General features: G+C 65.7%; 3 protein-coding genes across 35 annotated transcripts; 1 reads left to right on the plus strand and 2 right to left on the minus strand.

Annotated features, from left to right (window-relative positions):
- Positions 1-4,232: 4,232 nt before the first annotated feature.
- Positions 4,233-31,056, minus strand: LOC112662100 (maestro heat-like repeat family member 5). 27 transcript variants are annotated; one of them, XR_007401623.1, is made up of 30 exons: positions 30,530-31,029; positions 29,437-29,469; positions 29,139-29,280; positions 26,896-27,044; positions 25,788-25,961; positions 25,104-25,220; positions 24,633-24,752; positions 24,016-24,165; positions 23,771-23,893; positions 23,578-23,654; positions 22,867-23,002; positions 18,783-18,878; positions 18,186-18,290; positions 17,707-17,842; positions 17,540-17,634; positions 16,292-16,441; positions 15,477-15,631; positions 14,355-14,499; positions 13,859-14,043; positions 13,395-13,532; positions 13,086-13,197; positions 12,744-12,887; positions 12,114-12,290; positions 11,178-11,333; positions 9,822-9,944; positions 9,572-9,644; positions 8,274-8,376; positions 7,990-8,064; positions 7,591-7,727; positions 4,233-5,679 (listed from the first exon to the last, which is right to left on the minus strand). XR_007401623.1 is itself a non-coding variant. In XM_049092805.1 (29 exons), the coding sequence occupies exons 2-28, from the start codon at positions 29,443-29,445 to the stop codon at positions 7,627-7,629; spliced, it is 3,393 nt and encodes a 1,130-aa protein (XP_048948762.1). In that variant the 5' UTR covers positions 29,446-29,469; positions 30,530-31,022; the 3' UTR covers positions 4,239-5,679; positions 7,591-7,626. The 27 variants fall into 27 exon arrangements, 24 of the variants coding, with proteins under 24 accessions (XP_048948762.1, XP_048948769.1, XP_048948767.1 ...); XM_049092805.1 differs by lacking the exon at positions 9,572-9,644 and having other exon boundaries at positions 4,239-5,679; positions 30,530-31,022; XM_049092812.1 differs by lacking the exon at positions 4,233-5,679 and having other exon boundaries at positions 7,546-7,727; positions 15,477-15,601; positions 16,292-16,315; positions 30,530-31,035.
- On the plus strand, positions 30,610-37,122 carry LOC112662102 (collagen alpha-2(I) chain-like). Of its 7 annotated transcripts, none has more exons than XM_049092824.1 (4): positions 30,610-32,415; positions 33,274-34,619; positions 35,299-35,549; positions 36,315-37,122. In XM_049092824.1, the coding sequence occupies exons 2-4, from the start codon at positions 34,394-34,396 to the stop codon at positions 36,816-36,818; spliced, it is 981 nt and encodes a 326-aa protein (XP_048948781.1). In that variant the 5' UTR covers positions 30,610-32,415; positions 33,274-34,393; the 3' UTR covers positions 36,819-37,122. The 7 variants fall into 7 exon arrangements, 5 of the variants coding, with proteins under 5 accessions (XP_048948781.1, XP_025306243.3, XP_048948780.1 ...); XM_025450458.3 differs by having other exon boundaries at positions 30,612-32,415; positions 34,548-34,619; XM_025450460.3 differs by having other exon boundaries at positions 30,632-32,415; positions 34,548-34,619; positions 36,048-37,122.
- Positions 37,123-47,796: 10,674 nt separating this feature from the next.
- Positions 47,797-51,284, minus strand: ARC (activity regulated cytoskeleton associated protein). The gene is made up of 3 exons (XM_025450988.3): positions 49,214-51,284; positions 48,844-48,968; positions 47,797-48,610 (listed from the first exon to the last, which is right to left on the minus strand). Exon 1 carries the CDS (start codon positions 51,026-51,028, stop codon positions 49,838-49,840), a length of 1,191 nt encoding a protein of 396 aa, XP_025306773.1. The 5' UTR covers positions 51,029-51,284; the 3' UTR covers positions 47,797-48,610; positions 48,844-48,968; positions 49,214-49,837.
- Between the last annotated feature and the right edge of the window lie 15,350 nt (positions 51,285-66,634).

Consider the following 66,634-nt stretch of genomic DNA (forward strand, 5'->3'; position numbering starts at 1 on the left):
GCAGGCGTCCCCAGCTGTCCCAGGAAGGCAGAGGCGGTGTTGCTGGACGCAGTATGGCTCTCTGGGAACACCATCTGGACCCTGCCCAGGAAGGGGAGTCGGGAGGAGGCAGGGCGCCGCACCCCACCGGCCGCACCCCCGTCTCCGTCGCCAGGAGGCCCCTGGGGGTCAGGGCTCCGGACAGTGACGCGGCCTGTGACCTCTGGGGGCCTGGGGTTCCTCTGCTACCGGCCGTGCCCACCTCTTCTCCCCCCAGAACCTTCCCAGCTCAGGGGGTCCCGACCCTCAGAGGGGAGGCAGCTCACAGACTCCACCCCAGTCCCTCCAAAAGGCACCCCTTCAGCTCCCAGGATGACAGGATGGGCTTGGGGGCAGCAGGTGGCAGGACAGGAAAGAGGAGGGGTGGAGTCGCGGTGGAGGAGGGCCGCTCCCCCGGAGGGGACGAGGGGACATGGCCTGGGGATGGTGCCCGAGAGCCAGAGCAGAGACGGGACCCACCCCCAGACTCCCTGGAGGAGGGGGACCAGGCTGAGCCCCGAGGCTGGTGGGGTGGCAGGTGGGCACCCAGGGGGCTGCAGGGGCCCACCTGCCCTGGAGAGGGAGGCTGTGCTCTCAGTTCCCACCCGGGGACCTCCGGGGTCACCCTGGGGCCCGACACGTCACCAGGACAGAGACGTGGCTGGGTCACACGGCTGGTCCCGGCCCTGACCCCCGTCAATCCCCACAGCCCCCGCCCGTGGCTGCCGGACATCCCTGGCGTCACCCCACCCTCAGCTCTGAGTCTCTCTAGAGTCACCATGTGTCCTGCGTCAAGGGTTGGTGTCGGGGTCCGGTCCCCCTCAGACAGGGGCCACCCCAAACCCCAGCGTGCGCATGGGATCTACTCCCCCGGCAGCTGAGGGGGTCCCGGGAAAGGAGCCCCACCAGACCGTGCTGAGAGGGTGTGCAGAGCAACCTGCATGCCCCAGAATGTGCCAAGGCAGTGGGGCGGCTGGCGGACCAGGGGAGGACAGTGCAGTGGGCGGAGCGGGCGGGACAGGGAGCGGGGACAAGGCATGCTAGGCTGTGGTCCAGGCTCGGGGTGCAGATGCTGGGGGCAGTGAGCCGCCAGGCTCCCAGAGACAGTTGGAGTGGGGGGGCTCCTGGGCGGGGGGGACACAGCGGGCGGAGCTCAGTGGGGACAGGGCGTCACAGAGTGACCGGCCAGGCGCTGGCCCTGAAGGCAGAGGCGGGTGATGGGGGGCATCCTAACGGCCCGCAGGACCCCTGGGAGGATATGTGAGTGCCGGCCCCCCTCCCAGATGGGGAGACTGAGACACGCAGACAGGGTGACTTGCCCAGGGTAGCAGAGGCGCTGCGACTGCTGCGGGTTCTGCAGGAATGGAGTACTGGCGGGGACAAGAGTCGTGTCCCCCGTGGGACTGGAAGCAAAGCGCAGAGTGAGACCCAGGTCGACAGATTCGTTACCGCGGCCTCGGCTGGTTTTGTTTTTAAAGATTGTGTGTATTTATTCGTGTGAGACACAGAGAGACGCAGAGCCACAGGCAGAGGGAAAAGCAGGCTCCACGCAGGGAGCCCGACGCCAGACTCGATCCCGGGACCCCGGGGTCACGCCCTGGGCTGAAGGCAGACGCCCAACCGCTGAGCCACCCGGGCGTCCGCTTGGTTTAAAGTGCCAGCGGGGGCAGCCCGGGTGACCCAGTGATTTAATGCCACCTTCAGCCCAGGGCGTGATCCCGGGGTTCCGGGATTGAGTCCTGCGTTGGGCTCCCTGCATGGAGCCTGCTTCTCCCTCTGCCTGTGTCTCTGCCTCTCTGTGTCTCTCGTGAATAAATATATAAAATCTTTTAAAAATAATAAAAAATGAAGTGCCAGCGGGAGGTGGAGTTTGCGTGCACACCAGGCCCTGACGCGGACTTGGCACAAGGAGGGCGACGCCCGCTTCTCCGCTTCTCTCTGCACCCGTCTACCTCTCCCTCCCCTGGGACAGACCAGAGCCTGTCTGATCCCCTGATCCTGCTCTCCCCTGCGGGGTCCAGTGTCCTCGCCCACACCCGCCTCCAGCGCCCCTCCCTGCAGGCCCCTCAGACCAGGGATGCCCCCTCCCCGCCGCCACCACCTCACCCCCAACTGGGCCTTCGTGCCCGCTTCCTCACACTCGCATGCAGGCCTTGCACTTCTTCACTCGCTTCTCCTAGTGCGTTGCCTACTGTGAGGGCAGCACCTCTACTACGCTTTCAAATGTATCGGAAAGAAATTGCTCAGAATATTCTCTTATCACCCTTTGGGATTCTGATGGGTCTGCAGCTGGGTCCCCTCTTGACCCTGCGCCCCGGGGGTGGGGGGCCTCCTCCTGCAGGACCCTCACCCGCCCCCCGGGCTGGGTGGGCCCCTCCAGCGGCTCGCCTCTCTCCGCTCCCGCTCTCGTCCTTGTCATCCCCTCCCTTCGTCTTTGGGTTTATTACGAACAAAAATGATTCCCCAAGCGGGGTGCTATGACAGTAACCTTCAGCTTTCAGCATCTAATATAGGTCTTCGGGCTACAAATTCCCCTCAAAGTGTTGCTTCAGAACAGCCCCCAACTTTCCGTACATGTCGTTTCTATCATCATTCGGCTTCAAAGGCCTTTATTTATTTATTTACTTACTTAGGAAGGGGGGGCATGAGTGGGGGGAGGGACAGAGGGAGAGAGAACCCTCAGCAGGCCCCACGCGGCTCCACCTCACCACCCAGACACCAGGACCAGCCAAGATCCAGAGTCGGGTGCTGAGCCGGCCGAGCCACCCCGGCACCCTGAACACCTTTGCAAATAACACGAGGACTCAGATCATTGTAATCCTTCTCTCTGGACTTACGGGCCTATTACTTCAGCTCTGTGTTTTTGAGCTTCATAAATTAGACATTATTTTTTTAAGAATTACTTATGCGTTGAGCAGTTACCTTGCTCACCATTTGGTGGGGTTCTGACCCAAATCCGGGTTGTGGGTGTTGGGGTGGGAGCCCCTCCTCCAGGCAGGGCTCGGGACGCTGCAGGATGCCCTGCGACTCAGCTCAACTCTCACAGGGCATCTGAGCGGAGGCGGCATCCGAGCCGCAGGTTGAGGGCTCCGTCCCAAGGACGCTCCCACTTCAGGGGCCACCTGCAGGTCCACCTTGTCACCTGCGCTTCCCACCAACCACCCAGCTGCAGGTCAGGGGTTCCTGTGCCCCCCGCGGGGTTGGCTCATTTGCTAGAGCGCTCACAGAACTCCTGACAGCCCCAGGAGGATCTAACACAGGAGGAGCCGACGGCGATGCGCACGGGGAGCCATGCAGGGAAGGGGTGCGGGCTTCACTGTGTCCCCCAGCACCCGGTGAGGCTCACCAACCGGGCGGGGACTGAGGGGATCCTGGGCTCCCTGAGGTCAGGGGCGGGGCTGGAGCAGCTCCAACCCTCCAATCCCAGGGCGGGCTCCCCAGGCTGGGGTGGGGGGGTGGCACCCAAAAGTCATCTATTAACACCACAAAGGATGCCTTTCTGGGTTTCCTCACTTAAATTCCAAGGTTTGAGGAGCTCATCCACACGGACTAGAAACCACAACCTCACACAGTCCGTCTTCTGGGGTGCCTTCCCTCAAGGGCCTGGTATGAGTGGAGTGGGAGACGAGCAGCCCCTGCTCAGCCCCCCACCCTGGGCCCTGGCCCCAGCCCCACCCCACGGCCCCCAGACTCGGGCCCCGCCCTGCCCCCACCCCTTGGTCCGACCTCTGGCCCTGGCCCCCCACCCCCACCCCACAACCCCCAGACCCCTTTCCCAGCCCCCATCCCACAGTCCCCAGGCCCCATCCCGGCCCCCACTTCACAGTCCCCAGATCCCTTCCCCAGACGCCCCCCCCAGCCCCCCGACCCCCCACCCCAAGGTCCCCAGACCCCACAGCATCATCCACAGGTCCCCCCTCGCCCCCTGCTCCATCCCCCTGCCCCACCCCTCATGGTCCCGGGCCCCGCCCCTAGCCCCCCAGTCTCACACACCCTGGCCCGAAGTCCCAATCCCTAGTTTATTTCTCCCCTTTTGCACCCATAACCCTCCCACCAGCCCACAAACGACTACTCTAATTTAGCTAATGTGTCCTTTTTGTTTGTAAGTGCTTTCGGGGGAAAAAAAAAAAAGCTTGTTTTTTTTTAACTTTTTAAAATAATTTCAGGCATATGGAAGAGTTGCAAAAATAGTACAGAGGTTCTGTATGCCCTTCACGAGCTTCCTCTAACGTGAACATCTTATCAAAGCGTAGAGATTTTTAAATGTATTGAAATTAGATTATATAGCTCATTCTGTTTTTAATTTTTCCTCTCTAAGCACGTTAAAAAAAAAAAAGATTCGTCTGGGTTGCTATGTGTCTGATCTGTTATTTTTTTAAAGGTTTTATTGATTTCCTAGAGACACAGGGAGAGAGGCTGAGACACAGGCTACCTGCGGGGAGCCCGATGTGGGACTCGACCCCAGGACCCCAGGGTCATGCCTTGAGCCGAAGGCAGACGCTCAACCACTGAGCCACCCGGGTGTCCCTGTTATTTTTATTTTTCTTCACATGACTTATTTCAATTTAAAAAATACTGCTGGGGTTGAGTTTTGCCAAGCGCACGCGAGTACCTGCAGAGCCCCGACCGCGACAAGGGGGGTGGGGTGGCCAGGGCGTCATTGGCTCTGCAGCTGCCGGGGTGCAGGGCCCAGTCCTCTGGGGCCTGCGGGGCCTTCTCCCCCTGCACCTCTCTCCCGCGCCCCCAGATTTGGCAAAGCACAGCTTCTTAACCGGAGAGAAGTCAACCCTAAAGATTGTGCCTTCGGTGCTAAACCTCCAAACTCGCCGTCCCCCCAACCCCCACCACCCCAACACCACCGACTGTCTCCTGTGTGACCTTCCAGATGTTTCCTAGTTCTGCGTTTTGCCTTCAGCTTGAGGACCCACTGGGATTGGCGCCTGTGACTGCTGAGGCCCCCCCTGGATTCCCTTTTTCCTCTTTGAAGGCGGGCGGCCGGGGGTCTGGCCACCTCCCCATGAGAGGACGGGCTCCCCCCACCCCCCGCCGAAGATCGGCCGCTGTGATCGGGCAGGTGCGTCTGGGCCCCCTGCTCTGTTCTCCTGACCCGTCGGTGCCCTTTTCCGCCAACACCTCACTGTCTCGACACTCTGTCCCTTTTCTGTCCCCGATTTCTCTACTGAGAGGTTCTGGTTTTGCGCCATCGCACCGCGTCTTGGGGTCACAGGCGTTGGCTCACTGTCTGAGGATTGAGACGGGTGTGCATCCTCCCGTCCCTGTGTCCTCACCCCACGGGACATCCGTGTTCCTTCGAGGATCAAGCCAGTCTGGCCTGCATCCTGGACGCGTGGACACCTGGCTGTGAGACTGGGTCCTACTGACGCTCCGCGGAGAATCTTGGCGGGGGGCCTGTCTTTGCAGGGCGTCAGGCCGGGTTCGTGCTGCCCGTCCCACCTTCTGTGAGCTGTGGTCCTAACATTCGCTCCGTCTGAAAATCCTTGCCCCATGGGGCGCCTGGGGGGCTCAGCGGTTGAGCATCTGCCTTGGGCCCATGGCGTGTCCCCAGGGTCCCGGGATCGAGTCCCACGCTGGGCTCCCTCCATGGAGCCTGCTCCTCCCTCTGCCTGCATCTCTGCCTCTCCGTGTCTCTCATGAATAAATCTTTTAAAAAAAGAAAGGAAATCTTTGTCCAGGCTATTGGGCTCTGTCTCACGTGTGCACAGGGGCAGGTCTACCCCCGTCCCAATCTCTCTGCCACCACCAGGCATCAACCTGCTCGCCGGCCTCTGCACGCCAGAAAGGCAGAGCGCGGAGCACCGTTTCGTTTACTGTGCATTTCCCACATGGCTAGTGAACGTCTGCACCCTTGCGCACACCTGTTGGCTCCGGGCGTCCCCCCGCTGTGGGAATGCCCTCTGGTCTTTGGGCCCCGTTCCTCTGTGGGGTGGCTGCTGCCTCCTGACCCCCACCGTCTGCTCCGCCGTGGGCAGCGCCCTTCACCCCACATGAGCCCCCCGGGGGGCGCTGCCCGCCTCTCTCTTCAGCTGCGCCTCGTCTTTGCAGGCCCCTGTCGGTGGCATCAACTGGGTCCATCCCCGCCTCGTGGTGCACCCACCCGACGCCGGTTCTCGGGGCCCTTCCTTGTCTCAGGTCCCCGAGAGATTCCGTCTTGAGGGCCCGGACGGTGGCCGACGCCTGCCCTGTGCACCCGGAGGCGCTGCGGGGGGTGGTGCCAAGCCAGCTGAGCTCCTCTCCGCCAAGACCGGTTATTTCCAACGTGACCACAGAAACCACTCGTCCTTCCTCTGCTCGTTTGTCCTGCAGTCCTTCCCGCGCCCCTGCCCCCTGCCCCCCAGGCCTCTGCTGCTCTGTCCACCTGTCCCTAAGCCAACACTCACTCTTATTTTACTATGTTTATTTTTTATTTTTTATTTTTCCTCCTCCACCGGCAGCCACGACTGACGGCACGTCTTAACCCTGGGGAAGAGCCCCAGGGCTCCGCTTGATGCGCACGGTGATGCGCGCAGTGCCCCCCATCGGTGTGGACGTGCAGCTCCCCCCAAACCTGGGGAGTCCCTAGTGATTCCCTGCGCAGCTGTGCCCCCGTCCGAGGTGCCACCCACGGAGCCTCTGAGATTCTAACGTAGCAACTCTATTTCCCCCAAAGCCCTGTTTGCTTCTTTTCCAAATTGGCCGGGCCATTCCTCGTGGTCTTTACCTTCGGCCGTTCCCGGTCGTCTGAGGAAGAACCTCCAGGGAGGGCCGCGGGGGACGCCACCCCCCCCCCCCCGCCCTGCCCGACACCTCACGGGCTTCACGTCCCCTGCAGACCTCTGGCCGCCACAGGCTCCAGCTCAGTGCCTTCCGGCCCCTGGGTGCGCACCAGCGGCCTCCTCCAGGCTGGCCTCTGGCTTGCCCCTCCCCACCACGCTGCCCTCAAGTTCCCGGCTGGAGTCTCCGGCTGGTTCTCAGGCCTCCGAACAGCTGCCGGGGTGCATCTGCACTCCTCCCCACGGGGGCCCGCGGCACCTCAGGAGGTTGAGAGCCCCGTCCCAGGCACCGGCTTACTCACTGGTCTGACTCACATCCACCAGGCGCTTACCCCATGCCCAGAACTTTCTGAGCAGCCGCGGATGCCATCCCCAGAAGAGCCACAGGGACGAGGGGGCCCGCAGGACGCAGCTGGAGGGCCCCCTCACCGGGGGCTGGGGCGGGAGGGGGTTAGGCCCAGTTGGAGGAGTGCTGGGGGAGAGAGGAGGCAGCGGGCCGGCCAGCCCAGGAAGGTGGAGGCCAGGTCCCAAGGGTCCCAGGGCCACGGGGGAGTAGGAGGAGAGGCTGGGGGTCTGGACCAGGGCGGGGCATGAGGGGAGACTAGCGGCTGGGTCGTGGGGAGCACTGGGGGGGCTCAGCACCAGCAGGCAGGGTTCTGGCTCACACGGCCGAGGTGCCCCCGGCCGACGACCCCAGGACTGAGAGCCTGGGCCCGCAAGGCCACAGGCCCACAGAGCGGCGGCGGCGGCACAGCTCGGGAGGCCACGGCGACCTTGGTCACGTTTAATAGAGAAATCTCACAGCCTGTACGCGGAGCCGGGCGCCGGTGGCCGGGTGTCACTGCCTCACGAACTTCGACAGTTCAGTGATGTCTTCCAGAAAGTTCTGGTAGAATCTGCGGCTCACGGAGTCTGAGTCCTTCTTCAGGACCTCCAAGTCTGCAGCAGAGAGCCCGGGGCTGACGGATGGGCCCCGGGAGGGGGGCAGGGGGGGGCAGCCTGCTGCGGGTGCTGAGGAGGGTACAGGTGGGGGGACAGAGGCCTGACCCAGGAGCTGTGTGGGGTGAGGGGGGGACACAGCCCTGACCTGGAACTGAGTCCCCAGGAGAAGACGATGCCCCGCCCTTGGGACAGACTAGTTGAGGGGCCTTAAGAGACGGGAGACAAAGAGGTCCCGTGTCCTTGGTCCCCGGGGGCTCACATTTCTTGAAGATTTTCAGGTCGCCCCTCTTCAGGGAAAAGCAGAGGTCGGTAAAGTAGTCCTGCAGGATGCCCCCTGGATCAGTGAGGGAGGCGGTGGGTACGGCTGCCCCTGCGGCCCCGAGGGAGCCAGCCCGGCGCGAGGGGCCCATCAGCGGGTGGGGGGGGCGCAGAGCTGCGTCCGCTCAGCGACCGGGGCTGCACCACGGGCCCTTCCGGGCTGACCCCAGGGCGCGGCAGCGAGGGGCGCCAGGGAGGGGGTACACGGCCCCGGGCCGCACCTACCGATGAACTTCATGGCCATCCGCTTCAGGTTTTTGTGGGGGCTGCCCAGGTAAATCAACGCCTGCATGAGAAACTGGTGGTAGCTGCCGAAGTTGCTCTCCACCTGGGGAGGGGAAGAGATGGCCCGAGGCTCCTGGCCTCGCGAGCTGGCTCTGCCCCAGGCCCCGCCGCCCCGCAGTCCCAAGGCCATGACCCCCGCCTGGGTCCCTGGCTCTGCATCACCAGCTCCTCCCCCAGCGCACCTCAGGGCAGGGGGGAGGGGGGGACTGCGTCAAGGCACCTGGGACCTTCCCCACGGTCACTCCCCCAACAGTGTGCCGGGCGCCCTCCCAGAGCTCCAGAAGTCACCGGTCCCCCTCCCAGCTTCAGCAGGGGGCTCGGGCAGCAGAGCCCAGGCGAGGCAGGGGGTCAGGGATCCTCTACGCCAGGGCTGGGTTCCCTTCGGGGGTGGGGCTGCCCTTCCCAGCAGGGGAGAGAGAGCTGCTCTGGATCCCAGGACAAACCCCCGAGGGAGGTGGCACGGGGGACGCACGCAGCCGGCTGCTGGGCCAACCCTTCTGTGGCTGCGTCCACGGAGCCTTTTCAGGGGTAGAACCCGCTTTGTTTCAGCGGCCAGGCCTGCTTCCCCTGGCTTTTGTGCCATTGGCTGCTCGGAGGATGAGGATGCCCCCCGCGCTCACGCACTGCGCGTGCCTCCGCCCCAGGCCACCCCGCCACAGGGAGCCCCGGGTCCTGCTGTGCGGCCCAGGCCAGGCTCCCCGAGGGGCGCTAACTCAGGCCGTGCCCCCCGACCATGGGCCCCCCGACACAACGACGTCCTGGAGCCCTGCCAGCCCCAGACAGCAACTGCTTCCTTTTGGGCAAAATTCCAGAATTCCTGGAAGGTGTGAAGATGGGAAAATCTCTGTAAACCCAGGACGCCTCCGCGGGGAGGAGCCGAAGGAGGGCCCTGGGGGGCGGCGGCGGGACTGCGTCCACGACCCTCCCCCAGCGTCCGGGCCGCCCCCAGGTCGCTGAGGCCGCTGGGGAAGGGCCCCACGCGGGTCAAGAAGTCTGTGGTGGACACAGAAGCACACGGAAACGGGTAAATCCACGAGTGTAACTTAGTCACAATAAGACTAGTTGAGGAAGTAGTAAGATGCCGACGGCAGGCACTCCTGCCGGCAGCCAGTGGCACACACGTCCCCGAGGGCGGACGTCGGGGGACAGAACCGAGCCGCACCCCACCCCACCCCCCGCCTCCAGGCAGGGCTCCTGGGTCCAGGCGGTGGGGGGGGGGGGGTTCCCACGTGGTGCACCTGCTGGCCGTGAGCTCCGTGCCTCGCTCCAGGGGCTGCGGGGGCCCCCACCAAGCCGGCCTGCAGTCCACACCTGCTGGACGGAGTCCGATGCCGCCAGCGGGGCCTCCAGCATCAAACCCGTCCCACCCAGGTGCCCTTTCGAGGGTGTCAGGCCAAGCCAGGTCCCGGAGGCCCCTGAGCATGCACGGCCCCTGTCCACCTCCCTGGTGTCCTGGCCCCCCGGCCCGGGAGGGCGCTGGCGCCTTACCATGTAGATGAAAATGTCGTTCTCGGCACCGAGGCCATGGCCCCACGCCAACTTCCCGAACAGCTCCTTGCGGAACTCCCACTTGAGCAGGATGGCACAGCGCAGGAAGGTCAGCTTCGTCTTCTGTGGGAGCCACGCAGCGAGAGGCGGGGCTCAGCGCGCCCCATCACCAGCGCCTCCTCAGGGACACCCCAGGGAGTGGCCCTCTGCACGGAGGGTCCTGGGCCCTGCAAGGGCCCCACTCTGCTGTGGCCAGGCCAGGGGGAGCTGCCCCCGTGGGAGGAAGGAAGGGGTGCCCCACAACAGTGCCCTTACCCCATAAGCCCCGTGGGTGTTCTGCTCGGGGTCCCTCTGGCACCCCAGCCTCCTTCCTGGCCTGAGGGACTCTATCAAGGGCTGGGGGGCGGGCACCCAAGGAAGGACCACTGGCCCCTCGCTCACCCGTCCCAGAGCCACAGCCTTTAGGAAGTGTCTGTGCCCCCATGACGAGCAGAATGGTGTCTCCCAACATAACACCCAGGCCCTCAGCAGGTGACTGTCTGGAGGTGGGGTCCCCACAGGGACCAAGGCAATGGGGTTCCTAGGCGGCCCTGGGCCATCTGACTGGGGTCCTTCCAAGGAGCAGGAATCTGGACCACGGAGGGCACAGGAGGGCGCAGGGGCCCCGCCCAGGAGGGAGGCCTCGGGGGACCAGCCCTGCCACACCCCAAGGCCTGCGCTCAGACAGGCCTGTTCCCAAGCGGCCTCCCCGGTTGCTGAGCTGAGCAGGGACTGGCCCACCTGGTCCTCTCCCCAGGGCCCTCAGCTTCCTCCTAAGTCCACCTGCCGGGTGCTCGGGGCTCCATCCCCAGGAGACTGGGCCTCATCACAGGCCGAGCACCTTCCTGCGCTCGTTCCTGCTGGCTCAGAGTGACCGTCCTCCGCTACCCGGGGGTCCTTGGCCTCGGGCCGCTCAGCCTAAGATCCCAGCTTCTGAGCCTTTATTTGTAGGCCAGCCTCCTCCAGGCAGCTTCCCCTGCTGACCTTGACCCTCTCCTCGGAACTTCCAGCTGCACCTGTCCACCTCCCACCCGGCGACACCCCTGCCTTCTCCTGGTCTCCCGTGCACCCCACCACTCATCCCTCCCTTCAGCCACATAGGCAGGCACTCGGCAGCCGCCTGGCAGAGGGTCCAGCGGGCTGGCTCCCGGTCCCACGGGTCTGGGGCAGGGGCAGACAGGAGGCAAGGGGCCCAGGAGCCCCTCTGGGAGAAAGAAACGGGACAGGGTGGCCTGGGGGGAATGCTGGGGGGAGTCACTAGAGATTGAGGGTGAGGATCGGAGGGGCAGGGCCCGGAGGGCGGGCGAGGGCACTCGCCATGACCACCGCGGGGCAGGAGTCCACCAGGTGGAAGAGCAGGGGCACCAGCGCCTGGAAGGCCTGCCTCTTCAGCGCCGGCCGGTACTTCTTGCCGCCGCTGTGCACCACGTCCCCGAACAGGGAGATGGCTCCGCCGCGCACTGGGGCCTGCTCCTGCGGGAGGAGGACCCGCAGCCGCTCCAGCTCGGCGCCCCCGCGCCCCCGCCCCCTCCCATCTTCCTCCCTGGCCCCTCATGCCCGCCCTCTGCAGCTCGGGGGCGGTGGACTGCACCCCTGCGCCCCGTGCCGCGCTGACCTTGATGCCCGGGGCCCCCCACACCCCGGCACTGACACTCCGGCCTGTCTCACCAGTGGGGCTTGTCCCCGCGCCTCAGGCTACCCCCTTCAGTGGCTGCAGGCCTCCTACTCGGTGGGTCCCCGCTTCCCTCCTCAGTGGGTTCTCTGCGGGGCCTTGGAGCACGGCAGCCACCTGTCCACTCCCAGGCACACCCGCTGGGGGCTGGGGCGCAGGCCCTGCGCCGGACCTGCCACTTTCTAGCTCTGCCATCTGGGTGGGCCAGGGACCCTTGGGCTTCGGGGCTTCGAGCTGGGGGTCATGATGGGGCCTCCCAACCGGCTGTCAGCTTGCGGGCTGCACCCCACCCCCTGCACCACCCACCCTGTGCTGGCCTCCCTGATGCTCTGGCCCCAGACACCTCCACGTGGCCCCGCCCTGACCCCCACCCCTGCCTCAGTGCCCTGCAGCCCCAGCTCCCCCACCCTCCCTCACTCCCTCTTCCAGGGCACCCCACCCCCCAACTCCCAACTCCAGCCCCCCATGTGGGGGAGCACATGGCTTGGGCAAGGTCACAGTGAGGCAGCCCAGAGGCCTCCCAGAAACTTCCATCCCACAGGCCAGGCTCCAGGCTCCCGAGCAGCTGCCCCAGCCCTCACATCCTCAAACAGTGACAGCAGGTGCTGGGCCATCCTGATGCTGGTGGCGCCGATGCCCTGGGTGCCCAGGCTGTGCAGGATGTCGCCCAGGATCTCCATCAGGCCCATGAGGTCCTGGGGCTCGGGCCCCATGAAGCTGTCCAGCAGCCCGGCCAGCTGATTGCGGAGCAGGACCACCTGCGGGGGGGCGGGAGGGGGGAGCCGCAGCCACTCCCTGCCCGCCCTGCTCCCCCCTCTGGGACGCCCTCTGCCTTCCGCACCTGCTCCACCCCCTCACCTCCCCAGCTCCGGGCCCAACCCGCCTCCCTCCACCTGCACTGTGGGGCATGGACGCATCCTTACAGGCCTGAAGGGCAAGACCAAAGACATCCCTGTCCAGCCAGGTGTGAGTCCCCCATGTGCCGGCTGGAGCAGGCACGGGCCCACCTAGGAGGCCAGAGTCCAGCCTTCCCAGGCCCCTCCAGCCCTGTGCACAACAGCAGGGTTTCCCACACATGCCCACCCTCTCCTGCCTTGGCCCGGCTTGCCTTCTCCGTGCACCCCTCCCAGCTGGACCCGCCGGGAGGCTCTCCTCGCATGCCTCCTCCTTGAAGCCTTCCGGGCACAAGAGCGTGAAGCCCCTCCTCTCACCTTCTTGGGGTCCATCAGGATGCTGGTGAGGCCCTTCAGGCTCATGGCGCGCACCAGCTGGTTGGGGCTGCTCAGGCCCAGGCTCAGGAAGTTGTCCATGGCTCTCCGGGACATGTACTGTGTGAGCTCTTGGCTGTTGAGAAACTGAGTCGGGTTGGCACAGTCAGCTGCAGGGGAAACCGGCCCGTGGCCCAGCACGAGGTAGCGGGTTAGACAATGGGAGCGCCTCCAGGCAGTGGGCACTACTGGAGGGAGGAGTGGAAGTCCCAGCCTCTGACCTTCTCAAGGGCCAGAGGACGGTGGTGAGGAGCAGGGCCAGGGCAGAGCCCAGGAGGGGCTGACCTCGGTGATGACGAGGATGGCCACGATGTTGTCCCGTTCCTCGGAGCTCTTGAGGGAGATGACGGCCTGCCCCAAGACAGCCTTGACCTCGCAGTCGTAGTGGGCCATAGCCCTGTCAGACGGGACGGGCCTGAGGCCTTCATCTTCGACCAGTAGTTCCCCCCAAGCTCCCTGCCCCCCTCCCCCACAGACCTCGCTCGCTCAGGGACCTGGCCCAGGTGAGGGAGTCTGGAGTGCAGGGCCCACTATGGGGTGTGGGGGCCCCTCGGGGATGCCGTCTGGGGCCAGGCCCCTCCAGGCTGTGCTCACCGAGCCAAGAGGGTCACCCCCTCCGTGTAGGTTTCCAGGTGCTCGAAGAGCTCCCAGCCTCTCAGCAGCTGGAGATAGGCAAACACCTCCCAGTAGTTGGTCGTCCAGAAGAGACCCTTGAGGGCCTCCAAGCAGGTCCTGGGGACACATGGGGGTGTCTAGGGGAGGTGAGTCAGGGCTCAGGGCCGGTCCCCTACCCTGTGCCCACCCTCGGGCCTGGGCCTGGCTGAGCTGCCGCCCGCTGAGCGCCCTCTGTGCCGGGATTCCGGGTCCTGCTGGCCTTGGGCTGCTGGGCCCCTGCTCCCCGCTGTGAACCACACGCGTCCGGGTGGGGCCGGAGTTCCTTCCTGTCCGGGTCCCCAGCAGGGGGTCCCAGGGGTGTGTGGAAGGAACCCAGGACAGGGCATGGCTTGGGGTCCTATGGGGCGTGGGGGCAGAGTCCCGAGGCCCAGTCAGAAGTCTACCTGCAGGGGCTGAGAGGCTTCACTTCCAGGCTGTCCTCCTGGTAGTCCGAGATGCCCTCCACCACGTCCAGCTCGAACAGGTAGTGGAGCTGTGTGAGCAGGCCCACCAGGATGCCCGCGAAGGCCCAGCGCACCGTGGCCTTGTACTCTCGTGTGTACAGGAGCTCATAAATGGTACCCAGGGCCTGCAGCAGGCAACGGGGCCAGACTCAGAGGGGCAGGTGCCTCCCTCGGGGGCTGACCCCAGTGAGCAGAGGAGCTGGAAGCAGCAACCACAGGGCGCCCCGACCTCCACCACCCCCCCACCCTGAGCCCAGGGCCCTGCTGTCCAAGCCTGGCTGGGGCATGGAGAGTCCCAGGGGCTCCCACTCTGGGGCTCAGCATCCAGAGCCCTCGGCTGCTTCTGCTGGGACCCTCTGCCTGCCAGGTCACCCTGGCACTACCCTGGCACCCACAGGGCCCCCATGACAATGCCCTTGGTGGGGAGGGTGCTCACCAGCAGGGAGATGAGCTCCGCCTGCTGGCTGAGCCTGACGAGCTCCTTGGGGGGCCGCAGTTTTAGCTTCATGTAGAGCAGCATGAGGACCTTGCGGGCCAGCTGGTTGTTGTTGGCGAGGGCCTTCCACAGGGGCAGCACCTGTCTGGGGAGTCAGGGAGCCCAGGCCCACCAGCTGGCTGGCCACACGGGGTGGGGGACTGGTGGGACGCAACCCTCAGGGCAGCAGGATGACCTGCCAGGCATGTGGAAGGGGAGATGCCCAGGCCCCACGGGAGCAGGGAGCCTGCCCTTCCTCGGGGGGTCCAGGAGGCTGTGTCCGATGGCACTGAGCTTCGGCCTCCTGCTCGAAGCCCTGAGCACAGGCTGGCTTCCCCTAATGTTGGTGCTTATTCCCACTTTGCCACAATCCCCTGCCATGTGACCCTCGTCCCTCCCCAGCTTGCTTCCTCCCTGGGGACATGGGGCTCACCCCTCTGGCGGCCTATGAACAGATGATCCCTGCAAAGTGGAACCTCACTGGGTGTGTCTCCCTGGGGAAGGAGGGGCTCATGGACCTGCACCCCTGGGAACTCTGCTCCCTGTCACGGGCCAGTGTGCCCCAAGATGCTCCCGGGGGCACGCTGGTCCCCCAGCACCTCTCAGACTTCAGAGTGCTTAGACTGTGACTTGTCCTCAGCAGCCCGGGGCCAGTCCGTGTGTGTCACGAGCTCCAGCCTCAGGCTACTGGGCCTCATCTGATGTCCTGAGGGGCCGTGTGTGGGCCCGGGCCAGCTGCAGGGGGCTGTTGGGGGCCAGTTAGGATTTCAGGTCACCCAGCTGACCTCCAGCCCCTCTACTGTTTGGCCTCTAAGGGCCTCTGAGCCTGAGGAACCCGTCCATGCTGAAAGCCCCCTTCCTGGGACTGCTGAAGCCTCCGCCCTAACCCCTCAGCCTGGAACAGCTCCGGGGACCACCCCCGCGCCCCCAGCCTGGCCTGGGTCCTGGAGTCTGGGAAGGAGAGGAGAGTTGAGCCAGTCTCGTGCACGCCGCTGCCTGCCCAGGGACAGTGTGTGGCCTGGGAGGGCAGACCGCAGATCAGGCACAGGTGTCCACCTCGGGGGTGTGGTGCAGTTGACCTACCTCTCAGAGGGGTGGCACAAGGACAGCATCACCTCGACTGTCTCCTGGGTGTGCTGAGTCCCCAGCACGGTCACAGCCTTCATCATGGTCTGCAGGATGTTCTTGAAGACGATAGAGGGCAGCTCCTGGAACAGGCCCTGCAGGATCTCGGCCACCTGCCCATGGGAGTGCAGGCCAGGAGAGGGCCTTGGAGCTGCACCCCAGCTCCCGCTCTGTCCCCTGCTGGGGCTGGAGTCTGCCTCCCCCACGAAGAGTCTCTCGAGCCGGTGATCCCCACCCCACGACATGGCATCTGGACACTGCCGGACCCGATGGGGCAGCAGGTGGGAGCGGCTCATGGCTAGTGCTGCCTGCCGCTGCCACAGCCTCACAACCCCCTTGTCCCAGTGAAAATGAAAAGTAGCCCCGAGGAGGGTTGATGGGCCTGGTGGCCCCTGAGAGACAGCAGTGTGTGTGTGGGCTGTGGACCAGATGAGCCAAGCCAGGTCCCGCGATTAGATCCCCAGGGGGCTGGGCGGGGCCGGAATCGGCTCCCCCACTGAACGGGGCTGAGTGAGGCTGAAGGAGCAAGCGGGGCGGCTGTGATCACCCCTGGCAGGGCCCTGGGGCATCACCGGGGCTCCGCCCCCCGACAGTGGGGCTGCGGGGTTCGGGCGCAGGAGCAGGGCTGTGCACTGTCGAGGGCTAGGGGCGCCCTGGGGCCCCACCGCCTCCGTGGCTCGGGGTGCCGTCTGCATGGGCCACGGGCGCACATACACACAGGAGCAACCGCGTGCACACGGACCCCCTCACCGCGCCGCCAGCCCGCTGCTCACCTGCTCCACCTTGATGCTTTGGTTCTGGAAGATCATGAGAAGCAGCTGCGAGGCCAGGTCACACTGCAGGTGGTCGTGGCTGCAGAGCCCTCCCAGGAGGGTGAGGATGAGCTGTGTATGCTGGGCCGGCGTCAGGCTCCTGTCCAAGGCCTGTGCCGAGGGGTCAGGTGAGGGCCCGAGGGGCACCTTCCCTGCTCTGCAGCTGCCCAGGCTCCGCAGCGTTGGGCCCAGGACGGGGGTGCGGCAGGGGCACTGCTCTTACCCAGAGGTCGAACGGATGCCAGGCGCGCAGACTTGCAGGGACCCCTGAGGGCCCCCCCCCCCCCAGCCGCCTTGGCTACAGGCTGCCAGCTGCCCTGCTCTGGAGATTGCCCTGGGGACGGGGGAAGTCAGCAGTTTTGTCCAGGGGCCAGTGATGACGCAGGTACAAAGGTCCAGCCCCTGCTCGAGGAAGGGGTGCGCTTCGTGCTTCCACGCCCCTGTGGTCAGGCTGAGACCCGCCCCCCGCCCCAGGCTCTTCCCTGCCCTGCCCGGCTCCCCTCACTCCCTCTTCCAGGCACAGAGCTTCGTCCTCATAACTGCCCTGGAACTCCTGTCTCGGGCTCTATTTCTGGGGACCCACCAGGACAGTGGGCTTCTGAGCCCCCAGGTCCCTGGGTGCGGCTCCCCGGGGACGTTCGTCTGCACAGAGGTCGTGAGGTATTGCTGCACCTGTCCCGGCAGGCCCGGGTGGGCTAGGGGTCAGGCCCAGTGACTCTCACTGGGAACAGCAGGGCAACCAAAGTGTGGAAGGGTTGAGCAGCCACCCCGTTATTCCAGGCGGGGCTGAGACTCGAACCCAAACCCTGGACTCTGAGTCCACCTTGAGGGCAGGGCCCGCTGGGAAAGCACGGGACTGAGCAGAAGCGGTAAGCGTGGGACGGTCCCGCAGGCCTGCTTGTCACCCCCGTGAGGAGCCACAGGGGAGAGGCCACAGGGTGGGGGGGTTGCCAAGGGGGAGACATGGATGAGAGCCTTAGACTCTGGCCTTCTGGTCATGGGTGGAAGGGTGCAGGCCCAGGCCTTACAGGGCAGAGCAGGAGGGCACAGTCCCCGAAAGGAGCGTCCGCGCCCCGGCCCCACCTGACGGCTCCCCTGCGCCCGCTGTAGGATGGGCCGGTCGATGGGGGACCAGACGGGCCGCCCTCTGGCAGCAGCTGGCAGCCTGGTCTCCCATGTGCCCCTCCCCGCTCGGCCCTGAGCGCCCACCTTCACCAGGTTGTAGAACTTCATTTCTGACCGTCGGAGGGCCTTTGCTTCAAAGTTCTTCATTTTATTCAAATGCATGAACTGCCCCATGCTCCCTGCCGAGGGGTCACCAGGTCAGAAGCCCCAAGCCCCCAGCTGCCCGTCCCTAGGAGAGGCTCCTGGCTCACCCTTCTGCTGGATCAGAAGCTGCAGGAGGAGGTAGATGCATTGGCGAGAGTGGCTCTGGGTGACCGGGTCCCTGTCCCGCCACAGCAGCATCAGCAGGCCGATCTGGTGGCCCAGCATGGAGGGGGTGGCCTCGTCCTGCGGCAGGCGGGCAGCGGTGGAAGCCTGTGCTTGCACATGCCCCTGCTGCCCACCGGCCTGTGCCCCGGCCTGCGCTCACCCTCAGCCACACCCTGCCACCCGGTCTCCGTCCCCATCTCCCTTCGCGGCTCTGCTCCCCGGCGGCCTCGCCATCGCCATCTCCCCAACCACCCGCCCTACTGAAGGTGGCCTCCGTCCCGGGAGCGGGGGCACCCCAGGGCCCTCGTCCTGTCCCCCAGCACGGGGCCCAGCGGCCCAGAGGCAGGGGCACCCTGCCGGCTCTGTGCTCCTGTCCTCACCCAGGCCCGCCTGCCCCCCGGGGTGCCGTGGGGCCACTCACAGTGAGTTTCACGTAGTCCACCACGTACTTGAGAAGCAGGAAGATGGTCTGCACCACCCGCTTGCACTCGTGGCTCTTGTCCGACTTCAGCCAGGGCTCCGTGTGCTGCGACGGGGAGAGGAGGCCCAGGCCCCGTCAGCCCCGTGGACCCATCCCCGCCGCTCAGACGCAGCCTGGGACGCGGCCCTTGGGTGTGAGTGATGGTAGGGTGAGGCCCGGGTGAGGCCCGGTCTGGGACCATGGGTGAGGCCTCCTCAGTGACCCGGGTCGCCCTGGCTTTGCCGCAGCAGCCGTGGAAGCCAGCAGAGGGAAGCCAGGATGCTTGACGGCAAGAAGAGCCCGCAGACCCCCTGAGTCTGTTCCTCCCTGCCCTCGGGGTGCCAGAAGCTGAGGTCCGCGGGCCGCTTTAGCGTTTCTGACACCCCCACTGCTGCCTTTGTAAGAGATGACACCCCCAGAGCACCTGGGTCGGCGGTGGGGGCAAAACTGCCCTCTTGCCACCCCTGGACACGTGGGGCCCACCCTGAGGGGAGTCCAAGGCCAGGGTCAAGGGGCGCAGGGAGGCCATTCTGCACCCCGTGGCACCCCAACCCTCACCTGCAAGAGGAAGCACATCTCATCCATGCTCTTGTTCTCAGAGATGAAGGTCTGGAGGAGCAGATCTAGCGCCTGCATGGACTTCTGGTACAGCACCTGACGGGACAGACAGTGGCCTGGCGTCATGCCACCAGGTTGGCCTGCGGTGCCTCGGCACATGGTCCACGTCTCCCGAGGGGCCCGGGGAACCGTCCCCCGCGAGGGCTCGGCCACTCCTCCCTGCAGGGCCCAGTCCTCACCCAGACCGCACCCTCATGCTGCCAGGCCCAGACGTCGGGTCTGTCCCCACGAGCCCAGGGGGGCGGGAGCCTCACGATCCGACCGAGCTCTGGATGCTCCCGCGGGCACACTGCCCCACCCTGGGCTCCTCGGGCCGCACCCCTAGGTGTTCCTCCCAGCTCGGAAACTGAAGCCAGAAAGCACTTTGAACTGAGTGACCGTGAAACCACTGGTCAGACGTGATCATCTCCGTGCATAGCAAAAGCGTTTGACAAGGTCCGACATCCATCCTCATCAACATGCTCAGCAAACCGGAAACGGAAGAGAACTTTCTCAACCTGACCAGGAGGGTGGAAGGACCCACGACAAGCACAGCGACCGACCTCCTGACGGTGAAGGTGGGTGCGTCCCCCCGGACCAGCCCAAGGGCGTCGTCAGCTCCCGCTGCTGGGCGCTGGGGGAGACAGAGCGGCTTTGCCCACGGAGGAGAAGGAAGGAGACGATTCACTAAGGTCACGTCTAAGACCCTGGGGCCTCTACACAAGGCTCCAAAAAGCTACTAAGAGGCTCAGCGAAGTTTCGGGAAGGTACTAGATCCACGCAACGGAAGTCAACTGTGTTCCTGTATGCTAGCAACGGACAGGCGGAAACTAAAATTTTAAACATTATTGGCAATATCAGAAAAAATACAAAACATGTAGGGAAGAATTTGACCAAAGACGTGCCTACGCTGTACGCAGACGGCGGGGGAGCCCTGTGAGGGGCCCGGAGAACCTCACTGAGCCGAACGGTGCGGCGAGCTCCTGGATGACACGACACAATGATGTCAGAATGTCGGTTTCCCCCAAATCGACCCATAGATTCAGTGTGACCCCAATCAAAATCCCAGTGTGCTGCTTAACAGAGGGTGACTGGCTGGTTCGGACATTCACGTGGAAATGCACAGAACCTACAACAGCAAGACTCTCTCTCCCGCTGCTCCTGCCTCCTGCACTCTTTCTCTCTCTCAAATAAATGAATACATCTCACAAAACGAAAAAACAGGGATCCCTGGGTGGCTCCATCTGCCTTTGGCTCAGGTCGTGACCCCGAGTCCTGCGTCGGGCTCCCTGCATGGAGCCTGCTTCTCCCTCTGCCTGTGTCTCTGCCTCTCTCTCTCTCTCTCTCTGTCTCTCATGAATAAAAAAATTAAAAACAAACAAAAACACCAAGAAACATGTCAATAGGCCCACGGGAAAGAATAAAGAGGCCGGAAACGGAAGCAGATACACGACCAGTAATTTCCAGAGGTGCAAAGATGACCCAGGAGAGAAGGGATGGTCTTCGCGACCTGTAAGCTGGGACCACCTGTAAGGTGGTCCTGGGACAGCCCGGCGTCCACATGCGAGAAGCTAAACTTTGGTCCATTTCATTCAGCACCTAGGAGCTCAGAACAGGTCACGGACTGAAGGGTAAAACCTACGAGACAAATCTTTGTGTCCTTGGTTTAAGGAGACAACGCCTTGATTCGACACCAAAAACACGATCCATGAGAAAGAAATAGATAAATTGAACTTCCTCGAGATCCCCAACGTCCCCTCCTCAGGAAAGGCTATTTCTTCATAAAGACAATAGGAACCTAAGCCACTGATTGGAAGCAGGTAGTTTCAAATCACTGTGCGGGGGTGGGGGTGGGGATGGGGGGTGGTTGGGTTCTAGAAACTCAACCAAACAAGTGATGCGGTTTAGGAACAAGGTTTGAACAGACGCCTCCCCAGGGAGGATGTACAGATGGTGAAAAGCACGTGCAAAGATGTTCCACATCTTAGCCGAGAAAGGACCTTTTTTTTTAAAAGATTTTATTTATTTATTCATGAAAGACACACAGAGAGAGGCAGAGACTACTAAGCAGAGGAAAAAACAGGCTCCAGGCAGGGGGCCTGATGCGGGACTCGATCCTGAGACCGCAGATCCCGCCCTGGGCCCGGGGCAGGTGCTCAACCGCTGAGCCCCCCAGGCGTCCCGAGAAAGGACATTTTAAGCCGCCACCAGACACCACCACGCACCCACTGGAGTGGCCAGACTCTAAGAGCCGCTACACTGTGGGGCGACCAGGGCGTCCAGCGACCTGGGGCTCTCTCAGCCGAGCGGGTGGCGATACGACCGGCGCGGCCAGCTTGGTTTGGACGGCGGTTTGGCAGGTTAAACATGCGCCTGCCTTGTGACCCGGACGACCCAGTCCTGGGTATTTCCCCCCCAAATCAAAACACAGTCAGTACAGGGACCCACACACAGACATGCACGGCGGCTGTATGTATCGTAGTAGCCCAGCCTGGGAGCATCACGACGCCCCTCGTCCAGTGAGGACGCCGGACACGCGGGAACCCGGACAGACACGGCTCCGCAGCAAAGAGGGACGCGCCGTGCACACGAGCTGCGGTGGAGGCGCGTCTCCGAACCATTGTGCTGAGTGCGACGAACCCGGGCAAAACAAGCGTGTCCCCGTGTGATCGCACTTATACAGAGTTCCAGGAGACGCAGGCTGTGACGACGACAACAGCGAGGAGAGGGGTTCCACGGTGGCGTGAGGAAGCTTTGGGGGGTGATAAGCATGCTCATCGTCTTGATTTGGGGGATACTTTCACCAGTAGAGGTTGCAACGTCTAGAACCGTCCACTTTGTGCGCGGTTTTGTGTGTGTGGCGGTCGGCTTCCCGTGGTTCATCCATCCTGTGGCCTCACTTCTCCTGCCCTGGTCCGTCCCTCCCGGGACTGTGCTCCCGTGACGTGTTAGACTCGGGGACCCCCAGGCACCCAGTCCCGGCTGCTGGCCACTCAGGACCCGGCCGCCAAGCTTCCGTCCCCTCACAGAGGGCCACCCGTGGCCAGTGACTGGCCGGGGGCCTGGCGGGGTGATGCTCTCGTGGAATGGCCTGGGCGCCAGAGCTCCCCAGCGGGCAGCCGAGACTTCCCCGCGGTGACCCCACCCTGCCCTCTCGGCTCCCCACGGCCTCCCTGACTCTGAGCTCACAATCTGCTCCCTGGGAGCCCAGCCCCTGCTGCGTCCTGTCTCCAGGCGGGTCTCCGTGTCCTCCTGACGAACCCCCCCACCCCGAGCAGGAATGTGTGTGGCTCGTCAGCGCCCCGCTCAGCGCAGCGCAGCACATGGTGGGCACGACGGCTCCCTGCCTGCCCTGCTTTGTGTTCGTGGGACCTAACCTAAAGTCCTTGAGAAAAGTGGTTCTTGGGGGACCCTGTCACCCAGGCCTCCTGTCACTGCGCACTGGAAGGCCACCAGGACTCTGGCGGGGTTCCCGTGGACGGGAGCCCTCAAGCCCGCACTCTGGGCATGGCCTTGTGACCTGCCTGCCTGGTGGCACGTGGGTGGATGTGTGTCTCTGCCACCCCGGGGGGACAGTGTGTGGTGCAGGCGGGGAGCTGGGTCACGCTGGGCCTGATGGGTGGGGATTGGGGCCGCCCTGTCCGCACCTCGCAGGCCGTGTTTGTTAAGGGCTGCAGGAGCCCGTGAGTAGGCAGCTGGAAGCTGCACACGTTTGGGGGGCTTGGGGGAGTGCTTTTGCGCCCTAGTCCCATCTGAGCCACAAAACATCAGTGGGCTGCGTGGACACCAGACCCCATCAGAACTCAAGACGCAGACTTTTCCAGAGTGAAGACAGGTCTGTGGTAAAGTCGGGTGAAAGCTGGGCTGGGCCAGGGTCCTCTCTCCTGGGCTCCCTCATTCTCTCCCGCAACAAGGGCTGGACAAGCCAGCCCAGCCCCCAGCCCCCAGCCCCCAGCCCCCAGCTCCCAGCCCCCAGCCCCCAGCACCCAGCACCCAGCACCCAGCACCCAGAGACGGGAGAGCAACGCCCAGAACAGGCGGTCACCATGACGTCCGGGGCCAAGTCCAGCGGGGGTAAGCAGCTCTTCAGCATCTCCATGGGCGGGAGCATGTACAGGCTCTGCAGGCAGGTCTGCAGGATCCTGGACTTGACCGCGGGTTTGAGGCTGGGCCGCAGCTTGCTGGAAGAAACACGAAGACTGTGGACTCGTCACAGAGCCCAAGGTCCAGGAGTGAGAGACGTGGCTCGAACAGGTCTCCTGCAGGGAGACGGTTTCACAACTTAATATGTGGAAGTGGGTCTGGATTCCAGGCAGGACTGAGACCCTGGCTTGGTGCGGGGATGCTGTTGTCCCCAACAGGGAAAACAGAGCTCGTGTGGGCTGGGGGAGGCCACCCCAATCCATTCACGTGGGTTTACTGACATTTATTTGTGAGAAAACTTAGGAATTATTCTGTGGTCAGTGTCAGCTCTGTTAATGGGATCAGGGGTCAGCCTGTGAAAAAGGTCAGGGCTCAGCGTGTGACCAGGGTCAGGGCTCAGGGTGTGACTGGAGTCAGGGTCACGGCGTCCCCGTGGTAACAGCCCGTCTCAGATGGGAGCGAGGCCATCTGTCCCTGACCATATGTGACGTGGCTTCAGCAGGCCTGCCCCACACTGTGGCCCCTTTGTCACACCCCTTCCCCGCACGCATAGGCTCCCACCGCACACACAGAGGACTTGGCCTGTCTGTTCCTGGAGCCAGAGGGGAGTTACCTGAGCTCCATGATGACCAGTATGATCTTCTGCCGGAAGAGCGTGGCCAGGAAGTTGGGCTCCTTCTGGAGGATGGCCTGGGGGGGTCAGAGCAGGAGGTGCTCGGCGGCAGCTCGGGCCCAGCTCGATGTCTCCCCGTCGCCCTGGCTGCCCTGGACGCCCCTGCTGGCGGGTCCCCGTGCGAGCCCCTCACCAGGAGACACTGAATAAGCTCTGGTATCTGTGTGAATCTGTATCTCCGGGTGCTGTGCTCCTGCTTCAGGGCTTTCACAAGCATGACGGCCGCCGAGAGGAAGCTGGTTTCCAGGATGTTGTCCTGCCCGCGCAAATCAGGACAGCCTTAGCGGGGGTCCCTGGCATCCCGCCCCGCGGCCTGGCGCCCCCCACCACCACCAGAGGACGCCCGCACCCCCTGCTGCCGGGCGGGGCAGGGCTCACGTAGCAGCTGCAGGAGAAGTAGTAGACCATCCTGGAGATGACGTTGTCCACCCAGGGCAGGATGCGCTCCCCGGCGTGCAGGGCCATGTGCCCGTAGCAGAGCAGGGAGGTGCTGCTCACCCACCTCCAGTGCACGTCGGTGTACGGCTCCTGCCGACGGGGCGGGCGGCCTCTGGGGACTGTGCCCTGTGCCCTGGGTTGGGATCCCGTTCCCAGGCCCAGCGCCAGCCCCCCACCCCGTCCCGAAAGCCCCCCCTCCCCCGCCCCTCTAGCGGGAGTCGCCGCTTCTGCAGGCAGTGCCTCTCGCTCTTCCCAGCGCGGTACCTACGACTAGCAGAACGGGGGCACCCAGCATCCCCCCCAGGGCGGGTGCCCAGGTGGGGAGCTGGAGGTGCAGGCCACGCCCCGCACCCTGAGGCCGAGCCGGCCCACGGTTCCGGCCATCAGCCCCTACAGAGGCTGTGGATCTCATGTGTGGGGCCCCAGGGACCAGGCTCACAGGTGCCTGCCCCCTGGGGAGGTGGGCAGGGCAGGGGTCACCCGCACAGTTCCAGGGAGCGAACTGAGGCTCGGAGTGCCTGGACGACAGTCTCCAGGTCCCAGGCCGCCCTCCCTACCTGGTAGTCCGGGGACGTGCATGCAGTCCTCAGGACCCTGGTGCGGCCCAGGTGCTCCAGCGTGGCCCACACCTCCTGCAGGTGCGAGGACGACGCTATGCCGCTGGCCACTGCCATGCCCTGCCGGCCAAAAGAGCCAGTGAGCTGGGCCCCAGGTGGCAGTGGGGGACGTGGCCTCTATCCCCTGCCCCCTCCTCCTGAAAGCCCTACAAAGGTTGGCGGGTGAGGCCCGCTCCAGCCCTGAAGGGCGTGCACCCCACTGGGGCCACCGGGTCAGGATGCAGCTGGGACGTGGCTGAGGACGGGATGCGGCCCCGCGGTGATCAGGGCAGCGCTGGGTGCTGAGGGAGTCACCAAGTGGTGGCATCAAGGGCGGAAGGGCCCCCACCGTCAAGTAGCAAAGTCCACGCCGCGGGCTCGGGCGTCCTGGGGGCTGGGCTGAGGGGCTGGGGGCGCGGGCTGCGGGCGCACCTCCCGCTGGCCGGCCGTCTGGTGCGACAGCTCCAGGAGGCGCATCAGGTGCCTTCTCACCAGGTCGCTACTGGCACACTCTCTGAGGATCAGCCCATAAACCAGGAAGAGGAAGGCCTGGGAGGAGGAGCAAGGACAGGTGTCCCCGGCGGCCAGGGAAGGGGCAGCCCCGCGGCGGGTGTAGGGGGAACCCCTCCCGACCTGCACAGCCCCTGCCCTGGGCCGCCGTGCCCCTCCCCGCCCGCCTCGTGTGGCTTCTTTGCTGGGCCTGGGCCCCAAGCTTTGCGGCTCCCATAGGGCAGCACCCAGGCCCTGTGCCCTGGACAGGCCCTTGAGTCCCGACCCCACGTCGTGTGGGTGCAGGAGGTGCCCCCGGGGTCACCCAGGAATCCCCGTTGGCTTTCTCTCGAGGATACTGAGCGGGTTTCCTGGAGCGTGATGCCCACTGCGCGCAGGCCCTGCCGCCCTGGCCTCACCCAGCAGGCTGGTAGCCCACGCTCAGCAGGCGTGACGTGGCCCCCGGGCCCCCGTCCCCTTGTGGTAAAGGCACCCCTGCTGCCTGTCCGCCAGGTCGCGCACCCAGAGCTTCGGGTCGCAGCAGCCACACGCTCCGCCGCCGGCAGAGGCTCGTGGGCGTCTCTGGGCACTCGTGGGGACGCCCGGGCATGCCGCCCAGCCACTGACCTTCTCCACAGGCTGCTGGGGTTCCAGGTTCAAGGGCGCCAGCAGCTCCCGGATGCCAGGGTCGGCCACCTCCTTCCAGAGGAGCTGCAGACAGAACACAGTGCTCGGGCCCCAGTGACCTGCCCGGGGGAGCTGGAGCCCGAGTCCACTGGAGCCCCCGGGGATGGTGATCACCTGTGGGTGTCAGAGAACACAAGCTACTCCCGGGGAGGTTAAGGAGAGATTTGGGGGTGCCCCCCACCAGGGGGCTCACTCAAAGTGTGATTCCGGCCAGGCCGACCTGCGGCCCCTACCTGCAAGACACAGGTTGCACCCCTTAAACTGGCTGGTGAGCCCATGATGCCTGGCCCTGCGGCCTACCCTGAGAGTGCTCCCCAACCCTGCCCGGCCACCGTCCTGCTGGCCCCAGGGCCTTTGCACGGGCCTTTCCCACCGGCTGGGTTTCCCTTCCTCCCCAGTCTGAGCCAGGGTCTCCGAGGACGGGCTGGCCCTCGGCCAGTTTCCAGGGCCCCGCAGCTGAGCTCTGTGGCCTTGGAGCCGGGGTCCCTCTGGGGTACACGTCCTGCCGTGATCCCTCCTGCTCGATCCCATCTGGCAGCCCCACCCCACCCCCTCCGGATTATCTGGAGCAGGAATGGGGAGGACCGGGGGCAGGATGGCCCTGCCCCACCCAGCCCCGTGGCCCCGCACACCCCCCACCCTGGGGTAGCTCAGGCCCTCAGAAGACAGAGCAGGGCCTGGCCCCCACAATTGCAGGGGCCTGAGCTGGAGAGCCCTCTGCATCCCCCCAGGTTGGGAGGGCCCCGGCTGCGATGCCACCCTGTCCCTGCAGCCCCCAAGGCCGAGAGGTGGAGGCAGGCTATGTGTGGCTCCGTGGGGCTCTGGGCACTGAACACCCCTGGCATGGTCCCTGGGTCCCACCTGCCCCCCACTCGTGTCCCAGAGACTTCCTGCCTTCTGGCACCTTCTGCCACACGTCCCGGAAGGTCAGGGGCTCAGGGACCCGGAGGCCAGTGGAGGCTGAGAGGCAGTGTGGGTCCCGGGGCCCCGGGGTGGTGGAGGGTGGCATCCTGCTGGGACGAGCGGGGGAGGGGGGGCCAGGCCCCACCTGGGTGTGCTCCTCGATGCGGTGCTGGATCGCCTCCAGCACTCTGCTCCTCTGCGAGTCTGACATGGCCCTGATCTGGCCCAGGAGCTCTTCCTCCCACGGTGATCTGTCACCCAGGGACTCGTCCAAGGTCGCCCTGCCCGGGTGACCTGCAGAGGACAGACAAGCAGCCCTGCGCTGGGGGCGCCCCTACACCTCTCAGCTCCTGCCCTGGCCGGGCTCCACACCACTGTCTTTGCAGTGCATCTGCGGGGAAACCGTGGGAGAGCAGCCAGGAGGCTGCAAGCATGGGACGGGGGAGGGCAGAGGCCACTGGGGCGCTGGGACACGGCCCTGGGCACAGCCGCCTGCAGATGCCAGCCAGCCTGGCGGAGGCGGAGGGAACGCAGCTCACGACAGGAGCACAAAACTCCAGCCCAAGACAACGGAGTCCCGAAGCTCATGGTTTGGAAGAAAAAACAAAACAAAAAGAAGAAAAAGAAAAAGAAAGAAGAGGAGAAAGAAGAAGAAGAAGAAGGAGGAGGAGGAGGAGGAGGAGGAAGGGGAGGAGGAAGGGGAGGAGGAGGAGGAGGAAGAAGAAGAAAAAAGACTAGCCAGGGTCCCTACTCACAGCAAAATCAAGAGCAGGCTGTTACAATATTTGAATTTCCAAACAACAACTTAAATATACAGAGCAGACTGGGCTTTGTTTTTTTTTTGTTGTTGTTGTTGTTTTTGTTTTTTTTTAATTCATGAGACACACAGAGAGAGGCTGAGACCCAGGCAGAAGGAGAAGCAGGCTCCCTGCGGAGAGCCCGATGCCGGACTCGATCCTGGGACCCCGGGGTCAGGCCCTGAGCCGAAGGCAGAGGCTCAACCACTGAGCCACCCGGACGTCCCTGGGCTTTGTTATTAGGAATCCCGGAGTAGAGAAGGGCTTTCTAAATAGGACACCAGGGCAGAAACAAAGGGAGAAGAGTTTTAGGGTTCGTGGCCCCGACCCGGGGCGCAGTCTGCACGGCCGGCCACGCGGCGACCCCTGAAGAGATCTCTGCCGTGGGCACAACAGCTCAGACTGACTGTCCGGGAAACAACTCGGTGTCGGGAGAGGCAGTGGAGGCGCCCCGAAGACCCCGTGGCCAGCAGAGAAATGGGAAGGCGTGCACCCCCCTCCCGCCCACCAGTGATAAAGGAGACGCAGAGTAAAAGCACAAGGACCTAGGACTCGAGCCAGCGAGGGGGAAGCTGGTCTCCCCCCCTGGGGCCGGGGCAGGGGGTGGGAGGTGGGGTGGGGGGTGGGGAGAGGGTTCATCTTGAAAGGTAATTTAGCAACAGGTCTCAAAAATAAGTAACAATCGTGTTCAGGCCAGCCGGGCGGGCTTCCTCTCTCGTACACTCAATGCAGCCTGGAGCCTTTGGTAAAACCGAGCGTCCGGGCTTCCGGCGGCCTGAGGTAACCAATACTTCTCTGATCAGCCGAGACGGGCGCGCGGCCAGCACCCGCCGGGAACGGACACAAAGTCAGGTCTGGGGTCGGGCGCCTGCGGGCCCCGCGCTGCCCGTCCGCCCCAGACCTCACGCCCTCCCGGCCGCGCGCGCCCCACGGCCCCCGGGCCTGCTGGTGTGTCCCAGTGTGTCCCACTCGGGGACCCCCACCCCCCTGACACCCGGAGCCAGGGTCACTGCTCAGAGCGAGGGCCAGGCCCAGACTTGAGCTGCTGGTTAGGCGACCTCCCTGCTGGCGCGGCCCGTGGACCTGTCCGTCCACCCTTTTGTTCCTTGGTTCAATCAGTAGAAGCTTCTTGAGCATCTACCACTCACCAGGCATGGGAACCACAAATAAACCCAAAATGCTCCTGTTTACCACACTCTCGAGGGGTCTGTGCCTCCAGGGCAGGTGGGAGCCCCCCCCACCCCTGCCTCATGGGGCTGCAGGAGGGGCAGCTGGAAGGAGAACGCCAGGAGCTTGCTGCCCGGCGGCAGGTGGTGCCCGCCCAACCCCCACCCGCACCCGCTCCCAGGAGGCCGCAGACCCCGGTGTCCCTCGCCCGCTTGCAATGGCTCCAGACATTTCCGAAGTTTCTGTCAGGTGCCAGTGGAGCCGTCCCTCCACCCCCAGCAGACACGGCAACCCGAAGCAAGGCCCCCAGGGAAGAGGTGTGCTCCAGGCCTGGAGGACCAGGACAGTGCCATCCAGGGACAGCCCAGCAGGCCCTTGAGGGCCCTGGACCCCGCACCCCCAGCCCCGAGCCCGCCCTGCTCACCGACATCCCGCTTCTGTTCCTCTGTGGGCAACAGGCAGGTGGACCTCCACTGGGACCCATGGAAGCCGTCGCTGGGTGCAGCCACCATGGACAGGCTCTCCTGATGGGAGCACAGGTCCTGGGGGGCAGGGGCGGGACCACACTGGCCTCCCACCTCTGTCAGGCATCCCAACTCTGCTGGGCCCACCACCCCAACCAGGCACCCCAACCTTGCTGGACCCCCATCTCGGTCAGATACCTCAACCCTGCTGGGCCCCCCACCCCGGCCAGGCACCCCAACCCAGGCTGGGCCCCCTACCTCGAGCATGCAGCCTCACGAGCTCCAGGTGACCTAGGGAAGGAGGGACAGATTAGGTTCCTACTGTGAGCTGATGTTCAGGGCCCCCCATCCTTACCAGGCCCCCCTCCCTGGAGGTTCTGGGATTCCGTATCCACACTGTCCGTACCAGCACATCCCAGAGACATTGCAGAGGGGCCAAAGGGGCTTGACCCCTGTGGCCTGGGCCGGGTAGAGAGGTCATGTGCTCTGAGAGGCCTGGGGGCCCCGTGGCAACCTGGGCCCTCCCCGGTCCTCACCTCCCCTGGACCATCCATGCCCACCCCCCGAAGGGCCTGGTTCTGGGGGACCTTCTGGTTCAGAGGGTCCAGGACAGGCCGGAATCGGCTGCCAGTCTGGGGTGAGGGGCACCCTGGGACGCCTGCAGACGGGACCTCCCTCAGGCCCTGACCGGGCTCTTCCTCTGGGGGAGGGCACCTCTGAGCCCCGCAGCCATGCTGGGGCTCTGGCTTCCCTTTGCCCCCTAGTGACTCCCCAAAACTGTGCACTCACCCTCTCACCCTCTCACTGCCCCCATCTGCCTGGGCCCCAAAGGGACTCACACGTCTCCTGGCACCTCCCCACCCCCATCCGGTTCCCTCCCCTCTGGGGAGGGCGTCTGCACTCCAAGGCCCCAATGCATCCAGGGACGGATGAAGGCAAGCGGATCCATGAGCACGTGCCCGCCAGTGGACGCACCCAAGGGAGAGCCAGAGAAGGCACCCGGCCCCTCCCTAGGCAGGGACACCGGGCCAGGAGCCCTGTCCACCTGGCCTCTTACGCCCACCGGCCCAGAACCAGGAGAGGTGGGTGCTGGCCTGGTACTCAGCCCCTCTCGCACGAGCTCACCAGCCAGACCTGGGTCTCGGGGCCCCATGCACACCATGAGTCTCCCTGCACCATCCCTCTTGCCACCTTTCTTCCCTCACTTGACCAATGTCCCATGTCCCTCTGCCCAGGCCTGGAGGATGTGACAAGTGACAACCACAGCCCACCCCAGGCCGAGCTGGCCGGTCTCCTGTCCAGGGCCCCCGTGGCTCCTGCCCTACCTCAGCGGCCCCACTTTTGCTCTGACCTGGCAATCCAGTCCTGAGGACGCCCTCAGCACCCCGCGCTCAGGTGTGGGTCCCTGAGGAGAAGACCCCTGTGACCTGCACTCTGGCTCCAGGCTCTGGCGGGGAGGATGCCCGTGTGTTCCCAGAAGACAGTTGAGCCCCTTCTGCAAACTGCTGCGGGGAGGGGGTCCAGGCGGTTCACCAGGGCTGAGCTGAGGCTCGTGGGGCTGGCACCCCCAAGAGACACCCCTGAGACCCGAGGTCCTGTCTCCCGAGAAGCAAGTCCAGAGACCAGGGCTCCCCTGTGGCCCCCAACAGCCCCGCAGGCCTGAGAATTCCAGCCTCCAACCGACGCCCCCGGGCAGTTGGGGCCTTCCCCCTGCGTATGGCCGTGGGCTCGGTTCTCCGAGGCCCAGGGGGACCCCGGCTGGGTGCTGACCCAGACAGTCCCGGGGACAGTGTGGCCCCCTGGCGGCCTCGCTCCAGGGCTCTCCTCTGAGACAGGCCCGGGCCTGCTCCTGACGGGCACCCTGACGACCTCTGGGGGCGCTTGTCCCCCGCAGCATCCGGGGCCCACCCGCCTGAGACCACCGGACGGGTTTGGGCTCACGGGGTCGCTGGGTCGAGCGTCTCAGCTCCTGCTGCCCAGGGCTGTGCCCTGGAAACCGCGAGAATATGAAAGGGGTCCAGTCTTGCCCGCCCCACCCCACCCCCGCCGCCCACCGCTGCCCAAGGAGGATTCGGTGACATTCTCTCCTTCGGGCGCACACGGGGACCGGGGGGCTCTCAGGGGTGGGGCTAACCAGCTGCCCCTTGGAGGGGCCTCTGGGGAGACAGCCCCCTCCCGTGCTGCCCCCCAAGGGATCCTCTTCCCACCTCCCCACTTCGGGGACAGCACACCCCCATCCCTGGGCAGACCAGCAGTCCCCAGCCTGGCAAGGTCACACGGGGCCTGGGGCTGACCCTGCACCCGGGACTCCCTCCCCCAGCAGGTGTCTGCAGGGTGGCTTCCCTGAGGAGCCTCTGCCCGCGGAGAGTTCTTGTTGGAGGAACTTTCTGGCCTGAGAGACACCTGCGCCCGCCAGCCGCCCTGGGGCAGCTGTGGGGCCCTCACTGGTGTGGGGCCGCTCCCGGGGGCATCTCTGATGCACAGTGGGCTCCCCGGTTCCTGAGGCAGAGAGTCCCAGAGCCCACAGACAGAGGTCCCCCGCCTCGGCCGAGCCCGGGTGAGGCCCCAGGAGGCGAGGCCGCTCTAGGTCGGAGGCGGGCAGTGGGTGGGCAAGAGGATGTGAAGCGGCCACCAGCAGGGGCCCATGAGGAGCGTGGCCCCCAGGAGCTGGAGACGGGGACCCCAGGCTCGGACAGAAAGGGGAGCCGGGGGCTGCAGGCCGCTGTGGCCGGTGTCAGGGCCCGTGTCAGGGCCGGTGTCAGGGCCGCGTGTAGGGGAAAGCCCCGGATGAGGCCTCCCTGGTTCGGGCAGTGACCACCTTGGGGGGCGTTTTGGAAGCTGCAGCCAGAGGGACCATGTGCCTCCGGGTCGTGGGTGTTTCTCCCTCTGCCCCCTGTCCCCTGACACAACCCACGGAGTGGGTGGGACCGGGCGGGGGACACCAGCGCAGCCCAGGCCAGGCTCTGGGGCACTGTGGGGTCACATCGAGGGTTCCCAATCCCTTCAAACCCTCTGGGTCATTTGTCATGAGCAGAGGGGCCCGAGTTCACCCTGGGATGTGTCACGGTGGGGACTTACCAAACATGCTCAACACCCTGGAGCACCGTGGGATGGAACCGGACCTTCCGGCCACACGGGGTGATGGGACTCCGGAAGGCACATCTGAATGGGGCCCTCAGTCCCTGGCCCCCGGTGGCATGCCCATCTCCGTGGCAACGAGGGCCACGTGAGGAAGAGGTGAGCGGGCGCCGGGCCTGCACGTGGGGCTTCGAAGCTCAGAGCACAAGGGCAGGCTGCAGGCGGGGGCCCCAGGCAGGCCGGGGCTGGGCAGGCAGCCACTTGAGGGCAAAGCCAGCCGCCTGGGGACAGATCGGAGCAGAAGTGGGCAGGTGCCAGGGCCCTGAGAGGTGCCTGTTGGCAGGGGCCCCCCGGCTGAAGGGCTTGGAACCCCCAGGCCCTGAGCTCAGTGGGCAGGCCCACCCTAGCCTGGGGCCTGGGAGAGGGTGTCCTACTCCTGACAGCCCTTCCCTGGGCCCTCACCCAGCCTGGAGGAGGCATCCCGGAGGAGGAGCTGAGCAGGGCCGGGGAAACTGAGGCCTGAGGATAGCTAGAGATGGATGGTGCAGGGCAGGCGGCGTCCCACCTCCCCAGGAGCAGCCGAGGGCCTCGCACAAGACAAAGGCTCGGGGGGCCCTGGGGTGGAGCTGGTGAGGCCCATCCGAGCCGGGGTCAGAAGCCAAGCAGTGACCAGGACTCAAGGGGCAATATCCAGACAGGGTGCAGGTGTCAGTGGTGCAGCCCTTGCCCTGGGGTTGGCGACCAAGGGCCTGAGGAAGTGAGAGGGTGGCCCTCACCCCGGAGTGGGTACGGTGTCAGGGGCAACCTGGGAAGGCCTCTTGGAGAAGGCAGAGAGGGACAGAGGCCCCTGGGTGCTCTTGGGGGGACCACGTGAGAGGAGGGCCATCATGGGGGTTTACGGTGGCAGCAGTGGGGAGCAGGGTGCGGCCTGACAAGGGATCCCCGCTCCAGCAGTGAGGCTCCGTGGACGCAGAAGGGCGCGCGCCTCACGCCGAGGTCTCCTGCCCCCTGACCCAGGTCTCTGCTGTCCCCCACGCACCTGTCACTGCTATAGTTTGAAGACCCAGAACCCCGTGTATGGAAATCTAGATTGACCGCTGGACAGAGCGACCCGGGGCGCCAGCACCTCCATGTGGAGTGACCCCTGGGCCCGGGAAGACCGTGAACACCAGGGAGTCCGGGCGCCCACGCTGCTCACGTCATAGAGGGGCTGGCTCGACCCGGGGCCCACGCTGTGCTCGAGACTTCGCTCCTGCCCCCCGAGGTCCACACGGGCTGGCAGCACGGGGGAGACGGGGGGGGGGCGCAGTTTCTGCTGAGTGGATCCCTCCCTGGCAGGGAGCGGCGGGATGGGGAAGGCAGGGCTCCTCCGAGTCCCGCTGCAGCCCACGGCTCCCAGCGACAGGCTGTCACCATCTGACTCACTCACTTATTCAGTACATGATAATCGAACGCCCAGAATGTACTGTCCCCCCGTCAGCTGGGGAGAGGAAGACGGTGTGAGCGGACGGGCTGTGCCCAGGGGCTCCACCTGGCAGGGAGACAGACTCACTGGAAGGAAAGGGGAAACCGTCCAGGTGTGCCTGGGGGAATCAGGGCAGGCCTCCTGGAGGAAGGGGCATCCGAGCCGGGGCTTGCAGCATGGGTAGGAGCTCGCCAGATGGCGAGGGAAGAAAAGGTGTCGCAGCCCACATGGGGGACAGCCCCAGCGAGTGTCAGGGTAGGAGGTGGTGTGCAAGGGCCCAGCCCGGGGCGGGGGATGCACCTGCCGGGGGAGAGGGTCTCGGCCACAGGAAGGTAGCGTCTGGTATCCAAGCTCCCCGCATTCCCCCCGGACCCCCTCCTGCTCCTTGGGGGCCTCGGCCCACAGCCCTGCTGCTGCGGCATCCACCCTGACTCTCCAGGGTCCGGTGGGGCCAGGGAGGGGGAGGCCGGGGCCGGACAGGGCTGTGGGCAGCTTCCAGATGCCTGCAGCCCAGTGGCTGGGCCGGGCCTGCGCCCCCTGTGGTCAGCCCTGCTCCGGGCTCAGGCGAACACCTGCTCCTCCCCCGCGTGCTGCGTGGCCGGGGCACATTCCTCGGCCTCCCTGTGCCTCGGCCACGGCCACCCGGGGCGTGAGGCAGATTACTGGGCGTTGATGACTAAAACGCTGGGCAAGCGTGCTGGGCAGGGACAGTGGAAGTGCGAGGACGCCCGGGGAGGAGTGGGGGGTGGACACTCAGGGGCCCTGGGGGGGGCGGGGAGGGGCGAGAGCCTGCGGGCTGGGCCTCGTCCTCACACCGGGTCCTCAGGAAACAGCGGCTGGGACAGAAGGAGGAGGAAGCACAGCCCAGAGCCCAGCGAGTGGAGCAGAGGACGAGCAGGTGGGCGAGCGAGCGAGCACGGAGCCCCCCACGTTTGCGTCCTTGCCCACGGCCGCCGCCCATCTGCACAGTCTGGGCCCTTCAGCGTCTCAGGAGATTTCTGGGCGCCTGGAATAACACGCTCTGCCCTAGTTTTCTGGCAGCCCCGGGCTCAGTGAGGGAGTGAGTAGGTGAGCAGGGCGCTGAAGGGGTGAGCGGGGAGGTGAGGGGGTGAGAGTGAGGAGGTGAGCAAGGAGGTGAGCGGGGAGGTAAGGGGGTGAGGAGGTGAGTGAGGGGGTGAGCAGGGAGGTGAGGGGTGAGCGAGAGGGTGAGCAGGGAGGTGAGGGAGGGCCCTGAGCACAGGAGGGACGCTGGAACGGGAGCTGCTCCCTGGGAGCTGCAGGTCACCAGCCATGGCCGCCCCCCCCGCCCCCCCCCCGACTCCATCGTCACCGCAGCAGCACTCGAGGTGGCTGAGCTCACGTCAAGGGCCCCAAGTGTGTCTGCGCCCCTGACACTGCTGGTCCGCCCACGCTCACCCCAGTGCAACAGTCGCACCTCAAATGAGTGGCTTCCTCTCGGACCCGAAGTCGGGGCGGGTGGCCCAAAGTGAGCTTGGACACTGCATGTCCCCCCATCCCCCGGACCCCCCTCCTCCTGCCTTCTTCCTGCGGGAGCTTTGTTCCTCCCTGTCCCCAAGGTGGCTGCCTGCCTCCGACCATCACATCAGACAAAGGAGGTCACATCCCTGTGGCCAAAGGGGTGAACAGTTCCAAGTCTGCTGGAAACAAGAGCCCTCCTGTCAGCTGTACACAGGGACCCTTATGCCGCATCGGCAGGAAACGGGCCACGTGGCCACATCGGACACACCAGGGCTTCCGTGGGAGGGACGGGGCGTGGATGTCGAGCCAGCCACCGGCAGGATCCATAGAGAGACGCGGGTTACTCAAGGTGAGTCCTTGGGTCCGCATCCTCCCGCGTCCTCCTGCGTCCTCCACTCGGCGGCAGACCGACCCCATGTCCCCGCCGCCGCTACGTCACCCACTTCGCACGTCTGGTGGCGGGAGTCCATCCCCCCACTTGCCTGCGAGTCCCGCTGCAGTCACCTCAGGGCCCCTGGGGCCCCACAGAGACACAGATGCGGCTGATGGTGGACAGGGACCCGTCCCCAGCGGCGCCCCCACCTGGGCCACAGGGCTCTCCTGATGCCAAGCGCACGGGCACCCCCGCCTCTGCCAACCTGGGGTGAACTTTGTGGCCCTCGGGTCGCAGGTGGTGTGTCCCCTCAAGGAGCCCCTTGGTGGCAGCAGGAGGTGATGGCCGACCCCCCCCCCCCCCCACGCCCGGGCTGATGAAATACCCACCCCCCGGGGCCTGACAGTCACTCGATTCCTTCCCTGTGTCCCTGGCCACCGCTCTGAGGCTGACATGATCCCCCCCCATCCACAGGCACCTCCCAAAGGACCAGCTCACTTCGGGTGAAGCTGCCTGGGTGTCCCCCACCTTGGGGCCCAGAGGGCCAGCCTCCTGCCTCCCCAACAGAAGTCCCCTCCACAGCACCCCTGGCCCGGGTCACCCCAGACCGTCTCGGGGACCTCCAAGGCCGGCGACCTCACGACCCCTGCAAAGGCAGCAGGGAGGGAGGGGGGACACGGGTCATCGCACACCCGGACACCCATCGAGGGCGGCGGTAACGAAGCCGCGCCGTCCCCCCAGGGCCGCACAGATGGCGAAGAAGCCGTCCTCACGCTCTCCCGGGGTGCGGCTGGGTGGGCACAGGCCAGAGCTCTCCGGAAGCCGGCAGCCACGGGCACAAAGGACGTGGTTGGGTGGGCCCAGCGACCACCCGCCCTCCACGCCACCCGGTGGAGGAATCTGAGCCCAGGTGTGTTCAAACCCCGGAGCAGCACCGGCCACAAGATGCCAACCCCAGGCCCCCTTGGCAGCCAGGGCGCTGGGCCAACCCCACGGTCCCCACCCTTTCCCCGAGGCGGTCAGTCCGGGGTGGGGGGCCTCCTGCACACTTGTGGGGTCGCGGGGGTCACGGGGGTCGTGGCAGCCACGGGGTTAGGGGGTTTCCAGCCACCTGGAGGCTCGCAGTGGGGCCCCGTGCAGGGCAGGTGGAACAAGCCGGACAGCTTGGGGGGCCCTGTCCCGGGGGCTGCGCCCTGCTCCCCCTGCCCGTGCGGCCACCCCGCTGCCAGCACCCCACAGTCTTGATCACGGCAGCCGCAGAGAAGCCTTGATATCGGGGAGACTGATTCCTCCCGCTTCATTCTTCCTGTTCCAAACTGTGTTCGCCAGTCCTGTTCCTTCTCCTTTCCCTGCAAACGTCAGAATTTTTATTTTTTTAAAAAGATTTTATTGGGATCCCTGGGTGGCGCAGCGGTTTAGCGCCTGCCTTTGGCCCAGGGCCCAATCCTGGAGACCGGGGATCGAATCCCACGTCGGGCTCCCGGTGCGTGGAGCCTGCTTCTCCCTCTGCCTATGTCTCTGCCTCTCTCTCTCTCTCTCTCTCTCTCTCTGTGACTATCATAAATAAATAAAAATTTAAAAAAAATTTAAAAAAAGATTTTATTTATTCATAAGAGACACAGAGAGAGAGAGAGAGAGAGAGAGAGAGGCAGAGACCCAGGCAGAGGAGGAAGCAGGCTCCCTGCAGGGAGCCCGACGTGGGACTCGATCCCGGGTCTCCAGGATCCCGCCCTGGGCCGAAGGTGGCGCTGAGCCGAGCCCCCCGGGCCACCCCCTCCTCCTTTTCAACGTGTGCGTGTGCGTCCATGTGTGCTTCTCGCCTTCGTTCAGTAGCTAGGATTTCCACTACTCTCGATCTTAGTGGGAAAACCTTTGGCCTCTTAGCGCTGGTGACCGAGTCAGTGTCCGTTCCTGTAGACTCCCCTGCTCGGGCTGGAGGAGCTCCCCTCTCCTCCTGCTTTGCTGAGTTTTTATCGTAACCCGCAACCCGAGCGTTACCTTTTCTCAACTCTCTTCTCACATCAAGGGATGTGATCGGCCCCTTCTGTCCCGAAGCCCCTTAGTGTGGTGAGCGATGGGAAGCACCTGCTCGCGCGCGGGTTTTGGAGCCAGCGTTCAGCTCCTTGCGCCAGGCCTCGGTCAAAGCCAGGAGGAGGTCGGGACTAGGTCGGGGGACGCCCAGGGCAGCACCCGGATCCCGGGCCGAGAACTGCTGAAAGGAAGCTTGAAACAGACGCGGCGACATCGGCCGCGTGCCGCCACCCTCGGGACGTTCTGTGGGGGAGCAGGGTCCGCACGGCAACGGCTTTCCACTCTCCACGACACCTCCCGGGAGGGCGGCGGCGCTTACGGGGCAGTGCCGGTGTCCGAGGGCGTCCCTGCTGGGCGGGGCTGGGCTGTGGGGCTGGGTGCTCTGCACAGCCGAGTCCGGGGCACAGACAGCTGGCATCTTGGGGGCAGGTCTCGAGACATCTGAGCTACTAAGTCCCCCCCACCCGGGGACAGAGCCCCTCCCCACAGACGTCTGGTGTCCAAGGCCGGGGGTCAGCGGAGGCCACGAGCAAGGGTTCAGTCTGTAGGTTGGGCCCAGAAACCCCTGCGGCCACCTCGCCCTGCTCTGGATCCCTTAGTTCTTCGGACTAAGGGGTCACCAGCTGGTTGGGGGTGCCGCAGGATCCAGCCCTGGGCCCCTGGGCCATTTCCCTGACCTGACACTGGGTGCCCAAGCCAGAGGCACAGGGACATGTGGCCTGCAAAATGGGGTGGGGACAGAGAAGACCCCCCCCCCCGCAGGGCCTGGCTGTCATCAGCATCACTTTAGCCACATTTGGAAGCCTGTTAGAAATCCCCATTGCCCTCTCCTGCCCTGCGGGGAGCAGCCCAGGAGTCTCCAACCCAAGTCCTAGGGGCTGAAGTGCCAGGGGGCCCCTGGGTCGGGGAGGTGCTGGGAAGCCGACCCCAGGGCGCTTGGGCCTGGTGGGCGTGGGGTGCAGCCAGGGGGTGTCCAGAGCCCGAGAGGTAGCAGGATGGGCTGCGGGCGGAGAAGGACTGGGGTGCACGCCATGGGGCTCAGGCTGTGGGTGGCATGGCACGAGCCCTGCGCCCCAGGTGCTGTGTGTTTTTCCAGAGGGTCCCCTTTTGGTGGATAAGCACCGAGCTGGCCTGCGATGCTGGAAGCAGACCAGCTCCCCCGTGGGGTCCTGGATCACCCCAGGTGATTGTTTGGGGCCTCGCAGCTCTAGGACAACACCCCCGTGGGATTCTGGCCTCAGATATGGTCCTGCAGCCGGGGAAGCAGGAGCTCCAGCGACCCCCGTCACCCAGCGGTCGGGATCAGCAAGCCAGCCCCGCCCCTGCCCCTCCACAGGGGCATGCCTGTCCTGCACCACCACCCCCCCCCAGTGAGGCACGCAGCACTGGCGACAGGAAGAGGGAACTGCAGACGTGACTGAAAATTTTCTAGTAGCCACAATAAAAAGAGAAATTTGTGTTAATTATGCAATTTGTTTAACCCAATATATCCAAAGCCTGACCCAGTGTCAGGGCAGGGGTGATGGGGACGGGCAGCGGCAGGGGGCAGGACCAATCTGAGGCCATCCCTGCCCTGGGAGCTGCTCTGCAGGGGAAGGAGCCCCCCCCCATCCCTCTGGAGACCCAGGCAGCCCCACTGGCTGGGCCCGCAGGGGTGGGAGAGGCTGCAGGGGTGGGGGCGGGCACAGGGGCAGGGAGGAGCTCCAGGCCTACAGCTCTCAGCTGTCCTGGGCTCTCCCTCCCCTCTGCCCCCTCCCCTCCTCTCCCACCCACGGGGCTCATGGGGCTCCTGGTAGGAGCTCCCAGGTGGGCAGAGGCCGATGACAGGCGACTGGGGGCTGCTGTCAGCGGGCGCCCAGCGGGCCCCTCTCCCTGCTGCTTCCCTCCCCCTGCCCTGGTCTGGGTCCCAGGAGCAGGGGAGGGCCCTGGAGACCGGCCACTGCACAGACGGCCCGAGGGGGCGGAGGAAGCCCCAGTCAGCAAGGACTTGTGTCCAGTGAGTGTGCAGGGCCTGTGGCTGGGGACCCCGTGACTGCGGGGGCGGGGGCCGGGGGGCGGCTCCGAAGCCCCCTGACACCTGCCCCAGAGGACGGGCTACGGCCTGAGCCCAGGCCTGGTGCTCAAAGGGGAGGCGGGAGGGCAGGGGCTGCCCCGCGGGTGGGCAGTGGGTCAGGAGCAGGACCTTGGCGGCCACCGGGTCACAGCCCCGCGCAGAGGTCAGGCCAGCACGGGGTGGCTTTCCCACAACCACCTGCCCTCTGCCCGCTGCTCCAACCGCGGACCCCACGGCGCCTCTCAGGGCCTGGCCCCCTCCACACACACGCGCGTGCACCCCCTGCCACGCTCGTGCACACTGTGCCACACGGGCACATGGCCCACCACCCACACTCAGACACACACCCCCTATCACACACACACTCACAGTCCCCACCAGTCACACACTTGCACGCTCCCCATCGCACACTTGCACACACCCTATCACACACACTCGCACAGGTGGGCCCTGACACTCATCCGTCAAGGATGCCACTGGGAGCACAGCCTTGTTCCCATGGCAACACCCGGATGGTGGCAGGGAGAAGAAATGCAGACAGACTCTAAATACAAACCCACCTTCCACACCTGAGCCCCCAGGGGGAGGGGAGCGTGGAGGGGGCCTGAAGGTGGGGGTGGGGTGCAGGGTGGGCAGAGGGCGCCAGGAAGCAGAGGTGCTGGACCCCGTCAGGGGAGGCCCTGAGGCCTGGAACCCAGGAACCCAGCCGCCCACGCGGCCCCTCCCCCCCCTCAGTCCCCGGGCCGGGCCGGCAGCGGTGCACACGGCCCAGCCTGGCCCTTCTAGAGGGGAGCCCGCACAGCAGTGACGTTGCTGCTCAGGGGAGCAAAGCCCAGGTCGGCTCTCCTCAGGCTTCGAGGACGGAACAGCGGGCTGCTGCCCAGGAGATGTGGGGGTCTGAGTGGACCACAAGCTCTTGCTTCATCCAGGGATCAGAGGACAGCCGGGGCCGAGTTCCCACTGACGAGACCTCATGCACCAGCGCTCTCTCGGTGACCCCTCCCCCCCTCCCCCCGGGAGGCCAGGCCCTCTCCTGAGCACGGTGGGGCACAGGCGGGGCCCACGGTCCAGAACCCCAGCCACCCTGCGGCCGGCGCCCTAGGCCCTCCCGGCCTCCGTGGGTGGGGCCGGTGTCTCTGCAGTGGCCAGGACGCCCCCGGGGTGTTCTCTTACCACCAGGCTGACGCCCACCTGCTCCAGGGTGGCTCTTCATTCTTCGCGTACTTTGGACGGCTCCCCCGAGCGGGCGCAGACTGACGCTCTCTGGCAGAGCCGTACCAAGCACAGGGCGAAACAGAGGCAAGATAGTTACGGGATAACAGGCTAAAAATAGCCTCCTTCACAGCCCAGACTCCTGCCGCAGAGGACGCCAGATGAGCCAGCAGGAGCAGGGGAGCCCAGAGCCCCCAGGAGCCCCCACCACCGGGCACAGAGGGCGTGGCTGGGTCTGTGTTCAGCAAGCACCAAGCAGGTGCAGGGACTGGGGGGCCGGGGGCCCACAGAGGCCATGGCAAGGGTAGGGGTGGAAGGTGGTGTCCATGGGGGGCCAGAGAGCAGGGCGTCAGGGGAGGAGGAGAGGTCTGGGGGGCGATGGCCATTCCCCGCCTGGTGAGACCCGCGGAGAGGCAAGCAGGGAGGCGGCCCTCACGGGGCCCTGCTCTGACCCCCCTCCAGGCCTCCCCCACCCCTCGGGGGGCGCACACCCCCTCCTCAGGGTGCCGCTGTCTGGGGGAACAGCGCTGCCCAGGCCTCCCTCCCCCGGGCCCCCCACCCTGCCCTGCCTGGGCCCGCGGCTCAGAGGGACAGCGCCTGGCACCCTGCGGCCTCCGCAGGTCCTCCCATGGTCTGAGCCCAGCTGGGGGGACGGGCCCTTGGGGAAAGGGGGTCGGGGAGGGACACCCGGCACCCCTGCCCTTGCCAGGGCTGAACCGAGGCAGCCGGTGCCAGGGCCCAGGGCTCCTGCACACAGGCTGGTCAGAGGGAGGAGGCACCCTGGAGCACTTCCAGGTGGACAGAGGTGGGCAGCGGGAAACAGCCAGGAGCCAGGCAGAGGGTGGGGCCTGTGGGGAGGACGGGGGAGGAGGGCTGCTTCTAGGGGGTTCTGGAAGGACAGGGCGGGCGGCTCGCAGGACTGGAGGGGCCAGAGGAGGCTGGAGGGAGAGGAGGAGGGCTAGTGGCGGGGGTGGCAGGGGGTGGGGTGAGCCGCACCTTGGGACCCCGTGGGGCAGGGAGAGGGGTCAGAGCTGAGGCCCCCCGGGGGGAGGCCAGAGGAGGCCGCAGGAGTCGGGGAGCAGGGCCTTCCTGCTCAGCAGTTTTGTTTCATAAACGTCTGGATTCCAGGAAGAGGGTCTGGGGGGAATCAGCACAAACAGACATGGACATGGAAGCAGAGGCTGTGGGCCGCGTGTAGGACTGACGGGGCCTCGGCGGCAGGAGTGTGGCTCACACATTGGTGGGGGCTGGCAGGAGAGCAGGGGCGGGGCGAAGCAGGGGCAGGGAGTAGAGGGCAGGACAGGGGCAGGGGCAGGGAGCCACCCAAACCCCAGGAAGAGCGAAGACCCACACAGAGGCAAGGAGCTGCCATCCCAGACCCCACCCTGGAGGAGGAGTGCGCCCTGAGTGTGGGATTCAGGCGGGGTGCTGGCCTCTGGGGAGAGGAGGGGGCAGCTGGGGGGCGGCTCCAGGGAGGGGGCGTGGGGAGACGGCTCCTGGGGGGCGGCTCTAGGAGTGCGGCTGTAGTCACAGAAGAAACAGGCACCTGAGCCAGCTTGGCCGGGAGTGGGGCTGAGCGGGGAGGCTGGGCAGGGCCGGGGAGCTGGGGTGGGGGTGTCCGGGCCCTTCCTGGGCTCCCAGCTGGGCCTTGGGGGCCACTGTGAGCCGGGACTGGGGGGCCAGGCCCAGGGTATCTTCCGTGCAGCGTCCATGGACGGGGACTCATGGGCACAGAGAAAAGAGCGGATGGGCTGGCAGCCGCGGGGCCTCTGGGGGGTTCAGGGGAGCGGACCCCACCTGCAGGGACTGTGCTGCTGGAAGGGCCACCCCGGCCTGCATCCGGCTTCAGCCCCGCCCTCAGGCCGCGCCGACATCACCTGGGTGCTCCAGGGTGGCCCGCGCCAGCGCCTGGGGCATCTGGCCGTCTGGAGGGAGGGTTTGGCGTGGCTAAGGGGGCAGGAGAGGCGTGAGGGCAAGAGTGGGGCCCACCCAGGAAGGAACATCGGCTGCTGCCGCCCGCTTCCACCCTGCTGAGAGGCTGGGCCCGAGCTGGCCCTGGACTCACCTGATGACCGCTGCCCCTGGACCTCAGCCCCCCCCGTCTGGACAGGCGGCCAGGGGGGCGCCCAGACTCCAAGGCGCATGGCGGAGCGAGTGCTCCCCGAGGGCCAGGTGGGGCCTCCAGCCTGGGAGGCTGGTTCAGCCTGGCCTCCGGAACCGGAAAGTCGGGTGCTGGCTGGGAGAGCCACAGCGTGGTGGTGGGGTGCTGGGTGTGCAGGAGGGTCTGGGGCTCCTGCTCTGGGGCCTCCGGCAGGGAGGACAGAAAAGCATGGGAGCCTCAAGGTCAGGCTGGTCTGCACTCGAGGTCCCTGCAGGCGGGGCCCTGGGGACACTGGTCCTGCAGGCCTGCCACGCCCACAGCAGAACCACCGTCCTCAGCACCCACCTTTCCCTTTGCTGTTGTGGAGAAGAGCGTGTTCCCAGCAGGCCCTCCGAGGCAGCTGCAGTGAGGGGGTCTCAGAAGCACCCCTGCAGTGCGGCCATTAGTTCCAGCATCTTCCAGGCAGTAGGCAGGCGACCAGGCATCTGGCTGGTACACCCGCAACCTTGGGCACATCCTTGCACCTCCCTGTGCCTCCACTCCCAGGTTGGGAAGATGGGGCCCTGGAAGGAAGCCCGTCCTGGGGGGGCCGTCCTTGGGGAGCCTATCCTGAGGGGAGCCGTCCTGGGGGGCCCATCCTGGGGGAGCCCTCCTGGGGAACCTGTCATGGGGGAGCCTGTCCTGGGGGAGCCATCCTGGGGGGCTCATCCTGGGGGGCCGTCCTGGGGATCCCTCCTGGGGGGGCCTGTCATGGGGAAACTTGTCATGAAGGAGAGAGAGACAGAGATGCGTGGAGACAGAGACAACAGGGACCCAGAGACTGCCCCCAAAAGGCCAAAGGGAAGAGGAGAGGAGGGGGAGGAGGAGCCTAGGTGGGAGCAGAATGCGAGGCGAGTCAGGGGCGGGGCATTGGGACAGGAGAGCTCAGCTGGACGGGGTCTCCAGGCCCTCAAGGGACCCGGAGCTCTGAGCTCAGGGGAGGCAGCACCCTTGGAGGGAGCTCAGCTGTGCTCGGCTGCGCCCAGGACCAGGGGCTCAGAAGCCACTTCCTCCTTTAAATGGGTGCTGGAGCTCCACGTGACAAGTCCCCAGGCCTCGTCTCTTCAGATTCTTTTTTTTTTTTAAGATTTTATTTATTTATTCATGAGAGACACAGAGAGAGGCAGAGACATATGCAGAGGGAGAAGCAGGCTCCCTTCAGGGAGCGCGATGTGGGACTCGATCCCAGGACCCCGGGGTCACGCCCCCGGCCAGAGGCAGGCGCTCCACCGCTGAGCCCCCCAGAGGACCCTTCCCTTCAAACTCTGAGGGACACCCGCGGTTCTACACTCTCTCCGTAGCCGGTTGAAGGGGACTTTAAAATAATGTTTGGTCCCACTGATGTCCTCAAGCCTTTTCAACTACACTCATTAAATCAACATATTCCGCACGGAATCTACTTTGTCAAACTTTGTGAAATTTCCAAGTACTTAAAAATGTTTATAAATTCAATAAATTAGGATAAAAAAATATGGTGATTCTTAAGCTCTTTCCAATGTTCCAACACTGTACATAAAATTTTTACGTGATTTCTACCTAAAGTCACAAACCCACACCAGTGGACCAGTTAGACACTTCACATCGGCATCATGAGCTTCTCCGTTACTTCAATCAGCCAAATTCTCTCCAGTGTGAAAAAGGTCAAAATATGAAACACATACAAATTCTTAACAAAAATGGTAATATTTTAAGTTTGATTTTGTTAAATGTCTATGTTAATCCTAAAGCCCCTGGAGTTAGTCTCTTACAGGCTAGGAAGAGTCGTGTCACCTGTGACGTTATATCACCTGGGAACAATCCTCGAGACCACCCTCACTGGTCATGCCAGCTGCAGTCTGGGGTCCCCGAGACCCTGTGGGGCTCGCTGATTCTCTAGAAGGGCCCCCGGAGCTCACGGAGCCGTCGTGCTCAGGGTGACGGCATACCGCAGGGAGAGGACCCAGACCCCCAGCACCCAGGGGAAGGGCGCCCCAGGCAGGGCCCCGCAGGGTCCGGACCGCCCTCTCCCCACGGAGTCGTGGGCAGCGTGGGTTCCCCTGGCGGCACGGTGGCAGCGCGCACCAGTGTGGCCGCCCGGGGAGCCCCCAGTCCCGGTGTCCCAGGTCTTCATGGGGCTTCCCTTGCGTGGACCTGGTTGGCTGCCCACGTGGCTGACCTCAGCGTCCAGCCCCTCGGGAGGCCGAGCCCATGCCGTGCAGCCCAGAGCCCCAGGGAAGCAAAGACACCGGACTCAGGGTGTCCACGGGCTCGGCGGCGAGCCCCCCCGCGCCCCCGCAGCCAAGGGCGGAGGCCGGGCCTCCCTGGGGCAGGGTGAAGTTCACATCCCTCCAAACGATTTTCCACGTGGCCTTCTGCCCTCGGGCTGTCCACGGAAGCCCTCCCTGCCTCCCTCCTGCTCGCCGCCATACGTGGAGCTGTGATTGCGGTCCCTGTGCAGGTGCCCGTGGCAGCGTGGGGCCTCCTCCCTGGGCCTACAGGGCCCAAGACTGGGGTACGCCCTTCCTGGTCCTTTGCCTTCCCTCTGGCCTCAGAGGACACAGCCAGGGGCTTTGGAAGGTCTGGATAAACACGGGCCCGGCACCCACCACACGTGTATGTTTGTGGGCCTCTTTGTCACGCGGCTTGGCCCCGCGCTGATTCGCGCAACTTCCAAGCTGGGTTCCGGGCCGGCCCTTGCGGGGTGCTGCAGTCTCCCCAGCACCAGGCTGAGGGCCCACCCCCAAGAGCACATTCGTGGAACAAGCAAGGCCTCCATCTCAGCCGAGCCTCCAAGGGACGACCGGAGTAGCAGCCCGAGCGCCCACCCAGCCTGGCGCCCTGCCCGCGGACCCTGGGCCAGCTCTCGGGCAGATGTGGTTTTATAGAAGCGGCAGCCCTGGGGCTTGAGCCTCATCCTTGGCAGCCCTGCACCCAGCTGGGTCTGCAAGGTGAGCCCCTCGGGCTTCCGGACGCCCCATCTCCAGTCCAGCTTCCAAGGGAGGCAAGCAGGGCCCCTCCCTGTGCCTCAGTTTCCCCACGCACTAGGCAAGAGAGGAGGCGGGGTGGTCCGCAATGCGCATGGGCGGGATGGGGAGGGGTGAGGTGGCCTGGGGGAGGGGGCGCATCCTGTTTCGGGGCTTGGCTGGGTCTGGGCCCCTCCACCCCACCCTGCCCCGCTCGGCCCCTGCCCTCCTCTAGGACACAGAGGCAGCGTCTCCAATTCTCCAAGTGCTCAGTTAGCCTGTCTCACCATCATCCAATTACAGGGAGTAACTTTTTTATTATTAAAAAGAAAAAGCTCCTACAGCTTCCAGCCTTTGATGCGAGCTGTAGTATTTCTCCAGGAGGAATCACTGCCTCTCAGGCATCGCCACGGGGCCCCAGCCTCCAGTTCCTGTCAACTTCCTTTCCCCATTCTTTCCAAGCTTCCATTATTGAAAAGACATAAAAGGGAAGAATAGGGAAGAGGCTCCTTTTCACCACGGAGCCCCTGGCTCAGGGCCGCCAGCCCCCTCCACGCGGAGGGTGACGACATTTCCTCGTGGCAGGTGTTTCTTTCTGCTCCGGCTCCCTTCCTGCCTCCGCAGGCCTCCTCCTGCGCCCCGCAGCCCCCGCCCTACGCCGTGACCCTGCAGAGAGGCTCCAGCAGGAGGAGCAGCACCTCCCCAGCCTGGGCTGGACTCGCACTGCCTACACCTGGCCTCGCCACCTGGCCCCGCACCCCATGGAGCAGGGCAGCCCCTCTGGAGGGGAGGACCCGCGCTGGGTAGGTGACGAGCACTGCCCGTGACTGCGGCACTTGTATTGGTCAGTTGGACACGTCGGCCTCGCTAGGGGACCGTCCCCAGGCATTCAGTCGAACCCTAATGTAGACATTGCTTGGAAGGCCTCTGGCAGGTGTCACTGAAGCCCATAGTCAGTGGACTTTCAGTAAGGAAGATCCCCGAGGGCATTTGGGTGGGCCTGGCTTAATCAGCCAATGTGCCTAACTGCGGAGCTGAGCCGTCCTTGCCCGGGAAGAAGAGATCCCACAGCAGCTCCTCCTGACCCCGGGGTTCCCCGCCAGGGGAACTGCCCCGCCACTGAGCAAGCAAGCTCCCTGTGACCAACGGCTCACTGTCCGTCTCCACTGGGCCTGCTTCTCCTGGAACACTGGCTGGTCCAGCGGTTCGAGCCCCCTCCGGGCTAGCTCTCCCCTCTCCCGGCCCTTGCGGCCCCACGGAAGCAGATGAGGCCGGCCACCCACTGGGCACGAGATGGCCCTCGTCTCTCGGTCCTTGGACCCACACGTGGATTTATACTAGTGACGGTTTGCTCATTTGGCAGATGAGGAAACAGTCTTGGGAAGAACGAGCTTATGCCCCAGGACTCGTCAGGGTCACCTCCCAGCGGGGATCTTGCCTTGCCTGGGTCTCCAGGGCTCAAGGCCAGAGAAGACCCCCAGGCAGAAGCCCTCGGAGCTCTCAGGACACCCTTGCACCCCAGCAGGCAGCGGGTGGGAGATGTTGGGGGGCCATCCTCAGCGCAGCCGGAAGGTCTCCATCCGTCTCTCCCAGTGCCGCCTGGCTCAGGCCAGGAGGCCACGGGGCACTGGCTTCCATGAGGGGAGCCCCGAAGGCCCTTCTACCCCGAGGATCCAGGACCCCAACCAACTGGCCTGTGGGGTGATGGGGCTGTGCTCCCCAGGCCCCCAAGACCTTGCAGTCAGTACTCACGGGGCTTCCAGGGGCCCACCACCCCAAGCTGCCTCCCTCTGCAGCTCCATGCCAGTCACCCCACACCAGCAGACAGACAGCAGCACACGCCGAGAAGTTTCATTGTTTTATTAACAAAATCTTACAAAAGAGTCTGTCTTCAGGTAAGGTGGCAAGGGTACACACAGCCTGGCCTGACCCGCTGGGGACCGGGGGGGAGGGGGGAATCGGCCACCGTCTTAAGGAACCGAGGCCTCCCTGCAGCCTATGCCAGCCTGTGAGTATGGGTTATGGCTTATGTGCAAAAATAAAATCTAGGGGGGAGGCTGGCAGGGGTGCAGGATGGAGGGGTTGACAGTCACCCGGAATCTGGGAACCCCCTCTGGGCAGGCAGAAACGAGAACCCCCAGCCAGGGCCTGCTCGGGCCGCAGACACGAGTGGCCGGCCAGCACCGGGGTTGGGTGCCGGGAGGGGTGGGGGTCCGTGCCCGGGGCTCGGCGGGGCCTGGCAGAGAGCCTGCTAAGCCCCAGGTGCGAGGCTCCTGCAATCTCCTGGGGCGGGGGGGCCTGGGGCTGCGGGTGGGGCCGGAGCTGTGGCCTCAGCCTCAGAGCTCCTGGAAAGCTCTGGCAGGAGGGGGCGGCCACCATTCGGTGGCGGGGGTCCTGGGCTGGAGCGAGATGGGGCCCAAGGAGCAGACCCCGACGCCAGCTGCAGTGGCCCTGGGGGCGGGCGGGCGGGCTGGTGGCCAGCGGGGCAGGCCTCGTGGCAGCCCCGGCCCTCACGCTGGCCCGTCTTCGTCAGCAGCCCGCTGCCGGGCCCACCCTCTCGCCGACCTCAACATCCCCTCGTCTCCTCGGCGCAGGCAGCTCGCAGGAGGAGGGGGGCAGCTCCAGGCACAGCAGCAAAGGCTCTGTGGGAGCCTGAGACCTGAGGGAAAGACGCGAGGAGGTCAGGGGGGTCAGGGCCATGGGCCATGCCAGAGGCGGGAGGGGCCGCATGGGAAGGCTGTGGGGCGGGCGTGATGGGCTGTGGCCCCCGTGATGGGCCGCCTCTTGGCTTGCCCGGGCCGAGCGCTGTGTGCATTGGCGGGGGGCTGGGATCCTGGGGGAGCAGGGGGGCCAGCTGAGGGTTAGGGTCTCTGTGGAGAGACGGCCACGTACCTGTCGTCACCCTCCTGGCTCCTCAGCTGAGTTTGAGGACTGGGGCCCTGTGGGACCCTCCGCCTGCCGGGGGTGAGTCATCGCGCCCAGCCCATCCTTTTCCAGGCTGGTGTGAATCACTGGTGCTGAGGAGAGAGAGAGCGCACGGGGTCATGTGAGAGCTGCACCCAGCCCAGCCCTTCTCCCTGAAACCTGGGGTCTTGCTCCCCCCACCACTCCCCATCCCTGCAGCCCCCCCATCCCTGCAGCTAACCTGCCGGGGATGCCTCTGGGCGGGGGGGAAGAGCTCTCCACCTGGAGAGCGGACCTGGCCCGGGGCCCTCCCTGCCCCGCATTGCCCCCTGGCGGCCGTGCTCAGGCAGAGCCTCACCTGAGGGGCCAGAAGGCACCAGGACGCCAGGTCTGTGGAGGCTGCGGTGCTGCTGCGTCTGCGGCTCCGGCTCCGGCTCCGGCCGAGGCTGCGGCTCGGGGCCAGCAGGAGGGAGCCGCGCTGCCTGAGGCTGGCCGGATGCCCTGGGCGGCGGCGATAGAGCGCCAGCCGGCGGCAGCAACTGCCAGGAGGAGGCGGCGCCCCGAAGCCAAGGTTCCCGTGGTGCTGTCTCAGCTTCTGTTCTGGGGTGTCCCCTGGGCGTGGTGCTCACTGGCCTGCGCCATCTGGACACACTTGATTCCTGAGTGCCCAGAGGGCCTGGGCGTTGAGCAGAATAACGAAGCTGGGAGGTCCGGTCGTGGCCTGAGGGTGTGCGGGGTGGGGTCAGAGGCCAGGAGAGACAGACAGAGGGAGGGGGCCGGGGGCCCGCGGCCCTTCGGCGTTTGGGGGATTGTGCCCACAGCTGGATGACATGTGTCTGTGTGAGGCTGGGAGGCTGAGGTGGGGGGCCCAGCCGGATGAGGATGAGGGGCTCCCCCGTGCAGGAGTCAGCCCAGCTTCAAAGTCCTGGTCGGCAAAGGCCACAGGTGGGGTGTGGTGGGCAGCTGGGGCCCGGGCTGGCCTCTATTCGGGCTGGGTCCGGTCACTGGCTACAGACTCGTTGGTGAGGGCTGGCGTGAGGGCCTCGGCCTCGTCCTCGGCGGGGAGGCGGGGGCCCGCGGGCTCCGCCGCCTGCTCCAGGCCGTCCTGCACTTCCATGCCCCTCTGGATGAGCTGCTCCAGGGTCTTGGGCAGCGGGTGGCGCAGGAAGCGCTTGAGTTTGGGCTGCAGGGTGCCCACCACGTACTGGATGATCTCCTCCTCCTCGGCGTCCACGTAGAGCGTCTGGTACAGGTCCCGCTTGCGCCACAGGAACTGGTCCAGGGGCTCCCCCTGCTTCTGCGGCAGGTCCAGCTCGCGCTGGATGGCCTCCCGGGACAGCGTGCCCTCGCTGTACTGCAGGAACTCTTTCTTGAACTCCACCCAGTTCTTCACGGAGCCCTGCTTGAACTCCCACCACTTCTTGGCCGGCCCGTTCATGTGGTTCTGGATCTGTGACAGCCAGTACTCCTCGGAGCCGCCCACCTGTCGCAGGTACTCCTCCAGGTGGCTGAGGAACTCCCTGGGATCCTCGAAGATCTGCGTGTCCACACCGGGGCTCGGCTGCCCGTCCTCACCCGGCCCCCAGGGCGGGTACTGCTGGGCCTCAGAGGGCTCCTGGCCGGGCAGCTCCCCGGCTGCGGGAGGCGGGGTGATGGCGTAGGGGCTGACGGTGTAGTCGTAGCCGTCGGCCTCCTGGCAGTAGCCCTCGGGCCCCCCGACGCCCACCGAGACGGTGTGGCGGGCCGGCTCGTTGCCCACGGGGTACTTGCCGCCCATGGACTCCAGGCGGTCGGCCCACCTCTCCAGCCGGTAGAAGACCTCCCGCCACACGTGCATCTCCCGCTTGACCCAGCGCTCCAGGTTGGCGATGGTCTCCTGGCAGCGGCACAGGCAGGCCTTGATGGACTTCCTCCAGCGCTGCGAGTCGCCGCTGGGCACGTAGCCGTCCAGGTTGCTCTCCAGCTTCCCCACCGACCTGTGCAACCCCTTCAGCTCCCGCTCCACCTGCTTGGACACCTCGGTCAGTAGGTGCCGGTGGGTCCTGCGCACGTGCTCCAGCATCTCGGCCCGGCACTTACCGATCTGCAGGATCACGTTGGGCTTGGCCGCCGGCCCTCCCCGCGGCCCGGGGTAGGCGTGGAGGCCGCCGCTCGTCATGTGGTCCAGCTCCATCTGTGCGCAGGTGGCCGGGCGCTCGGACGGGCGGGCGGGAAACGGCTGCGAAGGGCTCCCGGGCGGGCTGCGGTGGAGCCGGGGCGGTCCCTTCGGTGCCCGCGGCGCTGCGGCAGCGGAGGGGCGCGGAGGAGCGCGGAGGAGCGGGGAGCAGCGGGGAGCGGGGAGCAGCGCGGAGCAGCGCGGAGCAGCGCGAAGGAGCGGAGGAGCGGAGCAGCCCGCAGGAGCCGAGAGCCGCGGCGCCGAGCTCTGCGCCCTGCCGCGGCCGCCGGCTCTTTATGCGGCAGCGCGGCCGTGGGCGGCCCCTCGCCGAGCCCCCACTCCCATTGGCCCCGGCCCGGCTCCCCGCCCCGCGCGCCCCGCCCCCCGCGCCCGCCCGCGCCCGGCGCCCGGGCAGGACCCACCCCCTGCACGCGCCGGCGGCCCGGGTGACTAATCGCCTGCGGGCTCCCGCGCCCCCTCCCCGGCGCGCTAGGCCTGCGGGGCGAGGGACGGTGCCGGGACCCAGCGACCCCCCAAAGCGCGGCGGGCGGCGGGGCGCAGGGGCGGGGCCCGGGGCGCGCAGGGAGGTCGGGAGCGAGCCCCTCCCGCAGGGCCTGCGCGCTCCGCGGCCGCCGTCCTCGCTGCGGGCCGGTGGGGGGGGCCTCGACCCCGCCCTCCTGGGGCCCTCGCTGCCCCCGCGCCCGCCCCGGGCGGCGTGGCCTGACGTTCAGCCACGGAGGAGCCCCTGCGACCCCCGACGGCCCTGCAGACCCCTCCCCGGAGCTGAAGGCTTCAGGGAGCTTCCCCGTGCCCGGAGAGTGCAAGCACGCCCAGGTGTCAGGTGTGAGTTCCCAGGTGTGGCCTCGGGCTCCTGCCCACCGCTGCCTGGGGGCTCTCGGGTCGGGCGCCGCGCCGCTCCCCCCTCCTGAGTGTGAGGGACGGACTCCCCGGCCCGGCAGGGGTGCGGATGTGTGACACCAGTGTGGCGATGGCTGGACAGGACTGCCCGGTGCCCCCCTCCCACGTCTTTGGTGAGACCCAAGATTTCTCCATGTGATGCCTCCAGGGAAAGGTGGCAGTGGAGGGGGTGCATGGGGAGGAGATGAAGGGTACTGATCCCTGAACCTCGAGGTCACAGAGGGAACCAAGAAGCTCCAAGACTTCTGAGAGGATGGAAGAGGGTTGGGGGGAGGGGGAGAGGGAGGAGGAGGAAGGAAGGAGAAGGAGGAGGAGGGGAAGGAGGGAGGAGGGGGAAGGAAGGAGGAGGGGGAAGGAAGGAGGAGGGGAAGGAAGGAGGAGGGGAAGGGAGGAGGAGGGGAAGGAAGGAGGAGGGGAAGGAGGAGAAGGAGGAGGGGAGGGAGGAGGAGGGGGAGGGGGAAGGAAGGAGAAGGAGGAGGCGGTGGCGGATGGAAGGGGTGCTGGCAGCCTTATGCAGTCAGGAGAGGCAGAGAAAAGCAAAATGCCATATAAGGAATGGGGCTCCGGAAGCTGAGATTCCCTCGGGAGGGAGGCCCCTTCTGCCTCCCTGGCAACAGTGGTGGGGGAGGGACATCCTTTCTGGGTTACCCCAGGATGGATGGTTCAGGGCCCCGGGTCCTCTGATGTTATGGGGGCACAGGTAACACACGCTGCCCAAAGCCCTGGGCACACAGACCCGCAACCATGAGCCAAGACGCCCTAGCCCCTCCTGTCAGCTTCCCACCCCCTCTGTCAGCCACACACGGCACACTCATGGGCTCCTCTCCTACCCCCACCCCCAGGCACACTCATGGGCTCCTCTCCTACCCCCACCCCCAGGCACACTCATGGGCTCCTCTCCTACCCCCACCCCCAGGCACACTCATCCCCCCCCACCCAGCCATCCCCCAGGCACACTCATACCCCCACCTGTCCCCGATCCATGTCCAGCCCCACTCTGTCTGATTCACACAGTCTCTGGAATCCCCACTCCCAGCTCCCCTACCAGGCCCTGCTCCCTGCTCCCCTAGAAACCCTCCTCCCCACCCCAGAACCAATCTGTCTCTTTCCCCCACTCTAAGCTTCCACCCCTACTTGGGGGGAAATGTCTTTCTGGCAAAAACTTGCCCCAAATCGCTCTCCTGGCATTTCTAATTAAAGGCGAGTGGGTGGGCAGAAAGGGAGGCGGAGGGGCAGCACGGAGTAGGGAGGGGAGGGGGAGCCAGGCAGAGAAGCTGCGAGAACAGGAATCCCGGAGCTGCCCAGCCCAGGCTGCGTTCCTGAGAGCGGGAGGAGGCAGCCGGCACAAGGCCTGCTTGTGCCCGGTGTGAGGAGTGTGAGTCTGTGTGGTGGGGAGCTTGGGGCCGTGTGTAGCTCTGAGTCTGTGTCCACGTCTGGGGTGAGCTCGGGCTTGTGTCAGGGCCGTTGTCAAGGAGGACCCCTCATAAGCCCGCTGTGCAGGGACCCCACACGTGCCTCTGTGTGTGCGTGTGTGCTGGGAGGGCCAGAGAGCCAGCACTTGAGTGACCAGCGGCTTGCAAAGACCACGTGAGCCCCGAGGGTGACCCTCAGGCCCGGTCCCGACCAGCTGGGGGCCCACGCACACCCTTCCGGGTCTCAGGCCCGCAGTGACCTCCAGCCCCCCACTCCACCCGGCCAGCCAGTGGCAGCCTGCAGGGCTTCCTGGAGGAGGGAGCCCAGGCGGGACCCAGAGGGTCAGGAGGGGTTGACCAGACCCCGAGAAGCAGTGAAGCGCTAGAGGGGCTGGGGCCGCGTGAGCATCCCCTTTGTGGGGGGACCCGGCTGGGGGACAGGATCTCAGACCCGAACCCCTTGGGACCCCATCCCCTGTGGCCAGACCAGCCTCACGTGGGCATGAGGGAGCAGGGTCCAGCGGGAGGGGGTGCTGGTGGGTCACGCGGAGACCTGGCAGGACCAGCACGGAGGCTGCGCAGTGCTGGCCGTCACAGGTGACAGGCGACAGCCTCTGCTCGAGAACACTTAATCGCTGCCCAATTATCGCCCCAGAAGCCCTCGGCAAACCCCCGCACTGGAGCCTTGGGCTCCATTCTTCTGCTGCCTCCGGAGAAGAGGTCAGGCGGGCTCCCCGCAGCCCCGGGAGGGGGGGTTCTGGCCCGCCCTCCGCTGTGCCCGTCCCCACAAGCAGGAGTGAAGGCGCAGAGTGCTGGCCTCCTGCCCCCAGCCCTCCCCCGCCTCACCCAGAGCAGGGCCGCTTAGGGCTGCAGGGGCGGGGGAGCCTGGGGGTTTCTCCCAGCTTAGAGCCCAGCTGCTCAGCTGCTCCTTGGGCCTGCCTTGGGAGGAGGGGGCTCTGTGGGCAGGGAGGGCAGGCCAGAGTGACCACGGGTGGTGGGGGGCGTGTGTGGCCAACGCTAGGATCCAGGCAGCAACACCCCACGCCCCATCCGGTTCCATCCCCTCCAGGGTGCCGGGCTCCCAGACCCCAGGAGCTGATCTGTGATGCTCAGAGGCCTGTTTGGAGATGAGGCCTCCCTCCCCAATCCACGCTCCCCACCGCACCCTAAACAGACCCCTGGGCCTGCTCAGGGCCTGCCTTCCCCTGGCTGCTCCGTGACCCCGTCCCTTCCAGCAGCCTTGCACCTGCCCCTGGGGACCCCGTGGTGCAGGCTCCCTGGCCCCACTGCCTGGCCCCCAGGTGTGCTGCGGGTAATGCTCACCCGGGCAGGTCAGGCTGCCTGTGCCCGGTGGACTCGCAGGCCTTGGGCTTTCCAGACTTCCCCTGTTGGCACAGGGCTTCCCGCGCAGCTAACCGCCCGGGAAATCTCCCGGGGTTGTCACCCGTAACACCACTTAGCACCCAGGGCGTGAGCACAGGCTCCTCGCGGGGGGGGGGGGGGGGGGGGGGGGGCGGGGGGGGAGGTGCAGGGCTCCGTGGCCACCGCAGACACGGGGACTCGCCTGGACCTTCCTGCCCAGGATCAGCCCTTGCTCACGGCCTCCACCCTGTGGGGCCCCACGCCACTGCCACCACCACTGCTGGAGCTGGGAGCCGAGGGCAAGGCCACCCCGATCCCCGGTGCCCCCCCAGGCCTAGTCCCCTCCCCACGGCTCTGCTTTGCCACTTGCTGGCTCTGTCTTCGGAGGCAGCAGTGGGGCTGGGGTGGCTGCCTGGGGCGGCTGCACAGGCCCCAGTGATGTGGGGAGAGCAGCTGGCACAGGGCCTGGGATCTGAGCCCTGGCAGCTGGAGGACCCCTGGGCCCTCAGGGTGGCCCTGCCCCAGTCCGCCCCCGCCCCCGCAGGGCCTCCCTGCTGCCCACCCTCCTCGGGGCCTCCTGTGGGGGGACCTGGGCCACAGGAAGCCCGGGGAGCCAGGGCCGAGCTCAGGATACAGTGGGTTAGAGGTGACATTGGGCCCAAGGGCAAAGAGGAAGAAGGGACGGGTGGGGCGAGAGGGGGGCAGAGAGCTGGAGATGCCAGGAGGTTGGGAGAGACAAGGGCACCCGTTCATGTCTCAAGGGGACACCCTCGCCCTGTTTTTACAGAGGTTCCAAGAGGTGGCCCCCCCCCCCGGGCCTTTCAGCCGGCAAGTGAGAGGGAAGGGGTCCCTGGGCCACACCTGCCTGCTGCACCTGCCAGAGACCCCTGAGCGGCCAGGGCGGAAGGAGGCAGGGGCAGCAGGAGCCCCGTCAGCACCGGGCGCACATTGTTGAGACACCTGAGATGGGGGGCTGAGCGATGGCGTGGGGGGCCCCTTGGGAGGCAGAGGTGCTGGGAGGGGGCTCCGAGTGAGCACCCTGAGCTGAGGCAACATCTTCCCAGTCCTTCCCCCCACCCCGAACTTCCTCTGTCTCAGGCTTGGCACAGGGAGTGCGCTGCGTCCTGTCCCTGGAACAGGCAGCCTGTTCGTTCTGGGCCCCCACACACCAGACCCTCTCCCCGCTCCCTCCTTCCTGCCTCCTGCCTCAGCGCCTCCCTCCCCACCCGGCCTCCAAGGAAAGTTTTGTATTTTTCCGAGGAGGCTGGCACAGAGGTGCTGGAGCCAGCTGCTCCTGGGCGCTGCAGGCGGCCCCGCCAGGCGGGGAGGCCGGGCCCCGGGCCCCCAGAGGCCAGCCTCGCCACCACCCTCAGCCAGTGCAGAGGGGGAAACTGAGACCCGGGCGGGGCAAGCCAGGCACCCCTCGCATGCAGGCCGTGTGTGCGGAGACCTGCAGGCCCCTGCTGCACCCGGGAGCTCAGTCCGCGCCCTGTGCAACTGCGCCTGGGCCCCTCGGCCCTGCCCCTTCCGGGCATCCACATCCCTCCCTGGAAAGAGTCCTGGTCCTGCTCGGCCGGGAGGTGGTCGGTCGGTCAGTCAGGCGAGAACAGTTCCCGAGCCTGACATGGCAGGCGCCAAGCATGGTGGGTGCAGGGGGTGCACATTGCCCCGTGACAGAGGGGCCTCACCAGGACCCCCGCGCGCCCTGAGGAAGGGCCCCGAGGACACGGGCTGCGGGCTGGACCCCTGCTCAGAGGCTCGGGCTCCTCATGGAGCAGCCCCTCGCCCCCAGGGAGTCGGGCTGGCTCCCCGCTGCTCCAGCAGGAGGGATCCCACTGTGGCCTGGGGCAGGTGTGCAGGGGGGGATCCCCGGGCTCAGCACCCAGCCACATTCCACGCTCACTGCTCACCGTGGGGCCGCCCACGCAGTGTCTGGATCCCAAACGCACCCCCGCTTGGCTGTGCCCCTGGCTGAGTGTGAGCGTCGTCGGCAGACCACGACGGGCATCGGGCACCTGCGTCCCCGCCTGCTTCTCCGGGCACCTCCGTCCCCGCCCGCTTCTCCCCTAGGCACTGTGTGGCCTCCTGCGGATCCCTTGACCGCTGTGGCCCCGGTGTCATCCTCGTCACGAAACAGGCAGGCTGTACCGAGTGGTGGGTGGTGAGGAGTGGGCTGGACCTCTGCCCTCCCTGCTCACCCCACCATGAGTGCCCAACCCCACCCTTGCGCGTCGCCCCTGGTTCGGGTGCCAAGGCCTCTCCGGTTTGAAGAGCTAAGCACAGAAGCTCAGCGTGGGTTTACATGGTGTGTAAACCTGAGCCCACAGTCACCGCCTCCAGGAAGGCCTCCCAGCGGGAGGTTAGAGGTTAACCGGGTCCTTTGTGACCTTGTCCTCCCCCTACACGGTGGCCTCAGAGCCCCTGAGCACCACGTCTTCCTCTGTGTGTGTCAGTTTACGAGCGTTTATGAATGTGTCTGTGCGCACGCGCATTTGTGTGGTGAGTGTGTACGTGTGTGCATCGGCGCCCTCCCGATCTGTCCAACCCAGGCAGGCTCTGGCTCCCTGACTGTGCCAGCCTCTGAGCCGGCTCTGGGCACGCGGAGTGGCCCCCACCCACCTGGTCCCTGCCCAGAGGAGCCTGGCCCCCCAGGTCCCCCAACAGCCCGAATGCTCTGGGGCCAGCCACCCAGAGGAGAGCTGGGGGTGGGCAGGGGTGGGCTGGCCGCGGGGGGGGGGGGGGGGCGGCAGGGGGAGCAGGAGGGGCAGGGCCTGGAGGAGGCATTACGAGAGAGGCGGCAGGTCCTAAGGTGGAGGGACCGGGGCTGCCAGCCTGGGTCTGTGGCCTGGAGGGGGGACAGTGAGTTGGGCAGGGGCAGGAGCCGGGGAGCCGCCTGTGGGGGCCGGAGCCCGTGGCCACCCCCTCCTCTCTGCCCCACTGGGCCCCCGGCCAGGCTGTGCCGCCCCCGCCGCCTCCCTGGACGCCCAGGGCCCTCAGATCAGATGGTGCAGCAGGAACCCCCAGCGTGGCCGGCCCCTCAGGACGAGGGGGGACACTGCCAGCTGGCCCTGGCCGGACACCCCCAGAGCTGGGGGTTCAGGACGTCCAGGGAGGGGGTGGCGGCGACTCTCCTGCTGTCTTCTGCATCCCCATTTACACGGCTCCCGGCTCGGAGCACCAGCTCCCAGGCACACTTCCGGAGCCGTAGAAGGAGAGGCTGAGAATAGCTCAGTGTGACGCAGCCCGGAGCTTCCCCACGCACGCAGGCCCGCACTGCGCCTGCACCCGAGAGGGGCCGTCCTGGAGGGACCCCGGCCCCGCACCACCCCCTGCCGGAAATGGCTAGGGGTCCCTTGTGCGCCGTGTCTGCTCGCCCCTTGGGGCTGGGGCCTGGGCCCCTCGATGCCCCGGGCCATCCTGTCCAGGGGAGGCCCTGTCCTGGGGTCTGGACCTGGATGTCCCACCGCCGCCAGCCCGGCCACCCTGCTCGGCTGTAGGCCCCGCAGCGGCCCCGCGCTGGCGTCCGGCATCGTCCCGGCTCCCACTTCTCGGACGTGGGCGCCTCCCTGCCCGCTGCGGGCCTCTTGGGTGCCGGGCATGAGCCGTGATGATTCTGGGTCCTCGGGGGCCCAGTGTCTGCTGGGCGCAGGCCCCCCACCGGTCTCCCAGATGGGGCTCATTGTCCCCAGCGGCACTCCCCACAGGGGTGCCTCGATGGCATCTGTCCCTAGGGCCTCGTCCCCTCTCTGTGGTCTCCAGGCCTCGCTCTACCACAGCCGGCCTATAGTTCTTACTAACTTTGAACAAAAGGCCCCCATTTCTGTTTTGCTGTGAACCCCACAAGCCAGTGCCACCTGCCGGGGTCCTTCCCCGTCCTGGGGGTGGGGGTCCGCTGTCCTGTGATCTCTCTGGACAGAGTGTGGACGCAGAGATCAGATCACGTAGGAGAAAGGGGACCCCACTGCATGCTGAGCATCTCCCCAAAGCTTGGGCTAGCTGGGCGGTGGGGGATGCTGGGGATCCTGCCCAGGGAGCCCGCGGCCCCCGTCCTACCCTGTCCACTACCGTCCGCCGCTGTGCAGCGTGGGACTGAGCCACTCCAGACGCCCCCTGAGCCTTGGCCTCTTTAGCTGCGGGGAGTGTTGCTCCACAGAGGCTCACCGTGGCTGATGGACCCCGTGGTGGCTCCGCGGCGCCTGCAGGACCCCTGACCAGCTCGGCCGCTCACACCCCACATCCCTGATGCTGCATTCTTGGTCTTCAGATCCGTGTCCGGGGCAAGCGCCTGACCCGGGAGTTTGGGGGGGGCGGTGACAGCAACCTCTGCACGTGACCCCTACTGTTGGGGGTGCTCCGAGGTGGGACATGGCCTCTGTGGCGCTGCCCGCCCTACATGCCTCCTCCTGGTTCTGGGACACCTGTCTCTACCCCGCAAGCCAGTGTGGACGGCAGAGCTCGGGTGGGAAGGCCAGGGTGTGACCACTGGGCTCCTGCCGCTGTCCCTGGACGGGACCCGGCCTCTGTCCCTTCCTCCCTGCCCAGCTGAGCTCCAGGCTGGCCCCTGAGACCCTGAAACCCCGAGGGTCAGGAATTGCCCAAGGTGGCTGAGGAATGGAGGCACAGCACAGAACAAAAGACTGTCTGCACCCCGGCCTCCTGTCTGGGCTTCTCCCACTCCGTGGACTCCTCCAACGCGTGGCCACTCTCCCTGGCCAGGGTGGGGGCGGTGGGGGGGTGGCATCTCAGGGGACAGGCCCCCAAGACAGGGCCAGGGTGGCGGGGGCAGCAGGGCAGCAGGCAGGCTGCTGTGCACTGGGCTGGGTGAGGCCGCAGAGTGAGGAAGAGCTGGCGCCAGCCATGGGGGGGGGGGGGGTCAGGGCCACCGCCACCTGCAGAGCAACTGTCCCCTCCCCTCCATGGCAGGTGTCCTGGCGGGGCGTAGTGCTTGTCCCTTACCTGGCGGTGAGGGGGCTCTGGGACCCACCAGGTCTCCCGTGGAGGTAGGGGTGGGCTCCAGGGCTCCTCCCATCGCAGCGCTCTCTCCCGCACCCGTGGCCCTGCCCTCTGCTCTGTCCTCTGTCCCTGACCCACCGGTGGCCTCCTAGGCCCATCTTAGGCCCGGGCGCCACCTGCCGGCTGCGTGCCCACCTAGCACTTTCTCTGGCCTCCCGTCCCCTCTCCCCACTTCCCTCCCTCCTTCCTCCCCCTTCCCGCCCCCCTCTCCTCTGCTCCGCTTCAATTTCCCTGTGTCCCGGCCTGATGTCCCCTGCCCTGACCCCTCCGCCCTCGCTGCAGAAGGCGGTCACTGTGGCCACTTCCCTCGCTGCCCCCAGGAGGAGGTCAGGCCCTCCCTGTGTGGGGCTGGGGCTGGGGACACACCACCAGGTGAGAGACGAGAGGAGCAGCTTGGGGGAGGGTCCTGGATCTGGCCTCTGGGGGCAGTTGTCTGCCCCCCAAGCCTGGAGCTCAGGGCGAGAGTACAGGGCCCCTGAGGGTGCGCCGGACCCACTGCAGCTTCAGCTCCCCACACCCACACCCGGACGTGCCCCCTGGAGCTGAGAAAGAGGTCCCTTGTGCCCAGCAGGCCCCCAGACCTCCCCTCATTAGGCCCCCAGACCCAGTGCTGTGAGGGCCCAGGACACACCCCTTCACCTTCAAAACCTCAACTGAAGCCGCAGCTTCCCCCTCCCACCGAAGGACAGTGGTGGGGGACACTGCGGCCCTGGGAGGTGCCAGGCAGGTCCTCGCCTCCCTCTCCACCGAGGGATGCTCACCCGCCGATGCCCGGACCCCTCGGGCTGTCCTCAGGGCCCCAGGAGCCTCCACAGGTGGGGCTCGGGGTCCTGGCTCCTTCAGACCCGGATCCAGGCAGGGCCGGGAATCTGGGGAGCCTCCTGGAGGAAGTCAGGACCCCAGACCCTGGCCTCAGCGGCAAGGAGGTTCCCCACACCTGGGGCAGCCGGGCTGGGCACAGGGCAGACAAGGGGCTCCCCTCCCCAGGCGCCCCCTCGACGCCACCCAGGCCAGAGATGGTGGCAGAGGCTTTGACGGGGACTTCCGGCGGACTGCCCCGGTTCCATAGCAGGCGCAGCTCGGGAGCTGCCAGTCCCCTGCCCACCCCGCCACCCCCAGCCGAAGGGAGCCCCTCCTTCGTGGCCCAACCACCACGAGGGAAGCACAGTCCCGGCCTGAGAGACGCTGCTTTTTTCTACATAAGAATGAAATGCCATGACAGGAGCCTACAAAGACCTCCGTGTCCTGTTGAGAGTGAACCCCGACGGGAAGGAGAGGGGTCTGGAGAGCCAGCCCACGGCCCCCAGGCTCAGGCTGCCCCTGGTAGGAGCAGTGTGGCCGCTTCCGGGTGTCGCGCTCAGCAAGGAGGCACTCCCATAAACCCCGCTGCCACCGGGGCCCAGGGCTGCGTCGCAGCCTCCCTGGAGGACAAACTTAAGAGAATGAAAATAACTTCCCCTGCCAGCCCACATCCGGGGCAGGAGTGCGGGGCAGGGCAAGGCTTAAATCTGCAGACAGTCATCTGGGCCAGCCCTGGAAAAAGTTCTCGGTCCGCTCAGCCCCAGAGCCTGATCTCACTGTTACCATCCTTGGCACCACCCTTGGCATTCACCTGGCCAACGTCCTTGTCACTTCCACCAACGCCAAATGCCAGTCATCGATGCCATCATCACCAGTTCCAGCACTCCTTCACCATGTCACTGTGACAGCACAATCATCATCACCATTATCACCATCACCACCACCACCATCATCACCACCACCACCATCACCACCATGACCATCACCACTACCACCACCACCACCATCCTCACCATCATCACCATGACCATCGCCATCCCAACCACCACCACCACCATCCTCACCATCACCTTCGCCACCATGACCATCACCATCGCCACCATCATCACCATCACCACCACCTCCCTATCACCACTGCCACCATCACCATCACCACCATGACCATCACCATCGCCACCACTATCATGATCATCACTATCATTACTACAGTATCATCATATCACAAATAACCTCCCCACATTGTGGCCACATTCTTCCTATCATGAAGATGTGATCATCATCGCCCTATTATGATTATCTTTCCCATGATCATTATTGTCAGTAACACCATCCTCATTGCCATCGCTTGCATCTTTACTGTCACCATCACCATCATGACCATCATGACAACCACTTTCATCACCAATACTCCAGATACCCAACGGCTCATCCATTTTGGCCTTATCTAGGTAACTATGAACCCCACAATCATAGTGAATCCTTCTTCCATCCTTCCATCTACCATCTAACCTTCCAGTCTTCCATCTCCCAAGACCTTCCCCACCCAGCTTCTGTCCACCCAACTCTTCAAGCTTTGAGGTGCAAGGATGGTTAAGACCAAGCCACAGTCCCCACAGAGTCCAAAGTATGCAGGCCTCTGGGGCACAGCCCATGAGGGGCTAAAAGTGTGCATCAGGGCTCATGGGACCAGAGGAAGAACCATTGGTCTTCTGGGGCAGAGCGCAGGACAGCTACTAAGGAGTGGGTGGACGGTGAATGTGGCTGAGTGTGGGCATCTGTGTGAGCTTGGGAGTGTCTGTCCATCCACACAAGGGTCAAGAGGCTCTGCAGGGAGCCCCAGACCTGGGAGGTCTGAGGTTCGCAGAGAGCACAGCTCCTGTGTCCTGCCCTCAGTGACAAGCTGACTCCTTACCAACTCCTCCTTTGTGTGTCAAAGGGCCTCCCCATTTATCCATCTGTTCTATTCAGCAATTCTTTATCGGTGACGTGCTTTGGCCATACAGGGCGTTGGGAAAGTGCGCAAGTGACTCATCACCTCTGCTCTGGAGGGATCTGGGCTTGCTCACAGGTGGCTCTCACCCGTGGTGGGAATGCTGAGGGCTGCAGAGGTTCAGGGGTTCAGATGGCTTGGCCCTGGGGCAGGCAAACATCCAAGAACAGGGATCTCAGGGAAGGCCAAGCCTGTGGGGAGCCACCCAGCCACCTCACGGGGAGAAGGACTGAGGTCTGGCAGGTACCCCACAGTGGGCCGAACCCCACCCGCCCAAGCATCCCTCTGCCTGGCCGGCAGCACTCCCGCAGCGCCACCCCGCTCCCCCAGACCAGCTCCAGCACCCAGAACCGTAGGCCTGGCCCCTGCGCCTGCATCTGTGCTCCCTACGCAGCGAGGCTGCCAGCACAGAGGAGCCCTGGGGGTGGTTATCTGCTGAATCACCGCAGAGATGTCACTGAGCCCCGGCGCCCAGCTGCAATCCAGGTTGGGAGACAAAGCTCCCACCTCCAGCTCCCCGTGTGCACTCTCTCCCTCTCTCTCTCTCTCTCTCTCTCTCTCTCTCTCTCTCTCTCTCTCTCTCCCCCTGAGCCCCTCCCCAGAAGGGCCTGGCCCAACCCCAGCAGGAAAAGGAGGCTGAACCAGGGTCTTCAAGCATGTTGGCCAAGGTTTTTCCATCCAGGGCCTGGCTGGAGGCCACCTCCCCTACGCCCTCTGAGTGACGGGGCCTTCAGCCGAACCCTGGGCAGAGCAAACCTGGCCACGCGCATAGCTGTGAGCAGCCCAGGGAGCCGCCCTGTCCCCCAACAGCACTCCACCACTGTCGGGGGCCCGTCTCGGCACCCATGGGCTTGGACACCAAGGGCCCACCTCTGGGAGTGGCTGAGGGCGGCCATGGCCTCCGGTCAGCTTCCTGGGAGCAGCTCCCAACGTCTGTTCCAGCCGTTCACTGAGGGGGCTCTCAGCAGAGCCCGGGCGCGGGGGCGGGGGCACAGCTCAAGTCCAGCCTCAGCAGCCCCAGCAGAGCTCCAAAGGGTGAACGTGGCTCCCCAGAGCCAGTCAGTGGCCTCTGTCGGCCTAGAGGGGGTCCCTCACCACCGAGGGCAGTTCTCCAAAGGAGGGGCTTTGTGATTGTTCCCAGCCAGCACTCACAGCAGCTGGGGCGGCACCCCAAGTGAAGGGGTCTGGGTGGGCCCGACAGATGGGGCATGTTATTTATGTCTGCAGTGCCACGAGCTGCCCAGAGCTCAGCAGCTTCAAGCAGCAATCCCTGTATTTCCTCTCGGTGTCCATGGGGCAGGAATGTGGAGGGCCTGGGCTCACACGGGGCTCTGCTCAGGGCCCCAGGAGGCTGGTGCCCGCATCACCTGAGGGATGAACCCAGGACCCGTCTGCTCCTGAGCCCCATGCATGGCTGCCAGTAGGAGGCTCCAGCTTCTCCCTAGTTGTTGGTCAGGCTGCAGGGCATGCTGCTTATGGGGGGAGGAAAAGGAGAGAGTCAGGGAGAGAGCCCTTAAGTGGGATCTGGGCTCCTCTAGATGCGGCCCTACCCCCTCCTGGACGCTGCCCCCACACACAAAGGCACCCCCCCCCCCCGTTCCCTCCCAGGAACTGACCTTTTGCCCTCACCGGGATCTTTTACCCTCAGTGTCCCCCTGGGAAGCTTGTCCAGGCTCTTTTCTGCACCCCCAGCCCCTGGGCTCAGGCAGGTCTCTCCACAGGCCCCTCCAGGTGGGAGCTGAGTCCTGTGAGCACAGGGCCAGGCAAGGCGCTGAGAGAAGAGAGCTCCTGTCCCCGCAGGGGGCCCCTCTCCCTCACCCTGGGACCTACAACCTTCTGACTCCCCAGCAACAGGGCATTGACTCCAGCTGGTGACCAGGAAAGGCCAGAGCCCAAGACCCTATGAGGTGGGGGGGGAAGGCGGGCAGGTAGCCACTGAGGGTGGAGCGAGCACAGAGGGAGCTGGTCCCTGCAGGCCCCTGCCCACTGTACCCCCGGACGTGCTCCAGCCTGCGGGGAAGCTCCTCCAGGAGCCACCTGGACGGCTGGGATCAGAACTTGTGGGGAGCCCAGCTCTGACTCCGACACCTCCCCCGGCTCTTCAGTGAGTCAGCTCCATGACCACTCATCCACCCCCACACCCGGGACGGCTACTGTCACCCAGAGGACCTGGAACAGCACTCAAAGTGAGAGTTGTGACAGAGGCGGACTGGGGGGAGTGTTTTGGCCAAGGAGAGCACTGAGTCACACGTGGGGGAGGAGGCAGGAGGTCAGCACAGGCTCTTGGTTTTTCTAGGTTAAATGTAAAACACATATAGGGGCTCCAGGCTCCCTGGTCTTGTCCTCTTTATAAGCTCAGAAAATACAGGGGCCAGGGTGGGAGCTCAGCCTGTGATGACCTTCAAGGATTAGCATGTGACCAGGGTCAGGGCTCAGGGTGGGTGACCTGGGTCAGGGCTCAGAGTGTGACCAGGGTCAGGGCTCAGGGTGGGTGACCTGGGTCAGGGCTCAGAGTGTGACCAGGGTCAGGGCTCAGGGTGGGTGACCTGGGTCAGGGCTCAGAGTGTGACCAGGGTCAGGGCTCAGGGTATGACCTGGGTCAGGGCGCAGAGAGTGCCCGGGGTCAGGGCTCAGGGTATGACAGGGTCCAGAGAGGTGGGCACACTGGCTGGGCATCACACAGGGGGAGGCCTGTGGTCAGGGCGGCCTCGGGACCCCTGTGAATCGGGCCCTTGCGGGGCTCCTCCACACATACCTTCCTGGACTGGCCTCGCCCCCTCCAAAGGCCCCTGTATCCGAGGTCTGGTTGGGACCAGAGAGGTGGCAGGGAGCAGCGCAGGTCAGGAGGACACAGAAGCCCTGTGACTGGTCCGTGCATGTGTGACCTGCGTGGGCAGAAGTGGGCTGTCCCCGCGCCACGGTCCCAGGTGGGGAGTCTGATGTCTGGTTTCCTGCGGCTGAGAGGGCTCCTGACCCGCAGCCACCCTCTAGGCCTGTGTGACCCCGGGCAAGGTGAGTCCTGGTTCCGAAGGGCACTGGGGGAAGCCACGGCCAGGGTGGTGCGGGCAGTAGGGGGGACGGGTCAGGAGGCGGCAGGACGGGACACCTCACAGCCCAGCCCACAGCACGGGCCCCTCTGCAGGCTGTGCCCGTCTGTGGCTGAGGGCGCCCCCTGCGCCGCCCCCCCCCCCCCCCCCCGCATCCAGAGTGACAGCAGTGACCCACGAGCAGTCACCTACGGGGCGGTGGCTGGCTCACCCCCCAGGCATCTCCGGGCACCTGCTTTCTGCCTCAGAGGAAAGCGCTCCAGCGGCCCCGTGGCAGAGGCACCAGCTGTATGCAGGGGGAGCAGAAGGGCCCCCGTGCGCCCGGGCCTGGGGTCCAGTCTGGAGGCTCGGGGGCCCCTCCTTGGGCCACAGGGAAAGCCGTCGGCGGGGGTGGGGTGGGGTGGGGGAGGGCCCATGCCTGGTCCCCCTGCCCTTCCCAACATTCCCCACTTCTGGCTCGGTCTCCCCTTTCTCCTGGAGCATCTTAGAGCAAACCCCACACCCCACATCCTTCTGCCTGTAAATCTGTTGTTATGCGTCTGTGAGACGAAGCCTCTTGGAAACAAAGGGATGTCACTCAGGATGCCAATAACATTTGCCGAGTCCCCGCTAGGATCTGAGCCCCGGCCACTTGGTTTCTCCAGTCCAGGGTGACCAAGGTCCTGCATCGTGTGTGGTTCCTGCTGGGCCACCCTCGCTCTGGGGCCTTGGGGGCCAGCCAGGAGACAGCCCTCCGTGCCGGACAGTGAGACGGATGCCTGCGCCAGGAAACCTGTCACCAGCAGGTGCTGGAAGCCGGAGAGCCACCATTGTGGGGTGGCCAGGGAGGCCTCCGCGGAGGGACCTGAATGGACTCAGGCTCCGAGGAAAGCACATGCAAAGGCCCTGAGGCAGAAAGGAGCTTGACATGTTGGAGAAACAGAAGGACAGAGCCCAGGGAGGCCTGGAATGTCAGGCGGGAGGTGGGGGGGGGGGTCAGTACAAGGTCCTGCTGTGAAGGCCCGTGGGCTGGGGGCAGGTGAGGATGTGCTCTAGCCATCGGGGGGAAGGGTGGCTGAGCCAGGGCTTGGGAGGGCTACAG

The sequence above is a fragment of the Canis lupus genome, chromosome 13, assembly GCF_003254725.2.
Source record: "Canis lupus dingo isolate Sandy chromosome 13, ASM325472v2, whole genome shotgun sequence".
NCBI classification, from domain to species: Eukaryota; Metazoa; Chordata; class Mammalia; order Carnivora; family Canidae; genus Canis; species Canis lupus.

Excerpts from the sequence above, each read along its gene's own strand:
- LOC112662100 (XM_049092799.1), bottom strand. Across the intron at positions 18,291-18,782 it reads AGATGTGCTTCCTCTTGCAG|CACACGGAGCCCTGGCTGAA; the intron begins GTGAGGGTTGGG and ends TCCCCGTCGCAG. Across the intron at positions 15,632-16,291 it reads AAAGCATCAAGGTGGAGCAG|GTGGCCGAGATCCTGCAGGG; the intron begins GTGAGCAGCGGG and ends TCCCATGGGCAG.
- LOC112662102 (XM_049092824.1), top strand. The coding sequence starts at position 34,394 with ATGACTAAAACGCTGGGCAAGCGTGCTGGGCAGGGACAGTGGAAGTGC. Across the intron at positions 34,620-35,298 it reads GTGGAGCAGAGGACGAGCAG|GTGGCTGCCTGCCTCCGACC; the intron begins GTGGGCGAGCGA and ends CCTGTCCCCAAG. Across the intron at positions 35,550-36,314 it reads AGAGACGCGGGTTACTCAAG|GGCCGCACAGATGGCGAAGA; the intron begins GTGAGTCCTTGG and ends CCGTCCCCCCAG.
- ARC (XM_025450988.3), bottom strand. The coding sequence starts at position 51,028 with ATGGAGCTGGACCACATGACGAGCGGCGGCCTCCACGCCTACCCCGGG.